The sequence below is a fragment of the Teleopsis dalmanni genome, chromosome 1, assembly GCF_002237135.1.
Source record: "Teleopsis dalmanni isolate 2A chromosome 1, ASM223713v2, whole genome shotgun sequence".
Taxonomy (NCBI): domain Eukaryota; kingdom Metazoa; phylum Arthropoda; class Insecta; order Diptera; family Diopsidae; genus Teleopsis; species Teleopsis dalmanni.
The window spans coordinates 12,123,245-12,195,333 of NC_051846.1; the positions used below are offsets into that span (position 1 = coordinate 12,123,245).

At 28.6% G+C, this 72,089-nt stretch overlaps 4 protein-coding genes across 5 annotated transcripts; 1 reads left to right on the forward strand and 3 right to left on the reverse strand.

The window, feature by feature from the left end:
• Positions 1-6,390: 6,390 nt before the first annotated feature.
• Positions 6,391-32,893, forward strand: LOC119673209 (DNA-binding protein D-ETS-3-like). The gene is made up of 7 exons (XM_038084446.1): positions 6,391-6,594; positions 7,522-7,572; positions 11,324-11,407; positions 14,489-14,536; positions 24,230-24,419; positions 32,412-32,620; positions 32,687-32,893. Exons 1-7 carry the CDS (start codon positions 6,513-6,515, stop codon positions 32,821-32,823), a joined length of 801 nt encoding a protein of 266 aa, XP_037940374.1. The 5' UTR covers positions 6,391-6,512; the 3' UTR covers positions 32,824-32,893.
• Positions 32,894-37,414: 4,521 nt separating this feature from the next.
• Positions 37,415-49,188, reverse strand: LOC119677406 (protein lethal(3)malignant blood neoplasm 1). Its single transcript, XM_038088744.1, has 8 exons — positions 48,925-49,188; positions 48,760-48,865; positions 41,180-41,317; positions 40,024-41,121; positions 39,508-39,942; positions 38,066-38,143; positions 37,917-38,012; positions 37,415-37,864 (listed from the first exon to the last, which is right to left on the reverse strand). The coding sequence occupies exons 1-8, from the start codon at positions 48,955-48,957 to the stop codon at positions 37,473-37,475; spliced, it is 2,376 nt and encodes a 791-aa protein (XP_037944672.1). The 5' UTR covers positions 48,958-49,188; the 3' UTR covers positions 37,415-37,472.
• An 11,862-nt stretch (positions 49,189-61,050) lies between these two features.
• LOC119671718 (larval cuticle protein 65Ag1-like) lies at positions 61,051-61,703 on the reverse strand. The gene is made up of 2 exons (XM_038082475.1): positions 61,504-61,703; positions 61,051-61,434 (listed from the first exon to the last, which is right to left on the reverse strand). Exons 1-2 carry the CDS (start codon positions 61,620-61,622, stop codon positions 61,236-61,238), a joined length of 318 nt encoding a protein of 105 aa, XP_037938403.1. The 5' UTR covers positions 61,623-61,703; the 3' UTR covers positions 61,051-61,235.
• Positions 61,704-69,307: 7,604 nt separating this feature from the next.
• LOC119668879 (endocuticle structural glycoprotein SgAbd-5) lies at positions 69,308-71,826 on the reverse strand. 2 transcript variants are annotated; one of them, XM_038078552.1, is made up of 3 exons: positions 71,760-71,826; positions 69,783-70,141; positions 69,308-69,564 (listed from the first exon to the last, which is right to left on the reverse strand). In XM_038078552.1, exons 2-3 carry the CDS (start codon positions 69,914-69,916, stop codon positions 69,384-69,386), a joined length of 315 nt encoding a protein of 104 aa, XP_037934480.1. In that variant the 5' UTR covers positions 69,917-70,141; positions 71,760-71,826; the 3' UTR covers positions 69,308-69,383. The 2 variants fall into 2 exon arrangements, with proteins under 2 accessions (XP_037934480.1, XP_037934481.1); XM_038078553.1 differs by lacking the exon at positions 71,760-71,826 and adding an exon at positions 71,676-71,693.
• Positions 71,827-72,089: the final 263 nt, after the last annotated feature.

The following is a 72,089-nucleotide window of genomic DNA, read 5'->3' on the forward strand; positions in this document are numbered from 1 at the left end:
ATTGGCATATATCTGCACTGTATGTGACTTTGAAAAATCCACATACAAACCTATAAGTCACAGTTCAGATAAACAAAATATACACAGCAAATGTTTTCACAGCTATACCGCTGTGTAGTCGGTCGCCAGAGCCTCTTCTGTTAAAACGGGTGACGCCACCAGAAGGCAGAGGATGATAATTGATTTAGAGAGGCTATTTGAGATGCAGTCATAGACCCTTACCACCGTAAAGTATCATAGACATCTAGTAATTATTATACGTAGAAAATTTCGCATATAGATAAGAAAATTTAAAACAAAAAATTAAAGGTATTGGGAGGAATAAATTTAAGCAGTGCAAATCTCTTCCAAAATGTATTGTTTCTAGTTATGTTCTGCTATGATTGTTAAGAACGCACCTTTATCCTACATAAGCGTGTGTTTCTAGTAAAAAAATAGAAATAAAACTAAAAAAATAAGTAATGTGGGCAGCAGCGCTAAAATAACTTAGTGGTCAAAGAAGTTAAATGGCAATGGTGCGTCATATCGTGCCGTGTCCTTGCGTTCATTGTCATTTTCCACATGCAACAACAACAAGGATCCCTGTGCATTTATGTGTGCAGTGAAAGGTCAACCAAGCGACAAGGCAAACATAACAACAGCATATTGTCCAATGACAACAACTTGCCGACTTACTCCGCATGGCTCTGGGTTCCATTCCTTTTTTAATATAGTCCGATATATACTTTTTGGTTGTTAATAAGAAATGCAATCAAAACGCGATTTGTTTTCTTAAGAAACGACAATAATTCGACGTTATGAATTCGTGGTTTGTATGGCATTTATTCTGCTGTGCTTTTTAACTTTGAATAAAAGTTGCTGTAATATTTGCTTGTGTTTAGCTTGTCTGAATCAACAACACGTGCCCATTAATGACGTATGAATGATGTAACACGCGAACGGCACGTGTCGTTCCAGCACGTTACTTTTTTTATAATTTTTTATATTAGCACAGCAGCTATGTGTCTTTAGCTGGATTGCTCCTTTTGCCATTGGTGTCATAAAGTCGTTAAATGCTGGTGGACTTGTCTAATACTGAATATGTAGTCGTACTTGTGGGTTGGCAAATGTTGTTAACTTTGGTAGTGATACAAATACATTATAATAATATAATAATGTTGAAATGTTAAGTAACTACGGGGCTTATTTGCCTACTCCAGAAGCGTGCTAAATTACCCAAGGATATTTCTATAAAAACTGCCTACAAAGATAAATGTTTTTGGATAGCATAACTGATTGCAATTTTTTGATTTTGATAAAATTATCGAATATAAATCTCCAAAAATTGAAAAATTTAAGTTTTTTAAAAGATACACCAAGCATTTTTATATGACGGATACTCGTACTTTGAAATAAAGTTGATCGGATTTTTTTTATCATAAATTAGAATAATCTATTCTATAGCCTTGAAAGAAGACAATCTATATATATCTAAGTCTATATATTTTTTGATAATCTTTAAAACTATAGTTCCATTTCCAATAAATTTTCGTTTATTCATGCCTTCATTTTAGGGAAAATTTTTGTGAACGAAATTTGTATCTAATAATCAGCATTTTTCTATAATTGAGCTTTTATAATAAGGATTCGCACCTTGTTTTTTCAAGTTAAATTCACAACATACTGAAATAGTTTATTATGGTATTCGATTTAACGATTTGCAGAACATATTCAGACATCGAAGTGAACGTTTTCGATTATCGTTTCTCCTATTATGGTTATTTAACTTTGTTCATGTTAAAGAAGTCTGCAAACAAAAAAATTTTACAAATTTTAGTTTTAGTTAAGATTTAGTTATCCAAATTATATGCATTATGGCTTAATTTTCAGTCTGTGACATAAAGAGAAAACCCAAATTCGCTTGACATCGTCTTGATGTGGATTCAGATATTCCAGACTGGAGGATTTTCTTTGGAGGATAAATTTCGTGAAGGTCGCCCAATAACTTCGACAGTTGATAAAAACCTCGCTTTAGCGAAGTTCGAAATCGGATCCAAGACTGACTCAAGAAATGATTGCTTGTGAACTATAATTGAAAGGTTGTATGGCAAATATTAAGCAATCATCTTGGAAACACGAAGAAATCCGCACTGTGAGTTCAACCGAACACAAATAAAGATAAAGCGGATCGCTTTGCTCAATATTTTCTTTAACAATATAATAAAATTGTTGTAGTTAATAAATCTTCCTTCTAAAAGTATGATTTTGAATTAAAACAACACTGAATAGAATGAATGGAGCACCGAAAAGACTAACCTATCCCTTAAAGCTAGGCAACAGAGGTCAACAACAGTAGTAATGATGTAAATCTATACCAAAAAGTTGTAGAAATTGAATCTGAAGTTTTGATTGACGATAGACTGCTAAATGGTATGCTGAAATATGTTTACTATACAGTGCGACAGGTCGCACTGCTAAAAAGACCTACAACTTAATTAAACTTAATTACACTCTTATGGCTTGCATCATATTCCTCGGATCTAGGACCATTAGATTTGGGATTGTTTCCAAAAATAGACAAAAATTTGAGAGTCAGTATATTTGGCAATATGAGAAAACGTTTAGTAAAAAAATTCGATTTCCAGAACTGTGGATCTAAAGGTTTATGTTTAAAATTCATTCAATTTATTCAGTATATTTCTTTTTTAAAATAATGTATATTATTAGGATACCTATGTCCTATTAATTAACGGCATAGTAAGCATCTATTCAATCATTGTAGATATCTATCGAATCAGACAAATATGTAATCGTGGTTTGATATTTCTCCTCGCAAATCTGACATTTAATTAACGCCACTTTTTGCTTTATATTCATTTTATCTCTACTAGACCTCGGATGATTGCAAAATGGACATATGAAGAACTTTTGCAATGGTTAAGTTAACTTGCGCTTTAGCGGTGGTTTCTTTTTTAATTTTCGTCGAACCATTTTCAATTGAACGATTGTGTCCCTTCTCCTTCTCCTCAGCAAATCGCAAAGATTCTTTTATTTAAAATCAAATTATTATTATGTTGAGGCTAGTTTAGTCAGTGCACTTGAGCACTTTTACTCTCTATTAACTGCGAGGTTTCTTCATAACCCCTCTCTACGCTTTGACTGGATTATTGTTTATCACTTCATCAGACTAAGCAATAATTGACCTCAGATTTGCGTACCTCCCCGAGAAGCCTGTAACCATTCCGAGATTTGATAACGTGGTGTTGGTAAGCCTATCAGTTTTCGTAAATAATTTCGAGGCTCTATCCTTTATGAATTTTTTGATAGGATCAATATTGAGGTCCCTGAGGATGTCATTCGTTCTAATTTACCATGGTACCTTGAAAAGCCTTTTCAGAGCTTGGCTTTGTATTCTAATTAAATACTGAAAAATTTAAATATATTTATTAGAAAATAATAAGTATGAGAATAACATTATGTGTAATTTGAGTAAATAGTAATTAATACGCCCGCCCTTCAACTATTGAAAATCAAGAAAATGAACATCAAAAATATATCGTTACGCTTGTTGTGTTCTGCAAAGTACAATGAGAAACGTCTTTTACGACATAAAATTGCTTTTTGATGCCATTAGCACAAAGCTAAGCAAAGAAAAACTTTTCTGCTTTTTATTGAATAACTGCGTGTCAAAATTTAACCTCCTACTACTCACCGCCCCACCGAGCTCAGAGTGTAAATGGCTGCTGATGAATGAATGCCTTGCGCTCGAACCAGATGGACGAACTATAAAAGGAGTCGAACTATGAAAGGTGTAGAAAAATGTGTGCTAAGAAAAATAAACAGAAAGCAATGTATAAAATAACAACAACAAAACTGAAAACACAAACACAATCACAAATAACAGAAATGTCAGGAACAACAAAGTAAGTAAAAATTAAAACTGGAAAAACAGAACGTCTTTTCATGCAAAAATCATTCAAAACCAAATTTAAATAAAAAGGAAAAAAGTTCAAACAAGAAACAAGCAAAAGTATTGAAAGGAACATAACTGCAATTTGCTTTTCTACGCCTGCGGGCGGTGGGATAGCACAATAAACAAAGCTTATATATGCTTAACAAAATGAAAGGCACTGTTTAAAAAGCAAGCAGCAAAAAAAAAACAAAAAACAACAACAAAAACAAAATATTTTTCAATGATCTCAAAAATTAATTAAGCGCTCACACTTTATAGCTCCAACAAGCGACACACCCGTTCTATAACAGTGCTCCTACAAATGTATGTGTATGTACCGACTCATACACATACCGACTTGTATGTTTAGTTACACACAATCATACGAACGCTTGAACTAATACTGTGTTATATATTTATATACACATACAAGCACACCCATATTTAGTGACTTGAGCAAATGAGTATAAAGTGTAATTTGCAGGCGTTGCTGGCATGTTGAGGAACAATCGGCAGGAATTGGCGGCATGAGTGTGCACCACTTAACTGTTCCTTCCTCTCTATCATATACCATCAGCGGCATTAATACCCGTCCCTCTTGCAGCGCCTATATTTGACTGCTTCACTTACTTCGCAGTCAAATTGTAGGTGAATGGTGAATGAATAACATAGGAGTTGATTTACTCGTATCAGATGCATCAAACACGTTCCATAGTGCGGTTCCCCACTCTTGTATTCACATCGTCCTACAATGAAATCTATATGCAAAGTGTGTGTAGTTACTGGTAGTGTATTCATTTTAGCCACTGCTGAAAATTCAAAGCAAAACTTTTTTAACTATAGTTAGTATGCTTCTCACCCCAACTGGCGTCTAGATAACGTGGAAAACGACGAAACGGTAATATCCTTGTGTTTGGTGGAAGGAAAAAGGAAGTGGATAATACATCCGTCCTTGTTGCTTCGTGTCACCCACTAAAAACCACGCGCGCCAACTTGTATTCTCTTACCATTAAAGTTACTCGACCAAAAACAGTATCGTCCTCCATATTTGTTTACAAACGGAGCTTTCGTAAGACAAAAAAAGCTTTTCATATAGTTCAGTAGTAGATAAGGAAAACTTACTGGGAAACTTCGAATTCGAATATGAAACATAGCTATATGTAAATATGTACAAATGTATTCAGTTTGAATATAAGTATCTTCAGGACTTTATTCTTCAAAAATTTCTTTGAGCTTTCAATTTCAATCAATTAGAAAATGTTTATTTTACGTCAAAGCTTTTAACCAAATTTGCTTTCCTCTCGAAATAGTAATTTGGCAAGTATTTCCGATATTTTTACCAGCCCTTTTCCTTTTTCATAACTTATTGAATTTGATTTTTGCCATAAAGAGTAAAAAAGCTTTTGGTTACTTGCTGCACATTGTGCGGCATATGAGAAAGCCACACCTTGTCTTTGTGCTGATTGGTGTTTCAACGGAAAATGGTGCTGGTATGGATTAAAGCTTAAGTATACACGTTCCAAAACAAAAAAAAAAACAACAAATATTTTTGTTGATTAAAAAGCTACCCCTAAACTGAAGCACCGCAGAGTATCAGTTAAATCAACCACCCACTCACCCACATGCTACAATACTGACATCCGCCAACTCACCCTTGCGGGCGTAACACAAAGTTTAAACGGGGTTGTAATGCGCACCAACAAACTATATCATCGCGCCGGTAACTGTGCAGGATATGTGCGATTTGACAACGGAATGAAATCAATTGTTACGTTGCCGTGCCACAGATCAGTCGCAATCCGGTATCATTTCAGTAAATTCAATAAAATGTACTTTACGTAAACTTCAGTGCAAGTAGAAAGTCATATAGAAGTATAAGGCGATTTTGAACATATTCCGACGCTACTATTTAGAATTAAAATTTACATTTAAAACTTGTCGTGTCTTAGGTTTTCATATCAAACTGAGTCCATATATCTCAATTGACATTTGCACAAACACATAAAGGTGCGCGCTTACTTATAATTTATAACCCGAAAATATACTGTGTGATTTGGACGTAATATTCGGAGCACTTACGTTAAAAGTTGTACGGAAGTTGAGGTGTCCGGTAACGGTAACCGGTTCCGATCGTCATTTTTCCCGTTCCTTTTCCTGTTCCGTTAGCGACGCGTACGCCGACGATTACTGAACATCACAATCAATGAATTTTTGTACAAACATTTTAAATAAATTTATTTAAGTATTCGTGTACATTTTTTTTCATCAATACTATTTTGCGGTCTCGACAATTGTGGGCTTCTGGTGTTATTATTTTCCGGTTTGCAAAATAAAATAATAATTCGGAGTAGTTCTATTAAATGCTAAATGTGAATATTACAATTATATTTGTTGTTATTTTATTGTGAATATTTTTGAAAAGTCGTTAAACAATTTTTTATTGAAAGAAAATGACCGATTGTGGGGAGTATATTTTAATACATAAGATAAGATACTTAAACGATTTTTAAGAAACTCTAAATTATATACCGTCGGCGGCGTATAATTAACGTAAATATACCGCCGCTTTGCTTTTTGTGCCATGATGCTTGATATTAAAACTTCAGCTGATTATTTGTCACGATCGACGGGAAGTTTTAGCAACTTTTCAATGTTGTTTGCAGGTAAGCCTATATATCGCTTAATTTGGTTTATAACCCTGAAAGCTGAAGAAATACATAAGAAAGATTCTAGTCTTCCATAAAAAAAATAATTTATTCATATGAGGACTGTTATAACTTATAATACCAGAAGTTGAAAGCATGAAAAGAAGCTTCGAGTCGTTATTCAAAAAAAAAAAACGGTATAAGAGGACTTTGAGCTTTACGAAGTTAATAGAAATATTTCGAATAAAAAATAATAATAAAAGTATTTGTACATATTAATTTTATATACAATTAAATTTTAAAAACTAGTGCTTAGTGAAAAATAAGAAAAATTCAAAATTCAAGACAGTAAATGTCAACAGTTTTTAGGGAATACTTTTCAAGAACTCGAAAAGTTGATTATAATTTTAAGAGGTCTTAGGGAATAATTGTCAAAAATTGTAAAATTTTATTATAAGTTCTCGGAACTTGAGATAGGAAAGCAATTAGATCTGTTTAAAATTGATATTTTTATGTGTAATAAGTGTTTATTGTAGTATACATTGATTGGAGTAATTAGTTATGGGTAACTTGTCCTTGAAGTGTTTAATAATGTTAACCTGGTAAGGAATTCTCCCTCTAGTTTTTCTTATAAAAATATATAGAAATCAAAATTAAAATATTCTGTAGTAAATAGTAATTTTTCCACTATTTACAAGAAAGTTTACGACGCCAAACAATAGCAAAGAACAATTATATTATGTACTATAATATATGTACTATAAATTATGTAGTACAAGTTCTAATACAGTATAGGAAAATAGAAAACAATATCTGAAATATAGAATAGACTTAAGTTTGTTTTATTAAAATATTTATAACATATTTTCTTCTATTAATCTTACAAAAAATAAAAGTATTTTTTATTTGATATATTTTTAAAAGTATGCATTTGCTTCATTACAGATTCTTCATACAAATCCTCGTGGGGATCCCACAGTTCAGCACAATCGCAAGGTAAGAAAAAAAATACTTTCGGAAGTTTCTGAGAATCCGCTATACAAATTATATTAATCAATAGTTTAGAACGGTATAGTTACCTGTTGTTACATTTAATCTCATAGAGCTTAGGGTAATACATATATACATTATTAGTTTAAATCAGTTACATTTATTAAGTATTTTTTATTGAATACTAAGTTGATACAGAACATAATATGTAAATAATAATAAACGGTATATTCCATGATTATAGTTGTTAGAAGTAATTAAGAACTAACCTTATCTCGATATGTTACATTTATTGAAGTAGTTTATCACGGAATTTTTAACGTTCACGCTGTATTTACTAGCGTCTTACTAGCTATAACCTATTTCCGTTTAACAGATTCGTAGAGTGTGCCAAGTACGCTTATATTTTCTGCTTAAAAGTTTGTGTTTGATAGGAATTATAATAAGTAAATACTAGGTGTAAGGTTTAATGATTCTACTGTATGTTTCATCATAAATGTATTTATTTGAAAATTTATTTGAAAATTATAGTAATATAAGATTATAAAATAAATTGTTAAAAGAGGGTACATTAAAACTGAGTTTACTAAGACAAAACAAATTTCATTTTAGTGATATATTTCACTATACGTGTTCTAATCCAGTAAAAAAATAGTTACTTCAGAAATGAGTACATTATTGAGATGTACTATACATCAATCTCTTCAACATCACATATACATTATCTAACTATTTCTTTATGTGATGTGGTAATTATTTCAATCCGCATAGATTTAGTTTTGATCCTTCGAATAGTTAAAATTTGTTTCTGACAAATCTCTCTGTGATTCGAATAGTAAATATTTGTTTGTAACAAATTTTTCTTGGATCGTGATATATACATTACTAAATAAAATAATGCCATCAGTATTATAATTGCCGACTTTTTATGATTATTTTCCAATTCAGGCAATATAAATTGGTTGAGTCGAATATCATATTAATTACATTGATAAATATCAGATGGGATAGTAGTGATTGAACCCATATGAATAACACCATGATTTTTTATAAAATTTTTTTTTTATTTTTTATAAAAAAAAATGTTTACAGAAAGTGCAAAAGGGATATCAGATTTGAATACAATCAATAATACGTGAAAGGAAAAACTTTAAAAAATTATAAATTATAAAGGAATGTGAGAATTGTGATTAAAACTTCTTTATATGAATGGTCACCAATTTTAACTTATAAGTTTTCTCAATAATATTGTTGAACCAACTGTATTTATGACATTGACTACAAGAGAGTTTAGTCCATTTGTAATTTTACTGAAATAGGTTATTATAGGTAGGTTTATTAATGTTAAAAACAGTTTTCTCTCATCTTTAAAATAATTTAATAAAAACTAAAATTTAGTCTCAAATCGCTCACAGCCTGAATAATTCATTGCCTAGCAACGTTGGATTCGATCAAAGAAATAATATATTATCTTTAAAATTGTTATTTATGATATTGTTTACTATTTAATATTTGTTATAATTAGTTCATTAGTGCAGATTGCTTTTTTAATGTTCAATAATTAATATCTTACTTAATATGTGATTAAAAATCTTAATAATTATTTTAAATTCTGCTGTATACTAATTGAGTAATATTAATAATAATATCAATAGTATAATCAGTAATATTACCCATTCGTACTTGTAAGATTTTTATTTATACTATTTTAAAAGTTTGAAGTGCCATTTAAAAATTATTTATATAAATTTGATACTATTATAAAAAATGTATCTGTAGCTTCAATTATGAAACTTTTTCAAATACTTCTATATTATTATTACTTATGCACAAAAATATAACATTTCATAGCAAATATTAACCATATAAATGGAAATAAAAATTTATGCTAATTTTGATAAAAAAAAATGTTTGAAGGAGTAAAACATATACTGCCTTTTAAAAACCAATGAAGCATACAATTTTCAGAATTCAACAATCAATAACCGAAAAATATCTATAATCAAATATCACACAAATATGACAGATAAAAGGTGCGCATTACACGTGTTAAACTTTTCAATTTTCCTCACCATTTTTCCTTAACATTTCCATATTTGAATGAACACGTTAATATAATTGATAATGTGTGGGAAAAAGGGTGCTGAAATGTTTGACTAAGAAAAATAATCTTATTTGTGATTCAATGAACCGGGACATGTTATTGGGTTGGCATTCGGAACCAATGATTAACAACATATATGGCAACAACCAAATAATATTGACGTTAATTGGCTTTAAGTGTGGGGAGGTAGTTTTGAATTTTATTAATTATTATAATATCTAATTAGTTTTATTTTTCATTTATCTATATTTCAGAATATATATATTTATAAGAATATTTATAGAATATTTATAATTATTATAAGTTTATTTGTTATAAATAAAATGAATGTAATAATAAAATTTGAATATTCATATATATTAATATTTCTTTTACACGATACTTTAAATATATTCACAATATTAGTGTGTTTGACTTACTTTATGCCAATTTTACAGTGCAGCCACTTTCACTGTAAGGCGTTCCTTTTGTCACTTAGAACCAACACCTTCCATACTTCTGTCGCTTGACATTATAGCCTCAAAAAAATAAAATTTCAGCTTCGTTGCGTACATCGCAGCTTCATGTCTTTTCCCAAGCATCACGCAACAATGTGTCCTTTGTTCTTTTCTCAGTTGAATAACGCCACAAAGGACTTTGCATCAGCTCAAACGTCATCACCACCATAACTTCCATCATCAACAACAACTGCCTCAAGTTTGCTCTGTGCTTACGGTGTTCATCCAGAAGTGACATCACAAGCAAAACTGATTTCATCGCCGTAGGGTGTAATTTGTATAGCGCCAACTTTTTGCCACGTTTCTGATTTAATTTTGTCTTGCTCTTTTTTTGGTTCAAATTTAAAATTGTATAGCTCCAGGCATTGTTTTGGTTCTTTATAATCACAAACCATTAAAAGGAATTGTTTACACTTTACGTCTTTCACTGGTTAGATATTTTGAGATTTTAATTCACAATTATCGGAGAATTGATTCTCGTTGAGGAATAGATCCAGTTTTTATATAGACCTATCTAAAAACATATGACATGTATACAAATATTTTGATTTTAAATTAATTTTATTAACATTATAAAAAAGAATAGTGATGTGCATTATACATATAGCTATGGTCGTATATGATGAAGGGCATCATCTTCATACGATCATTGAGTTTAACATTATAGAATTCTAAAATGTTAATTTTAGTTAATATTAAAATGAATTGAACGTTTTTTAAGTAATATATTGAAAACTTTTTTAATAGACAGCTCTGTCAAGCGGATATCCTCCTCAACTAAACAATTTTACTAGAATTTTGAAATTAATTCATTTTTTTATTATTTAGAATAACTTAACTTCTTTCAGATGGATACACTCCTTGAAAAAACAACATTTATTCGACAATATATATCTGATTAATAATGTTTAGTTTAGGGAACAAAGTTTACCCTATTAATCGTACTAATATAATCTAGTCAGTCAGCTATAAAGTTTGTTATAAACGTTACTATTTTATATATTGAATATTGAATCAATATAAGGATTGAAAAAGGACTATATAATAACAAACTGAAATTCATTACGTCTTTTGTGTAATATAATTTGTAATACATACAACACTATAATAATAATATTAAGACAACTATATTAATAAGATGTAACATATTTTCCAGGCTATAGTTCGAACGCACTGAGCAGTGTAGGGGTCAGCGTTGGAAAGTCATCGCTGGATCCACATACACATCTGAGGCAACCTGGTAAGTATTAAAAACTCTTTTAATACTTAAAATGAAATTTATTTTACTATGTTTTAATCATTTCCAATATCACTCACCAATGCTTCTTAACTTTTCTTAAATAAATTTTTGTCATAAATCAATAGCTTTGTAAGAAGTAGATTAGTTCAGTATAGTAGACATATAATGCAATTCTTTCATATTGAGTTCTTTATTTTACGATCTGGAATAATTTGAAAAAACAGAATTATATTTATTTCAAGTGATCTGATCTCTTGATACTAATAATAAATTATGGGGATTATTTGAGAAGGACATTGTACACCAAAAAAACTATATATGTACTAATAACGTATGTAAAATACGTAATATATAACTTCAAATATATAATTAATAAAATTTTAATACATAATATATAACATATAACTCGTATTACAGAACACATATGACAGGTATGTCTGTTGGATTTATTGTCCGTCCTTCAGTATAACTTTCTGCTTTTCTATTGGTAGTATGTCATTTCATATATTTCTGTTTGGCCTCTTGTCTGTCTTGAAAAGATCCGATAAAATCTGGTGTAACTGTGGATGTTTTATGTTTTTTAAAAACATAGTGTTAAGATTCAGCAATGAAAAAATTTTCTACCCATTGGGTTCAGTATTTTAAAATCATGAATTAAAAACGCATCCAACGCATAATTTAGAGGAGTTTAAGAAGTTAGAAAAATGTTAAGATAAATATATGGAATCCTCGAACCCATTCCTTTCTATATTAATCCCAATTTTCTACGTACACTCTCATTAAATCCTTAAATATTTCTCAATATTTTTATTTGGTTTTAAAGTTGTTAAGCGATTTCAAGATTGAGTTAGAATGAATATGTAATTAGCATTAAACAAATATATATTATTTAATAAAAACATTTAATAAAAAAATAATAATATTTAAATAATAGTAAAATCAATATTTGTTCTCTATATACGGGTACTTATTACAGTTAACAAAAATTTCTTCAGCATTTATCCCTAGTAATGCTCTGAAGTCCAGTTCAATCCTTCCAATCATCATTTATCTCTCATTCAATGTTGTATAGCCGTGTTCAGTACCCGTAATGATCATGTTTTTACTGCGTTAACAACTTAATTCAACACTAAAGATCATAAAAAGCTGAAAGCTATACAAGCGTTTCATTTAAAGACCTTTTAAAAGCGAGTCACTCAAAGGCACTTAAAGTGAAACAAATACTTTAAAGACCCTTAAAAAGTTTGTGTATTTCACAAAAGGGTCTTTAAAAGAAAACCGCACGGCATTGACATATAAAAACAAACTTATGTATATTTTAAAACAAAATACAATAAAGTACAATATAAAAAAATTGAATAGTAGAATGAAAACTTTATATATTGTATGGTATATGGATTGCATCAACTGACTGCCGCGTACGGTAACAGTCGCAAATCAAACCTAAATTTGCTACTTGAAAAGTACTCGAGTACGGAAAAAAACATCCATACATAAATTGAATTGAAATGAAATGAAAACTCATTTCAAATGAAATGGAAACAAAAAAATTTATATATAAAAAATCCAAAATGAAACAATTGGGTTGCCATTAAGCGTCTCAATTATAGCAGAGCTTAGTCGTTTTAAGAACTGTTGATGTGATGTGTCTGTCAAAATTTGACGGCCACGAGACCAAGCATTAAAAATATTATAATAATAAAAAGAGCGTAAATGCTGCATTGGGAATGCTGTAAATATGATGAATGTGTGACAAAGTCGCGTGGCAATAATGCACACAGATACGAATGCACAAATACATTTGTATATATATATGTATAAATTAATACTTTTTAACAATATGCCAGTAATTTTCATATAATTCATATATATAAGGTAGGCAATGCGTCGAAGACTCAAGATTTATACAGTCAAAAAAAAAAAAACAATAATTCTCAGCTACAATGAGAAAGTTTGTCAACTTCATAATAATGAATAATACAATGCGAAACAAAATCTAGACGTCTGCGTTTATGCATACATGAAATTAAGTCACATTGTTTTATTTATATATAGATATATGTATAGGCAGAACTATTTTTAAATGAAAATGCTTTCATTAAGTCTAAAAGGAAATTATTTGCCATATATATGTATGTAGTAGAGCTTGCTTGAGAATAGACTGTATTTACAATAACTCAAGAGTATGTAATTATTATCATAATAGCAACAATATCAGTGTGAATCGGGGAAATGTAACCTTCCTGAAGAATATGAACTTCAAGCCGTTTAGTTATATGTTGATTCCACATGCAACATTTTTTGTTGTTTAAGTACTCTGTTCCTAGCTATAGCAATGTCTGAAGTTGTTAAAATCAGTTAAGTCATAAGCAGGATATAGCTGATATAATAATCTTGCTACTGTGTTAATTGCTTTATATTGTGGCTTTTTTAAGCAGTAACTGCTTCTACATCTGTACAAATATATAATTTCTACAGATGTATAAACAAGCAAACGAACAAACAACAACAACAGCATTAAGATTTTCAAGTGCCACGCCCAAGTGCACTCCATAAATATATACAATACACAATATACACAAAACAAGAAAATATAAAATAAAATGTAATAAAAAAGCGGATAAGTATCTTAAAATGCACTTTAGCTGCATTTGTCCTTCGGAAACCAACATTCAACGTAGACACTTAAAATGTTTGTGGACATATTTGTGGTTCCATAGTGTGCAAGTATAAGGATTTTAATATTTTTGTCGCTATTTTGCATATGTATTTTTTTCCATGTTTTTTTTTTTTTTTGGCACATTTGCCTACTCCTACGCAGCAATTAAGTTTTGCAATTGTTCCTTAACTACTTGAAATGGGCCTCCGTAGTATTACTCCTTCCTGTTAGCGAAGTTAGAGTACATTTAAGCATTTCCATAATATTATGCACACCTTTTCAAAATAAATTAAAATCAGCCAGGAAATACATTTATGTCAAATATTAAAATGGTTTGCAAATATCAAACTAACGTGAAATATATTTCTTATTTTTATATGATAATTTTATTTAAATTGAATTTTTTATATATTTTATTACAGATCCATATCAAATGTTTGGACCAACAAGCAGTCGACTAGCAAGTTCTGGTGAGTGCGATTATACACATATACTCATTTATATGCATTTCATAGTCTATAAAAAATCAGTAGCAGAAAGATGCAGGTGTTAAGATATTAGCCCGCGTCAAATGCAGGAGCTCTCAAGTGGACACGTGTATTATCGTTTATAAAGTCAAAATGTAACTAATTTACATCTATTGTGAGTTAGCCCCATGTTAAGCATGACACACGTCCGTTGTCTTTTAAAAAATCACTAGAATTTCATTATCATAGCATTAAAAGCGATTTTTTATATTCAGTTTTCAAGCAGGGTATTTTTATTGTACCATTAAGGACCTCCACTAAAGACTTGCGTGCCTACGTTTCACACAGCGTTTTATCGTGAAAACCAATGTCTACTGTATGTCTATTGCAAATTCAGTTTACCTCAACGTTGTCTGCGAACGCCTATGAGTCGATTTATTTTTAATTTCTTTAACAATTATATATTAAACTGCATATATTACACTCAAAAACACCTTTAAATTAGTTAAAACTGGTGTTTGGGTAAATATGCATTGCTCTGAGTTACCCTTTCCTCACAGGCAATGTTATCGGCTTTGTATTTCGAAAGGTGTTGCGCAGTTACCATGAGCTTGGTTAATATATATTAGGGGTGTGGCTGATATATTCTTTCTTTTCAATTCAGTTTTATTCATTTTTATTTTTATTTTACATTCAAACGCCAAAACATATCCTTACGGAATATTTTTTACACTTTTACACTTTCTGGTTAATATTCTGCACGTGATCATAAATTTGATATAACAATAAAACTATTAGTTTACGAAAGGGTTTAAAAATCTTAATGTTTCTTTCAAAACAATCTGCTTTCATATAAATCCTATTCGCTATGTATGGTTGTAAGCACTGCTCACTTTTGTTCCTGTCATCCATTAAATGTTATGACTTTGTTACTTGTCCTTCTTGTTAGATTATAGATTTCATTATAAATTCATAACGTGTGTACTACATGTGAGGTTAATCCTTATAGGCGTGGTTCTAATATGATAAATTACTGGAGCTTAACCCTTTGGGAAAGTTATCAATGTAACAGATTTTAAACAAAAAATGTGTATATATTTAGAATAACATTAAAATTATGAACAGAGCTTATAAACTTTATAAAATATTTAAAATATACAATTTTTTAATCATTAAAATAATAAAATGAAATGCATAATTTTTAAGTTATTACAAAAGTGTCCAGTATTAGCATCAGAGTGCAGTTGAACGATCGCCTAGGCAACAAAAATTAATGAGTACCAGACCTAAGTTGAAGAAATATTAAGTTTTCTAACATTCATTCATACCAAAATTTAGAAGACTTTATAACACTTCCTGTACACTGTATCTACACAGTGTTAGGTGTTGCTTAAATTTTGAAAATTGTCCATCTTGATATTAAATTATACTTAAGTCAAAAATTCATCAATAATGTCTAAAATAATTTGACCGAAATTGCTATAATGGTGCAGATAATTTCAGCGCAATATTGTTCTTAGAGTCAGTATAATTTAGTTGATTTTGAAAATATATCGCTTTTAGTAGTACATATATGGAAAGTATTGTAGCACGCGCCCAAAGCAGTTGTAGTGCTGAAACCGATCGTCATTCTTGATTGGTGTCCTATGCTTTCTTACAAAGAAAACATATTCATTTGACGTTGAGTTATGATGCGATACTTCTGATTAAATAAGAACATTTGATTTTACATCACTATATATTTTTTTTGTCTATGTAACAATTCGTTTGTAGTTTTTTGATTATAAACTCCAATACGATGAGATAACTGTGGAATGATGAATAGAAAAGAAGTTTTATGAAGGAAACATGACTTATTAAAGAAAGGAATTATGGTGAGATCATCTATTGTTAATCATGTGTATCGAAAATGCAAGCATTCCACATATTACACCGGTTTGGAGCTATTCGCTTTCTATTTTCTCAAAAATGCAATTGCTGATAACAAGAAAGCATTTTATGGACGTAGATGTTTTCTAACGGCTTCTAATAAGGCTTGTAACGGCATATTTGTTATTTAGCGTAAATTACTTATTTTACAAAAGTATTTATAGAATATTTTATGTAACATTATGTTTAAAGGTTTATATTTGATAATGCAAGGTTTATTCCATTCTTAATGCTAAAATTTCTGCTGACAATCTGAATCACTTAATTGATACACAAATCATTGCACTTTGCACTTAATTTGTTATGATTTCGAAAAGAATGAATCCCTTTTGAAATTGTCTATATAATTGTCTATATAAAACAAATTTAAATAGCAATAATAGCAATAATAAAGCAATAATAGTGCAAATATATAGCTACAAATCACACTTTTTAAATGAATGTATTTTTAAGCTAACCACGCACCTACGTCGGGTATTGCCATCATTAGTGATCTTTGGAAATATTTATTGGTTTTAATTATTTTGATTATTTCACATTTCGGACTTGATTCCTGTTGACTGAACTTATGGTTTAGTTGTTTTCTAAACACAACTATGAACTTGGTGTTCATAGTTGTGTGTATAAAATGCATAAACCACAGCTGTACAAATTTAATGAACACTTATTACTGTTTTTTTTTCTTGTTAAGAAAACTGTTTTTGTTTTGAAAGAATTCTTTGTATAACATTAGATTTAAAAGGTAATTTATATTGAATGTTTTTAAAATATTTCACCAAAAGCAATTATATTATTACAGGACTTTTGGCATTTATGCGCGTTATTTCTTTCATATGAGTATATATTGAAACTAATATTCATGCATTACATAGTATTATATTTAACGGCCTGCAATAGTTTGATAAACGAACGATTATTCCATTTTTAAAGGTGCAATCCGATTTTAATAAAATAATGGACTTTAACAATATATGATAATCTTTTCATACGACCCAAGGACGGGTTATGTTCTTGCTGTTTGCAACAGATCATAAATAGATAAACTATATTTTTGTGATTATTGATAGAAAATTGAGGAATTTAATTAAGTTTTATATCCTTGATAAGAATCTTCAATTTTTATCATTATATACATTTGTACTAGTAAATGTATGAATCGAAAGAAAAAATTTTCTGTTAATTTTCATATTCAATTTACACAAAATACCGTAAAATAACTGTATTAATATGAAATATAAAATCAGTGTTAGCTGTTTGATATAATTTTTTTTTGAAATTTCCTTAAAATATTCAAAATGCAGGAATATTTATGAAAGTTAAGCACGAAGCCTTCAGTCAAATGTTCTGTAGATTTATGTGAGTTGTCGAAAGGGAATACACAATATAACAACTTCACTAGGACATAAATGTGCAGACAAAAGCGTTGTACTTGCCAGGCTAAAGTAAAAAATATGGCTTTCAATAAAAGTCCTTTTTGCAACATTTAATGTTAAAATTTAGTTTACATTTTCATAAGGTGGTCAAGAGTGAAATGCTTGTGAATAACATTAAAAAATCAAAATAAAAATACATTAACAGTAGCCCTCGTATTTGATTTCTGATATAAATATATTTACATTTTTTATTATTTTTCATTTGATAAACATTTTCATATATTGACCTCATTTCATACAAATGTAACCTTTAAAAGCCGTGAAATATAAAAACGATTTTCCTAATACAAATGTTACATTCTAAAAGCCTACATAAATATATATGTATATATATATATATATATTTCCATATAACTGTGTACATAAGCACAAGTGGCTTACTCCAAGCGGAATTAGCATAAAAACCCAATCGCCTACCATTTTCCGGCGCGACATTTAAATTGTATTTTTAACCCGCCATCGTTGCCACACTCACTTAAACCTTTAGCTATTGTTGGACTATTTGGGACTAACTGCTTAGCGAGTGGGCGTGAGTATGTCTACTTTATTGCCAGCATATATATTTATTCAAAACTTTTTTTAGTTTTGTACAGTTTTAGCAGTTTTCATCAATTTTACAATGTTGTGCCATTGATTCGTGCCACCTTTGCCAGGTTAAACATGCGCCTGTGCCAATTTATTGCAATACTTCTCCTCATCGTGATTTTTTTTCTTTAATTATTATTTTTTCTTTTTATGATTTTTTATAATATATAGTATATGTAAGGTCCTTTACTAAAGCTGCTTACATTTATATCGTGTGCTTTCTATTTCATAGTGGCAAAAATGCTGTTTTTGATTAATTATAGTTTCCTTTCTACACGGAACCGCTTTGTTACCAGAGGTCCGGTGCAACAGCACCATCCATAAATTGTACTTGTACTAAATTTAAATGTTCTAAACATGCAACCAAAAATTTAAATTAAAATTTCCTTTTAAATTGAATGAATTTAAAATAAAAAATATTTATATTTAGTTGAAAACATAATGTAATTTTAAAGTAATTAATATTGAAAAAATCACACTATCAAAATGTTTAAATTGCATTTTAATTTATATTTTAATTTTCTTGTTAAAGTTTAATTATTTAAGAACATTGGAGAACAAATAGTGTATAATTATATTGCGTATTATGTTGTTAGCCCACATTATTACAAGATGTAAACGCCCATTGAAGCTCAAGTTTGTGAAATACAATTCTATCTGAAGAACCCCGCTCATATATTACAAGATGTAAACGCAAGATTTTGTAAGATTTCATCTTGTAATTTTTTTATTGATATTAGTACTTTATAATATTCAAAACACTCTAAAGAAGTCTTATTATAATTTTACCTTATTACAAATTTATTATACCAGAAGTAGTATAACAATAAAGATTATTATTACATCGTTGGTTAGTAAATAATATATATAATTATAAAGATAATATTATTATTTATAAAAGATAATAAAGAAGATAACCCTAGATTTTTTATGACTCTATTGTAATTTTCATATTGTTTCGCCTTTAAAGAAAGCTCTTTATTTATTTCTTTCCATAAAGTTTCTTATAAACTAATCATCTTGATTGAATGGACACTCAAAACACTCAAAAGAGTGTCTAAAAAAGCTAAATATCTAAAGTAATAAAATATGAATTCCATCGATTCATTTAACGAAAGGGATAGATAAACTTGCCAGAAAAGTAGAAAAATAGGTAAAAATTCTTCTATACCTTGGGTAAGGTTAGAACTTTTTCCACTATGTTAAAAGGAAAAAGCGAAAATATAGTACATAATTTTGGTTCAATTTAATGGATTTATTACATTGCAAGTCGTTTATATGGATCTGTAACCCAAGTCGATGTTAGGGTTGTTTGAACATAACGAAGAGGTGATAAAATATTATATTAGGCATTCTGATACGAATTATGACATATCTTATTGAACTACTATCTTATTAAGTTAGGATGCATCTCTAGTGTCATGTAGAGATTTTACATATAAGAACTAATGAATTGTAGAAGAAATTCTGTCAGGACATAGCAGATTGAACTATTTAGATAATAGTCAAAATTCAACATAGCAGCATTTCTTATCAGATTTGCAGATTTTTTAAAAGGGAAGAGAAAAATTATAACAGAAATTCAAAAGAAAGGTAGAAGGTAGGTAGAAAGAACTATTACCTTAATAGTTAAACCAAAATAAAATTAAAGGAATCCCTGATAGAGACTGAATGTTAATAGGACATTACACATTGTATTGTTAACTAAATAGTTTAACATAAATATGTGAACATAATAGGAATGTAAACTGAAAACCGTTAATGGTGAAAAATGCAGATTTTGGAAGGAGAGAGATGAAATTGAAGGCATGTACTAAGAAGGTGCTATGTACTGTAGTGAAAGTGAAAAAAAGAGCATTTCGGTAGACATATAACACCTGATAATGCTTTCAGGCTTGATACAAGAAATATACAATAAATACTATTATTTATAGCATGTATTGAATAATAGGACTAAGAGAATTACTCGAAAGGGTGCAAAATAGGTCGAGATGCCATAATCTTCTCATAAGGGTAATACTTAACTGAAGAAAACTTCATGTTATAAGTGGTGTATTAAATAGTTCCTAAAATTATGTTCTTTAAAACAATTTAAGTTAATTTCAAAGGAAAATTTCCTTGCTGATGAAAAATCTTAATCATAATTTCCAACAAAAATTTATGCAAAAATAAAACATAATTCCTGTCAAAAGGATAAAATCTTTTTAAAAGTTAATAAAGTTCGCTGTACATGTCAAGAGAGCGGCCACTAAAGCATTTTTGTTCTTATGAGGGATTTCGCTGAAACAACTACAAGAAAAACAAAACTATAAAAAAATTATTAAAACTACATCAAAGCAAAATTAAAGAAACTAATTATTTCCGTTTTTTTTCATTAAATTAACATTTTTCCTTTACCAAAGATGCCGTTGGTGTTTTTGCCGTGATTATTTAGTAGTTCAGTCAAGTGTTCATGTGTATTACGTGTGTATATGTGTGCGTTTTATGTGTGTATATATTGGACAGTACCTCTAGAAAACACTTTCGACAAAGCGCAAAGAAAAATTACCACAAAAAAAAAACTAAAGGCGAAATGAAAACTAATGTAAATTACGACAAACTCTTTGTGTCGAACTAACAAAGTAAAATGGCGCTTGAGTTTGTAGTGGCAACAACTTTAATATTAGGAAAATGGCGGCTTTACTCATTCATAATGTGGTTACAAAGCTTTTATGCTTTGAAGTAAGCCGCGAAAATTTGAACTTTCTTAAAAGTGGCACAATTCACAGCCCGTCCGCAAGTTTAGTGACTCACTTGATGATGTAGGAATTGCATGCGGGGGTAATTAAAATATAAAAACATGCCTTTTTGCTTGTTTATTGCAAAATTACAATTTTCCGTTGTAAAAGTGCTCTACATGTAATATTCGTATACAAAATAAAATAATAAAAAAAAAAATATGTAAGAATCAAGTATGGAAAATGGGATATGGTGTGCGCGCTAACGGAAATGAAAAATTAGCTTAAGTCATGAGAGAGCATTTACTTATATTCCAAAACAAGTACGAATATATTAATTTAATATTAATAACTGAGAATAATTAAAAAATATTTAGTATTTTGTTGCAATTAAATAAAATTAGAAAAATTCTTTTTGAATTTATTAAAATTATTATAACAAATTTTGTTAAACAATTTCATATTACCGACGTTTACCAACATATCTTATGAATGCCCCAATTATAATCTATAAAAATATACAATCTTCTAGGCTCTGAAATATTTGACCCAGATATTTTTGGAATATCTATACCGATTTATAGATATTCTGTATTCCGATTTATAGATATCTGTAGCAGTACAGATAGTACTGCTCAAAATCTAAAAATGTTGCTAAAAACGCAAAATATATGGGTTTTCATTGTGACCGCTTTAAGGAGAAGCGAGAAGTGTTTGTAGAAGTTCTAGTACATGAAATAAGCAGCATATCTCCTATCTCCTATTACAAATTATATTTCTTAAAAACTATGAAAGTATTTTATCAGACAATTTAAAATTAAATGCAAGTTGCTTTATACTAAACATTTTTTTTATTAATTTAATTCAATAATGTTGCACTGTATTGCCCAACCCGAGTTTTATAAAAATATTTTTGTTTCGAAATCGCTCAATTTAACATTATGTTGTATTCTTTATATATTTATTTATTGCACTGAAATTTTTTCTACTTAAATGATGATTTGCAATTAACGAAATATTCATAACGATCTCACACATGAATGGTATTATAAACCGATAAAAAGGCTTTCTCTCCGAAACAACGTGCTTGAATTGTGCATTCACATGCAAACATGCAGCACTCATTGAACCAACAACCCTCGTTTCTTGTTTCACATAAAAGTACTAGTAGTACTACATAATACAATACTTATGGACCTCCACTCTATTATTTCACTGCCTTCGTTTGTTCCCACATTCAGGCAATTCACCCTCAGTGACAGCGAACAGAACCTAATTGTCGAATGATTAAGCGATTTATGATGTTCTTCTTTGAAATCCGTAGCGAAAATAATAATAATTCACCAAGTTATCCTTTTTGTTTGTGGGTGACTTCATTGCCTGTAAAAGACTTTTTGATGTTCTTTTCATAACTTTATGGCACTTTACTTGTAAATTTAAGCTTTGTACACGCCTGTCATGTTAAGATGAGTTTTTGATTGCTTCTTTTGTCTTGGGGGCTTTGGTGCTTTAAATAGGCGTGATGAAGAAGTGATGATAGTTTTAGTATGTGTAGTATGTGAGAATTTTTATTCAAAATTTGAGTATATATCCAGGCGAACTTAAAAGAGACAATAGTTTGATACATTCTATTCAGTAAGTCCAATTAATTCATTAACGATTATTGGGAAATAAAGCATAATTTTTAAAATATGTAAAGAATTTAAATGATATGTAGAATTAAAAATTGTTAACAATATCTGTGAAAAATTTTCCTATATGCCTGTATTGAATATTATTCAAATAAAACTCCAAAAAACTTGTACGACAAATCTATTTTCATTATCTCTGCGAAGTCAATAAAGAAATGGTTCTCGAGACAATAAAGTCGCTTACTCTATAGTCCTGAACGAAGAAATAGAGAGTGATTGATAGATTCTATCTCTCTTGCAAATCCTGCACAGTCCACCAGCCGGAATATACTACCTTTAAAGCATAGTGGTTTGTTACTCTTTCAGTAAGTATCGAATAGCTTTGTAATAAAATTTAAAAAAAGAATTGTGTGATAAATCCGCTTTCAGTATCTCTGCATTGTCAGTAAAGAAACGATTTTCAAGGCATTAACGTAGCTTTGTCTGTAGTCATGAACAAAGAAATTAAAATTTATTGACGGATTCTATATCTTCTTCTTTGTGATTATCTCTATACAATCCACTAGTCGGATTACATTATCTTTGAAGTATCGATGTTGGGCACCATGCTCCGTTACTACTTCAGTAAGCGTAGCAACTGTAGGTTTGTTGAAGTTGTAAAGGGTTCTTGTTTTCTTCCCTGTGGTTACTTCTATACTACCCACTAGTCGGAATACACCGTCTTTGACGCATCGATGCTGAGCACAATGCTCCGTTACTACTCCAGTGAGCATAGTAACTCTATGTTTGCTGAAATTGTAAAGGGTTTTTGTTTTATTACTAACTAATCGAAGGCATATTTACTTAAAAGCTCCTAGGTAATTAAATGTATCCATGATTAGTCCATATAGTTTTTACTACCAAAAAAAGTTTCTTTAAAACAATCTATTTCATTTAGTATAGTATGATAGAAATTAATATCTAAATATAAAGAATAAATAAATGAATAACCAATATGTAATATAAAAAAAATTACTTATTAATTCAAATAAAGCAAATATTATAAATCTGTTCAATATTTAAATATTTTTCGATGTGTTTGTATTTAATCTGGAGAAATACTTAAAGATACTTTGTGTTTACTTAGTAAAACTACTAAGAAACTTAAGCTCATCTACCTTCGACAGAAATACCTTAATCTTATGGTTTCCTTGCATGCTAAGCAATTGTTTGAATTGAAGCAAGTATAATTATAGTTTATGCTAACTCATATAAATCGTAAAGGATACGCTACTTAACTATATAATTTTCTCCAAAACGTACTATAAACATGTACAAAAAATTATTTTCCGTAGTTAACAACTCTATAAGTATCTGTTACCAAAATTTAAATACTATTTTCTTGTATTTCTTTGCCAACAGGTTCTGGTCAAATACAATTGTGGCAATTTCTACTGGAATTATTGTCGGATTCAAGTAATGCTGGCTGTATAACATGGGAGGGCACAAATGGCGAATTTAAGTTAACGGACCCCGATGAAGTGGCTAGACGTTGGGGTGAACGTAAATCCAAACCGAATATGAATTATGATAAGCTGAGTCGTGCGTTAAGGTAAGTTCAGTGAATCACAAATCCCATGCATAAAAACCACCAAACTGAGTAGACAATAGACACAAGATTTTTTTATATTTATTGCTGTGGAAGGGTATTAAGTGTTCTTAAAAAAATAGATAACAATTACTTCATTTCACAAAAGCTAGCGAAGATAATGACAATGATGTGTGACAAATCCAATTTGTGACAAAAGAATCACACTTATAGAACAATTGTGGTTTAAGGATTTCCAAAAGTGTTGAAAATGTATATGTTTTTTATTTTAATTTTTATTTTGATTTAATGAAGCATTTGGCAGGGTTGTTGTGCACATAAAGTATTTAAGTTTTACAAATAACTGCGATGTTGAGTCCTTAAAAGGTTGCATGCTGCGAGTGTATCTAAGTTCAACCCCTGCAGAAATTAACGCTTAATTAGCAATCAAAGTTCAAATCTCGAACGTAGTCTATAAAGATTTTGTGTTACTTAAACCGACTTGTTGTGCTCGGAATATTTAAATAGATTAGGAATAGAAAATAGAAGAGATTTAATATTGCTCAAGGCTTTCATGTTCTAATGATTTTGTTATCTTTTAACTGCTGAAACTAATGAAATGCGAACATGTGCTCAATTTGCAGCATTTATTCGGGTAATTGTCGATTGATTAGTTTGATTGATTTTCCTCTTCTTTGGTACTGTGAAAAAAATAGGTAATATGAAAATTTACTTCAATTTTTGGGTGAAAATACGTTGTTTTTTAACAAAATATTTTATCTTTGGTAATCTTACGTAGAATAATTTTCAAATTGGTGGTTTATTTACATTTGATTTATATTTTTCCCTTTGGGTTTCTCATATCATCCACTTAGTTACAGCAAAAATCATTTACCAGTAGGCGTTGGCATATGTCATATGTCGTAGTTTTCCACTCTTCGTGGACTTATATTTATAATTCTGTCTACAAAATACACAAATGCAATATAATTTTTGTTAAATTGTATATTTATAAATTAAATAAGATTTTCACTGATGTCGTTATGTATGTAATGAAATCGAAAACTAAATAACACGTCAGTATACGTACTTGCTTTACTGACATATTGCAATATAAAAAGATGTGTGGGATTTGTGCAACGATATTTCGATTTGGAAATTTAATTGCAATTTCAAAGCAATTTATTTACACAGAATAAAAAAAAAGGTCACTGCAAAATTCAAAAGTCTACCACCCGCCAGCGAAAAATACATTTAGTCAAATTGTTCGGAATATAGAGTTTTCATTGCAAACTTTGTATCTCAATTTTACTACATGGGATATATGGGTGAATAAAAATAATTATCATTCATACAAAAATGCATTGAAGGCATTATATATATAAAATACTACTTTAATACCTTAATATTACTTAATTAAAATATTATAAAAAGAATTTTTGTTGTCAAAAAAAATAGAGAGTTTCGAAACCTCTCTATAAAATACTACCTTAATTCTCTAAAGAGTATAAAAAAAATAAAATAAAAATAATTTTTAAATAATAAATATTAATATTATCATAACCAAATCCAAACTGGTTTTCCTAAATTCCCAATTAAACTCTTCCAATCTTTTGTCAAATCTCTTTTGTTTTCAAACTACCATACAGCTACATCGACGGTCAAAGTTATATAAACCATTATCAGAAGATAAAAATAGATATTATTAATATCATCAACGTTATATAGCAATTACTGATACATCCATACAACGAAAATATTCAATAACAGGTATGAAATTCAAACCATTCAACACAATGAAAGACCATATAGCAGAGTAGTGGAAAACCTGAAAAGAAATTTTCCTGAACATATTTAACTAGCTACATAGGTTGGGTTCACCAGATTATTTAAAAATTTTCTAAAATAATGTGCCAAAGTAATAGCTAGTAATAAGGCCTCTGAGATAGTAATGTACAACAATGATAGCTTACTTCTACGGACAGGTCTATCATATCTATCACACTATTCTCAACTACAGATATAATGTGAACAAAATTGAATTCCTAATGAATTCCCTAAAAAATAAGTGAAGGATGACATCATTCATCATTTGCATCACATCATTCTTAATTATTGAGATAACAGTAAGAAAATTAAGTTGTCAATTATCTCCTCATAGGATTAGTAAGATGCCCAATGGGTATTGTCATATGAGTAACAATGACATTCCATTAAAATCACAAATTTGCAAACAAGGGTATACATTTTCCTGATAATAGAATAGGGTTTATTGATATTTTTGTCTCCGAAAAAACAAAATTTTTTTACATAATAAAATTTTGAATTTTACTTATCCAATCAAAGTTTTAAAGTGGACTTTATATATGTCGACATTTTCAAATCTTCTCTTCAATTATTTTTGATTAAATTCATAGTGTTCATTATGTTACCGTATAAAGGCTTTAATGCTTAAAATGCACTTCAGATGCGGGTTCTGAAGTTGGTCAAGATCCTCAAAAAGGAAACCCCTAGCAAAGAAGATGTGAGGCATTTTCATCTTCCTCTCCACAACTGCAACAGGAATGTTTAAACGGGAAATTCTGTTCCTATATATGGTGGGACGTTGGGACAGCGCACTGTCCAACAAGTGGCCCCACTGAAGTGAAGGATTAGTCGAAGTAGACCACGAAACGACTTGGGTCCTTTTTCGTCCTTCGATTCTCGGATGTTGTTATTGAGTTAAAGCTGGAGTGGCTTCCGTTCGCATAACTACATCTTTTGTTAATGCAAGCAGTTCATTTAGCTTGAGGTTTCCTGCCAAGTCGTCACCAACCCAATGGTGTCCCAAGACAGTTTTCCTCCTACTTGCCAGTGCTGGACATTGGCACAATATATGCACCGCTGTCTCCTAGCATAGTTCCATAATCAACTATGACCAATCAATAGACCTACTACAAGACTGATATCTTACGGGGTTCTCCAATTAAAGTATTGGATTTTTTCTTGAAAGAACGCGGCAACTTGAGTACAGATACATGGATACTGTTAAGTCTTTTACTAAATAAGCGTAGAGTACTGAAAGTCTTTAACAAAAATAAAGATAATATCATTCCTATGTGTTCATATTACATAACAGATAAATATATTTCTTAATTTTAACTATTAGATCAATATTGGAATTGATGAAAAAAATGAACCAGAACGTATTTGCACACATATGCTTTATGTCTTCAGTGCGTTTATTTGCTAATATGACAGCATCCAGAGTGAAGATATATCTAAATAAGCTTAAAACACGGCCAATTTGCTGTGTACATAAAATTTGCTTGGAAAAAAGGACAATTTCTTTAAAAAAGATGATATAAAAATACTACAAATAAAACGTTGAGAATTACCCCTTTAACTGAAAGTGTTAAGTCCTTTCAATTCATCTGCCATTTGCAATCAGTAGCTCCGACATAAGCACACTTGTACACTTTGGTATGCGTGATGTGTTCATGTGCAGATACGTAAAGGACTTTTTCAACACTTAGAAATTTGTATCTCTGCTGCCAATTCAAGTAGAAAAAGTCCTGAAAAAAGGATTTTAAGCCAATTTCGATGCTTTGATTTCATTTTGTACTTATTTGTGTTGCTTTATTGTACCAAAAAAAAAGTGTTAACAAGCAACAGTAATTGTTATTGTTGTTGCTGTTGATTGTCAACACTTTACTTTGATGTACAATGACACGAAAGAAGCGCACTAATGTGTCTTTAGCATACTCCTAATGATGCTACAACTGCTCTGCTACTGGCACTTTGGCTGCGGTTGACGCCTTTGTTGTTGATTTAGCAATCTTCATTTTTGTCGTCGTTAGTCAATTTGACTTGTGTCTGCATGTGTATGTGTTTTCATATGATAGACGCTTTTACTTTACTCTGATTGCTCTTATATTTAAAAAGAAATCTGAGCTTTAGAGTGTATTAATAAGAGACATGCTCATGCATACGTGTCTGTCTTTAGTCGAATATTTGGGTTTGCATATGTGAAATTAACACTTTCAACAGGGCAACCCTGTTAGGGATGTAAAACGCTTTGGAATTGGGTTGTTTGTGTTGTTTTTCTTAATGCTTCATTTGAATTGCTTATTCATGTGTGTATTTTGCTTGTAAGTAGCAAAAATATTTGCCAGCTTGTTAACAATGGACATTTGCTGGAGCCACTAAACGTCTCACTCTAATCCTTTTATTTACTTCTATCGCATTGTTGAGGTTATGTTTGATTTGGTCATTTGTTTTTATTTTCTTTACATATTCCGGGAAAAATATTTATTGACATGATAAGCTTAAATATTTGATGTAATTCTTTCAACAGTTAAAATGGGTCAATATTGATTGATTTCTAGAAGGGACTTATAGCAATAATTGAAGGAAAGGGTGTGCTGTAAGTTTATTTTATAATTTTTCCTTTTCTTTGAACGATTTAGTTAAGTTTTTAATGTCAGTTATGACGACAGAAATTATTTTCTTAACTAAACTATTGCTCTCAATAGAAAGATTTTAGAAAATTTTATTTTTAATAGAGTTTTTGGTTGATCATATAGCAGTTTCGAGTATTGTGAAGGTTTTAGAAAATTTTATTTGTAATAGAGTTTTTGGTTGACCATATAGCAGTTTCGAGTATTGTGAAAAACTCATTATCTGTGGTCTTTTTGGAATTAGTTTTTACATGTAATTATTCGTAAATGTTTTATAAATAAATAGCTTAAACTTGTAGTGATCATGATAGTTAGTTAGATTTCTTTGTTAACATTTAGGAAAACGCTATTAGCAAGTTCGTCCATTTATGAATATATATGTATTTCTTAGTTCGTTTTGTATTAATAGATGGTATTGCAATGGTATCTGTGTAGATTTATAGAAGAGTTAATTTATTTATTAACTCATTTAATTCAAAAAATATGCTTAAAGTTGATAAAAAATTTGAAAGAGCCTTATCTTTCTTAGCGAAGTATCGTTATCATATGAAATATTCTTACTGGAAATTATTACGATTATTACGAATTTAGTTTATCTTTACTTGATGTCATAGTTACATCCATACCCATTTTATGCTGTCTTATAAAGTAACTTTTATCCTATTATAAAATTTTAAATAATAAATTCGAGTTTAAAGTACAAATATTACAATAATCATTTGATTTTAAAACGTATAAACATCGATAACAGAATTCACAATAAGTCCCTAATTACAGACATTTTTAAACAGTTTTAATAAAATGTTTTCTATAGATGGAAACCACATTTGAAAAGCGGAGCAATACGGCAACGACATTAATTGTTGTAGCTTTTGTATTATTAAAACAAAAAACAAAATGGCCGTATAAAAGTTTTAAATTAAAATGGACGCTTATCAACTTTTGCGACGTATAAAAAACGCAAATAAAGCAAAACTGAGCATAAAAATAAAAGAGAAATAAATTGCAAACAAAATTATTGTTGCTGTCAAATTAAATTCGTGCCAATTGCATTGGACGAATGGAAATAAAAAAATAAAATGAAAACAATTTAAAAAATAAAATAAATAAATATTGAACACTGTTGAAAAATGGAAAATTTCTCTTGGATGATTTTTCATGATTTTTGTTCCTATTGACTTCGTTCATTCCATTTGTTTTTTGTGCTTTCATGCCACATTTTTCATTCAGTTCAACCGGAAGTAGTTCTCCTTCCACTTGAAGTTCCACACAAAAAATTTATCAATCGTTCGTTTCATTTTCGTTCATTTGTTCAGCTCCGCCAGTTTGTCAGTCTTTTGAATCCATTCTGTGTATTGCATAGAATCGAAAAGTTGAAATACTTTCATTTGCTATACTTTATACTTCACTTCATTCGTTTATTTTGTATTGGTTTTTTTGTTTTGTTGAACAATTAAATGATTTTTGTACTGTACTTGATGTGTCAAAAGATTTACATTTAATGATTAAGTCTTTAAAATCAGTCGCAATCGATAGCACCAAGTAAGAAACGTTGCTGGGGAACGCAGGGTTGTTATTTACATAAAATATTCGTCTTGATATATGTATAAATTTTTCCTAATTAACCAACCTCTACGTAAAGCGGCTAATAACTAAATAATTAATTGAAGATATTTGGGCTATGATAAATAAAGACAGAAGCGCTGAAATCAAATTTTCGGCACATATCAAAAAGCTCAAAGTGCTTTTCATAGTTTATAGAAGAAGCAGGAAGCCAGTAAAAAAGATAATTACATAGCCAAAATGCTACGGCGGTGGATTTCACAAAGTAGCACTCATCTGGATCGATCGAGTTAAATTTAGGTGCGATTAATCATCGTAAAACTCTACATTAAAGCAATATGGAATAATGTACAGAACGGGGGTCGTTACAAGGATCTTGTTTGGTTTGTATACTAGGAACGTCAATGCAATATTATTATTGTTAATATTAATTGTATTCTTTCTATTTTTATGTTCTTTGAAAGGAACTATATATAAAATATAATAATAACAAAATTTTTTATATTCAATTAGTACACTAAAATTTTTCACTATACATCAGTGCTTTTAGTTATGTAGCAAATTATTTTCTAAACAATTAAAATATAAAACACTTGCAAGTTAAGATTATAAGACAATTCTAACTAAGAAAAAAAATTAAAAATGTAATATCATAATATTAACATATGAAGTATAAGCATCTTTTGAATCTTTTAGATATGTTAATATTTTTGTTTCCATTATTTAAAAATAGAAACATTCGATTCCGATAGCACCATTAATAAAAAGGATCAGCCTTCTTTGAATTATGACATCAATATTTCAAATTGTAATAAACTTGTTAGAGTAAAGTTAGCAATAAATAAAAATATAGATTTGTTTTTTTATATGCAGACCATGAAAAGCTAAGGTGTTTGTCCCGGTTGACACAAGTTTGAAGTAGTGATAGGATATAAAACCCAGCATAGGACACATCACAAAGACAACAGATTGGTTTGAAATTGCATGTCTTTACATAAAAAGAAACTTTCTAACTTTTTTAGATACTCATTGACATCTTGTGTAAATATGTAGCATTTCAATATCTTTCTATGTGATTCGTGTGACAGTAATTCTTTACTATTTCTTCATTTCAAAAAATATGTGATATATATTAAAAAAATATCACTTAAGCTTGCTGTAGTTTAAATTGTATCTGAATATAATATACATATATCATATAACTAATATATACTTAGTTTCTTTTGAAACCCAATTAATTAATTTCTAAAAGACATTGGTAATATATTTACATCAAAACAAAAGACATTTGTAGCAGTGGCCATAAAATTGCTAATAAAATAATAACGTTCAAGTCATTTGTATGAAAATTGGCTTAATATGGTTTATGCGTTCATTATTTTGTAATTATTTATTTGTTAGTTTTATGTGTTTACAATTCTCACTGGGTTCACCCATTTACATTAAAATACAAATAACATTAAATATAACACCAAATCAACGTTACTTCCATCCTCTGTAAATATTTGCTCATTTCATTAATGAACGAAGGGATAGAAGGGATGAAGTCAGTTCGTTAAATAATTAAGTCTATGGAACTTAATTGCTTTCCATACATCACTTTTTGATTCATTATATTTGCTACAAAATTTATGATTGCTCAAAAAATTTATATATAATACATTCATATATATATATACCGTACATATACATATATTTTGTATTCATATGTTTTTAACAATTAAGATTCCAGAAAAATAAAGTTTATGGAAGACACTTAGTTATTGGATATACATTAAGACATCACAGAATATTAATACTTTCATTAGACATCTTTAGTTTTGTTTTATTTGTGATTAAAAATAGTGGTTTTAAAAATATATATTTAATACAAAATTCAATATTAATGGTTCTTGACAAATATTCCACTGTGGTGGTTTCAGAAAAACTAGTTATATTATCAGATTGCATAATGCACTTTTTAATAAAATTTTGTAGGTCTGTAAATATTTATAAAAATAATTTTTTTTTTCAGATATTATTACGACAAAAATATTATGACAAAAGTGCATGGCAAACGTTATGCTTACAAATTTGATTTTCAAGGTTTAGCTGCAGCTACGCAGCCAGCCGCCAGTGATCCCACCTACAAATACCAAAGTGATTTATTTATGACACCATATCATCATAGCGCAAAACTGAGCTCATTCATGAGTCCACATCACGGTATGACATCGTCATCAGGTATTTTTTTTTTTTGGTAACTTTTTAATGCCTTCTTACTAATTTAATTTTTATTTCTTTCAACAGCGTCAATATTTCCTTCAGCTGCTTCATGGGGCAATTGGGGCAATCCGGCTACAAACCTCTATCAACCACACTCGATGGGTCATGTAACACCATCACATGTTGCACCACATTTGAGCTCATACCCACACTATGCATGACCATCATCGTCCGGCGGTGGCTTCTAATATGAAAGCAACGCCATTGTCGGTGGCAGTACTGGTGTTCATGCTCACACACACAGCAATGTCAATAACAACCTAAGCAGCAGCAGCAGTAGTGTTGCAGCGGCAGCCGCCATAAACGCTGTTACTTTGCATAATTTAACCACATCGCCAAGCGTAAATGGCGTTAGCAACCACAATGGCGGTATTGGCAGCGGTGGCGGGAGCAGTAACTCCAATGGCGGCAGTGGCGCAGCAGTTAGTAATCATCATCATTTGAACATAGCCACGGCGACATTAACAGCAACCCCAACGCATAGCGTTGGCGCTAGCAGTGGTTTTGGTGGCATAAGTGGGTTAAGTGTGGGAGTCGGTGGTGGCAATATTAATTCACTTGTTGTTGGTAATCGTCTAATGAATACAGCAGGATTACCGACAATATTGAAATGATGCCATTTTGACAAGTTCGGCATATCGGCAATGAATACATCGATTTCGCCCACTGTACACACAACAACACCTGCAATTACTCCACCGCCTGTTATAACTACAATACCACCTTCGACATTATTACAACAACAATTAGAACTACAACAGCAACAATTAATGCAGCAGCAACAACAATATTATTTCAACGAAACCACCAACAATAATCAAAGCCAGAACGGCAACAATAACAGCCACAACATTAGAGCCACCCCATTTTATTGAAGCCGAAAAGATAACTAAGCCATTACCAAGCAGTTTACTTCGAAATTATGGAGTATTTACAGAAGTTGTGGATACACAAAATACAGACATCTAAATCCTTTTATGTATCTAAACTTATGTACTCTTGTTTTAAATTGCTGTAAAAAGTTCTAATGCAATGCTAGGTATAGCATAAGATACATTCTGTGTGAAATAAATAAGCGAAGGAAACCAAAGTTATATCAGAACAATAGTAAATCGATTGAATAATGTGTATATCACAGACTTACCCTGAATTTTAATATTGCATACAAGCAAATCTTTTTATAACATTTAAAACGATACTAACGAATTTTCAATGTTGTTATTAAAATTAAAATAAGTAACAAATTTTAAATAATAAATTTTAAAATTTCTAGTCGTAGATAAAATAAGTAAAGCCCCACACCCTTGTACACCGTTTGTAAATGAGCTAGACTCTCAGTTAAAATAAATTAATATATATATAAATATAAATATTTTGTAAATATTCGTTAATCGAATAGATGTGAGTGTTTATGTACATTAAAAAAAATATTAAGAAATCTAAAATTATTGTAAAAATAGTATTTAATAGATAAAAATTATGACGATATATTTGGAACGCAAATGAAGTTCAAAACAGGTATAAACCCGTTATATACATATATGTAAATCAAAGTAAGGCATATGAGTACATTATAATGACAGTTCAGTTCAAAAACTGTCATCGAAATTTTATGTACGTATGCTTCTCTGGTATAGGACCTAAGACATTCCTAAAGATAATATCGTTTATAGATTAGCAGCAAAAAATATTGATGTAAATTTGAAAGCTGCATAAGTCAATGTGTATTTTTAGCAATAACTCCTTTAGAAATCCTTCACGGGGATTTTAGTAAGATATAACAACAAAATTATATCAACTTAAACCAAAGTGTTTATGCTATTGTATGTGTCTGTGTTTAATTATATACAAATTTTAAAATTAGAAAATAGCTGTAAATAGTTATTTGTATATTATTGAATATATAGATTTAATATTTTTTGTGATTTCATTGTATTACTATTTTATTGGTATAAAATAATTTATTCTAAATTTAATTTATAAGTTTAATTTATTTAAAGAAGTGATAACAGAAACTCACTAAAATTAATATTCAAATTTTAAATTATTATTTTAAATAAATTCAATATGTAATCAATACAATTAATACGGAAATCTTTCAACAATTCAAGATTAGTTAAAAAAATAGATTCTAATATATCGAATATGTGTATGAAATTAATACAAGAGGTTTAATTATAAACTTTATAAAAATGATTAGTTTACCATTTTTATTATTTTATCATTATTATTAGATATCAATATGCACAGTTTGGGGTTTGTTGTTCTTGAGTTTATATGGTGACATAATAATATCATTTAATGTATACGTACAATTTAGTCCGAGCTTTTGATGTTAATTACAAAAAATCAATAGATCTCAGCAGAACCCAACTTATTTAAGTAATAATTTAAATTTGTAAAATAATCAGATGAAATCGCCAAAGCTCACTGTACTTTATATTATATATACAGCTGATATGATTTTTCCTTTGCCTGGATGAGAAATGGTTTTGTTTGGAGGACTTTAAATTGCTGTTACAGAGAATTGCCTAGCTTCAATAAATGTCAAGTTTTTTCTAATTTGTTCGACAATCATATATGGTGATCGCATTGTTCAATAAACAATCATATAAACTGACATGTCTTATTATGGTTTAAGGTCTTTAGTAGACCCCAGTTTTCTTTCTTCATATAAAGTAAGTTCTTTTAAACTGTATAAAATACATATATATAATTATATATATGTTATTATTATGTATATGTAGGTACATGTATGTATTTAAATTTTTAACTAAATCATAACATAAATCATCAATAAAAAATTACTGTAATTTCAATTGCAAAGGAGTTGGTATTAAGGACATTCACTTAAAGAGATATTAATAACTTTATCACTAAAGATAGGAAGAACGCTATGTTGATAAAAATTATTGTATTGTTGAGAGTCCTTACGAAGAAGATAACTATTGGAAGGGATAAATAAACATGAATATAGATTAAAATATAAAAATTTTATCAGCTAATTTTTATAATTAATCGTTTAAGAGAGCAACAAATAGACAATTCAAGGAAGCTGGCTTTTTATGTAAACAGTTTTTGTTAGATTATAATATATAATGAATTTTACATAATTCTGACATTCATTAAAAACGAATTTATTTTTTATTTCACTATAACAACACATATATATTGATATTCAGATGTCTGAGTTGGTGAAACAGCACCTTTACTCTATTTTATCTGTGGACAGTTTTAAGTCACACTAAATACAACACATCTTACTATAAACTTTACTTATTTCCATACCAATTTATTTAATAGGTTTAAGTTAATTTAACAATAGTCATATTTTTTTAAGTAATATTTAACTGCTTTAACTGCATTCTTTTGAATAAAGTTCACTTCCTTTCTATATATAGGTACGTACATATCTATTTTCCAAAACTCTATTCATTTACTCATATCGTCTCCTACATAACTACTGATGCACTTTGCTTCTTGTCTGAATTTGTAGTTCAGTTTACCATGCGTTTACATTGTCTAGACTTTAACAAAATTTTTATGTTCGAACTACAAATTATTTTCGAATTTTGCTTGCAAACAAAAATTTGCATCTGTTAGTGAAAAAATGGGAATCTTACCAAAGTCCAGCAAGTATAAACGCTGGCTTTTAGTAAGATAACTACTTTTTTAAAGCAGTTAAAATCTTGTAAAAGTTAAAATTAATGGTATAGAAATACCTATAAGATACAATTTTTAAGAGCATCGATGTAATTACTTTCTTACTCATTTTTAAGAAAACCGGAACCAGTTGATAATAACATTCACCGATGTTATAAAATACGTTTAAAAGAAATTAACTTTTAAGACAATGTTCGAACTCAGGTAGGCTTTGTGCACCTGAAGTAAGTTGTCGTTCCAGCATAACCTAACTAAACTCGGTACCCCTATTCTAAATTCTAATACATTATCTTGTAAAAAGCAGACCCATCTTGTGTTATAGTATCATATATGTTTAATAATTTTAATGTTAATGGAAACTATTTTATTACTTTGTCTGAGTTTTTAGTATTAATCTTAAACGTTTTCTTAAACCGGAGGACTGTGATAGATGAATGTACAGTTAAAAATATTTTAAATTTGTTTTATTTACATAATAAAAAAGAAAAGAAAATTTAGTATATTTAAGTATATAAATTGTTAAGTATTTAATTTAAATATATTTAAATAGGATACTCTGTAAAAATAATAATATTAATTTATAAAAAATTCAAAGTTATAAAGGAATTATAATTGTTTATAATATAAACAAAATAATTTAAGATAAAAATTCCCTAACAGAATTTAAGTATTAATTGCATATAAGAAAAGGCAAAAATTAAATTATAAATAAATAAATAAATTAATATCAAATACTCAATATAAAAAGACGGCAAGTGTAAAATATTGAAGTTTCTGAATGTAAAAGTTTCTTAACATTGACATTAATTTCGATTTAATAATCTCTTACTGTTTCACAACTACAATATTAAAGTTTTTAAGTGTATTTATAAATTTTTAACAAATCTTGATGTGTAAAAAATTTAATATAATAATAACTAAGATTATATATACAAATAATTAAATATTTTAAAACACAAACTCCGTAAGAAAATTAGCATGAACAACAAAATAAAAATGATGAAAATAATTAAATAAAAAAAATTCCAAATTGAAATAAAAAATTGGTTTTATTTAAAAGTAAAACAAGAATATTACAGAATATGAAAAACAAAAAAAAATAATAAATTATTATATTAACAGCTTAACTACTAACTGTTCGCAATTTTTAGTTATTTTTAAACCACACAAATTCATAATCCTTTAATGTATTTTCTTTCGATTGGACTTTCGTGTCTAATTTTCGCCAGCGGATACGTGGTTGGTAACCATTTTCGTTGGCCACATATTCGATGGTACGCAAAATATCATCATCACCAATAGAAAAATAGTTGCCTTCCTTATTGCCGTTTCGTGAACCGGTTTCCGTGTGCCCATTGTAGTCGAGTATGTATTTGAAACGGTACAAGTCACCAACTTCACCAGCACTACCACCAGCAATCCCACCACCAATAGCACTATTACCTACCCTTAGATCGAATTTAGGATTCACCCCACTCTGTGATTGACTACCTGTTGATCCGATTGAGTTTTGTGGGAAAGTTATGGCATTGCTTGGTGCTGAAATAAATGTGTTACGTAAATAATTTTGCTATAATTTTGACTTATTTACCGTTTGGTTGCTTAGCTGCAGTCTTTAACGGTGGGATATTTGCGCCAGGTGGCGCACTGCCAGTTGGTGTCCTTGCTGCGTTTAATGTAGAAGGTCCTGTGCAAAAGACAGCTTTTAGTAAATATAGATTCTTATTTTGCTATAATTACCATTTAATGGTGTGAATGTTTTTGTACCCACTTGGCTACCGGTTTGTGTCTTAGTTATAGCAGAATTTAACAAATCACCTATAATTTTTATATTATAAGCACATTTTTGGGAATAGAAAGAAATGATAAAATTAAATGTTATTGAATAGTTTAAGTCAGAATAATGAAATGTACAGATGCTTTTTAAATGGGGTTAAGATTATTTTAAGTGTGAATATGTTTATTAAAGACATTAAATGTTGTTTAACCTTATCGCCTACTTATCACATATTCCCAGTTGGCCATATTCTCATTGACGACATCGTTATCAAGACTATTTGTTCATTAAGTGACTGTTTGCATCACTAGACTCTTACACAAGCAATAAACTAAACCAAATATACATCGGAAAATATAATAAAAACGAAATATAGCTTTATATATAATATATAATATAGCTTTGTTCTAACCACGTAACAAGATAATGCGTTGATAAACGCTTCATTGGGAAAAATTCCTCAGTCAGCAAAAGAAGTTACATTTGTGTACGAGATTTTATTCCCGTTTTACGATAGGCATGTTTTTTATAGTGTAGATAATATTCTAGCCTCTATCTCAAAGAGTAAACAGTATAATACAGACTCAACAGTTTTTAAACAGGATTAGCTGCCGCTGAAGCTTTACATCCTTGTGCTTTTAACACACTTATCAGTATAATAAACCGCTAAACGCTCTTTTTGAAATTTCAAAAAATTCTATCGAAATTAATTGAAACCACATTTTTGTATATAGTTTCTTACTTGTGAGGAAATAAGGGGATTGAAGACAATTTTCTCATTTATTCGATCATAGTAACAAAGATGGAGTCAGGTTAGTTTTCATTTCGTGAAGAGATCTTCGATATTTTTTGATTCCTATTAAGAAAAGGAAAGATATATATTACAAAATGCGGTTATTTTTGTTTTTTAAAATATACTAACTTTTATTTCGAAAGTTTTTTTTTTTTTGTGTCTCTCTACACGTGTTTCGGCAAATTCGCTTTTGCCTTCTTCAGGAGAATTCCTAATATTCCTAATAAAAAAAACTTTCGAAATAAAAGTTAGTATATTTTAAAAAACAAAAATAACCGCATTTAAACATTTTCGAAGTAACGACTCAAAAATTAAAACAAAAATAAATATATATTACAGTTTAGTTTCCCTCATATGAACCACGTAGTTTACACACAGAAGTTATATATAAAAATCAGAAGGTTTTCGAACCAACCAGGTTTTCGAACCAGGTTTTCGACAGAATAAAAAGAATGTCTATAAGGAGATTAAACGACGTAGATGAGAAATTTTTCCTATACCTTGCGTTTGATTACTTTTGGTGTTTATGAGACTGTTCGAAAACAACGGTGGTAACGAAAATGGTGGTGACACACAAAATGGTTATCAACAATGTTTTCGGTATAATCTTACTTGTCTTGCTTGACTTTCCTGTACTATGTGCTACAGTGTTCTCTTGTGTTGCTTGTGTTGTGTAAGTGGGTGTGACACTTTTTGGTTTAGTATTAACAGTTTTTTTAGTGACTTCATACTTAATTGGTGTTGCAATGGTTGTTACTGTATCGACAACTGTTGCAGCGATGTTTTTCATATGACTAGGATTTCTATTATTTTTATTGCTAATTGTTTTTGTTGTTGTAGTTAATAAAGGTGTACCTTGTTTAAATTCTTGTGTTGTTGGAGTAATTGGTAGTGTTTGTGTTTTGAGATTTGGGAGATTTAATTGTGTTTCACATTTTGTAGTAGCAACATTATGTTGTGTTAAGTGTGATTGAGGTAAAATTTCAATTTTAGATTTCTTATCTGCACCAATTGGTGTACTACTGTCTACACCATATGAAGTATCAGCTTTGTTTTGTGTGTTTTTATTGGTTGAATGAATATTTTGTGTATTTTTTGTGTACTTTGTAACATCATTTCGAATATTGCTTATGTCTTTTCCAAGCTGTGATGAAATTTGAATTTGATAGTTTTTATCTTCGTTCGAAGTTGATTTCTTTATAGCTGACTCAATACTCTCGGGATGAACCAATAAATTTTCTGCACTACTTTTATTAATTGAGTCTTTTGGAACTTTTTTATTTAGTCGTTCGATAGATTGTGTAGGTGTAATTGTTTTCGATGATGTTTGATCCTTTAAACTCGTTGGTTTACTTGACCTTGACTTTGCTGCCGTATTAGTAGTTTGTGATATAGCACTTGGTTTATTGGTTCTCGATGTAAATGGCTTTATACTGGCAATATCTTTATTAAGCTCCGTGCTTTGAGGAGCGTGTATTGTGTGAATAGTTGTTGTTAAATCTGCGGGGCCTATTTGTTCTGAGGCAGAATTGGTTTGTTGTGGAGTTTTAATGCCAGTAAGTGTTGGTGTATAATCGACTTGATTTGTAATAATTTGTTTCGGTGTGATGTGTAAATTAGGTTTTATGTTGCTGTTGGGTTTATATACTACATATGTGTTAGGACTATGTTCTGTTGCTGTACTAAGTTTTGGAGTTTGTTGTGTTGTTGGTGTCTTGACTTCACCAGATGTTTTGTACTGTATATTGTTTATGGTTTGTGCTATATTTTGTTGTGTCTTAATTCTATTGGGCAGTATTGTGTTGGGTATATCCTTATGTGTTTTAAATGTTTCAACTATATTAAGATTGTTTGTTATAGTTTCCTTAATTGGTACTTTGTTTGCTGTTTGTGTTGCTACACTCTCGATGATATCTTTTTCTTTAAAGTCTTTCTCATTGCTATCTGTTTTAATTGTATAAATTTTACCTAAATTTGTATTCATAATCATATTCGTGACAAGTTTCGTTAGTGGTTTGTTTGGCGGTGTGAGTGTTGAAATCGGTTTTGATAATGGACGTATTTCAGTCTTTTTATTTGCATCCTGGGTTGCTGGTTGTTTGCCATTGCCATTTTTCAAGAAACAGCCTGAACAAGCTTCTTGATAGAAGTTATGTTTCGGTAATGGCTTTGGTGTGGTTGTTGTTATTGGAGATTGCTTGGGTACTACAACCATATCAACAGTTTCTGCAAAATATAAAATGTATTATAAATATTTGAAATATAATTTTCATTGTGTACTTACTAGGTGGCGATTCATATGGATAGTTTCTCATAGCTAATATACGAAACTTTCCCTCCTCATCAGTTGCATACACCGTCACATGGTAAATGCCATCGGCCGTTATGAAGCCAAATTCGCCCATCACAATGCCACGCTCGTCTTTTCAAAGAAACCAGAAATTTTATATTTAATTTTTAATACACTTTTGCATATTAACAATTTAATGATTTTTTTATTATTATAATTTATACTTAGTATTTTTTTATTTAAATTTTCATTTGTTTGGTATGTTCTAAATTTGCGTATTAAACTGGATTAACAGGAGTAAATCGTCTGTTTTTTTGTTGGCGTCGGAAAGCTACTTGGTACTATGGAAGCCAAACAAACAATTCTATAACCATTCACAGTCCATTGTTTTATTGACTTGTAGCCATAATGTAGCCATAACATTTCCAAAATTCATTAATATTAAATTTGATGATGTTTATTATCATTTAAAATCAGTAAGAACGATTTCGTATAAATAATTCATTTATTCGAACATTGTTTGGCAAGTATATGAAATGTATATGATTTATTTATGTAAATAAATTTTATTTATGGTCAAGATCTATTTCGATTATGATAGCCCACGTTTAAATTCTGATAAGAATTGATTTGCCAGTATCTAGTTTTGATCTATATTAAAATTCGTTTACACATTAGAGGCAGTTTAGTGTTTTTTTATAAGCAATAGTTTTATTTTAATACAACATCAAATCTCTGTTTTATAGAACCTGTTAAACTGTTTGCAAATAACACGGGTAATAAAATTAGATGTTATCTTACAAACTAGTATTTAAACGTAATAAGATACCTCAATCAATGGAACTGTTATCGTTTAAGTAACATGATATGTAAAATCGATTAATGATTGTACAAAACATGTGTAGGAAGATCCATAAAAAATAATATTAGAAAATATTTTAATGACGAAAAAAATAAAAATTTTATTTATGTATATTAATTACCATATTTACTTACTTAGTTTTAATAACAAATATATTAATATTTTGAACATCAGTATAAATTCATAGAATTTATATTTTAGCATATTTTGGCAATATAACCATTAGTACTATCACGTCATTGAAATTAAAGTTTGCTTTTAAGTTATGGCTAGCCAGTCAGGTGTAATGACCTTATTTGGTTTCTATATAAATAATAATTTAAAAACATAAAATTATTATCAATTGTTATCATCTCTCGAAGACTAGATGCTACACAGAAGTGTTTGTGTAAGAACTTTGGACTAGATTGGAAGGTTATTTATAACCATAAAGCTTAGACCATCCATATGTAAGTATCTTCCAATAGTTTTCTGATTTTCTAACAATATTTCCAACTGGTATTGCAGAGAATCTAAGCGGTTTTTAATGGACTTCAACATCAATTAGTCCAACTTTACTAACTTCATAGAATCTTAAAGCTATCTTGATATCTATGTGTGAATACGTTTATATATGAACCATAATTAACAACTTAAGTACAAAATCGATTAACCTTCTCAGAGAAGTAGAAATATCTTTAAAGTTTCAAAGAAATCTCTGTTAAGGTTGCTCAAAAAAACCTTATAAGTCATAAGTCTTCATAAGAATACATCATTCTTTTAATTCTTTAAATCATAAATCCCAAATGGCCATTTATTATACCACATAAATCTGTTACTGGTTCGTAGCGTTAGTAACAAAAAAATTTAAATTATTTTGTTGCATTTTTATAATACTAGTAATAAGTTTAATAATAATTTCTTAGTAATTTTTTTAAGTTTTATAATCAATCACTATACAACCTCTTTTATTTGACTCAGTGATCCACAGGATGTTCGAGAAATGTTTTTGAGCTAATGTAGTTGTAGTTATCAGCTCAAACTCTTAAACCATTTAAAATTCGTTGCCATAGAATTGTAAATGCCAGAACAAAAGATCTTCCATTTATGAAATCGTTATTATAAGAACATAGATTGTATAGTATAGCAAGAAATATCAGAAAATCTCTATAGAACTATTATAATGTAAACTAGAACCAGCGCAATTTATAATAGTTTTACTTTTAACACCATGGTCTAAGCATAAATTAGACTTACGTCATCTTTCGGTTCTTCTTCAGTGCTTCAAAAATATGCTTGGGTTTAAGAAAGTGTATTATTATGGATTATCAAAAATAATATTTAGGTTTTCCTTTTTTTTATTAATTAGTTAGTATTTAGTTAACACAACGGGTATATAGGCCTAAAAAAATCCTTTTGAAATGCCGGTACGACGTAACCTAACCTAATATCTAGTTAAGAAAGAGACATTGTCTGTTTGTAAACTGATAAGATGCTATCCCTACTATTTCTTAGATTATGTGTGTAATTAGAGGAATTCTTCAGATAATCAAAAATAATATTTAGGTTTTCTTTTTTTTATTAATTAGTTAGTATTTAGTTAACACAACGTTGCTTGACATCTGAATCTGTCTATATACTTTAATTAATTATTTTAATTTAAATTTTTTAGATGATAGTTATACGGTCATGCAATTCAGAGATATATTAACACATATGACGTTAAAAATATTTTCTTTATATTTAAAATTTTGAACTATCAATAAACAATAAGCTTTTTAAATTTATGAAAACTATAGTATATATTGAAAAATAATTAATTTAACTACTTTAAATTATAATTTTCAATTAACTTTATCACTTCATTACTAACATTTTTAGTTCAATATATGGTAAGTTATGACAATCCAAGGTATTAATATCATTTATATAAATTATATGCATAATACAAGTGATAAAATAATGAAAGAGAAATTTATTAATTATTTTTATTTTTATTTTTTTTGTAATTAATTTTTACAGAAAACGGAAATATTTCACATCAAATCAATCAATTTTAAAACAGGAAAAAGCAACTTTTCAAATTACAAATTAGTTATTTGAAGTCATCATATATGACACCCTTGCAATAATAATCAAATGATTTATGGATAGAATAATTGGTGGATTGCTTTCCTCAATATAAATTATTAAATATGTTGTTTTAATATTTGTCTCTTTCATAACATGTGTTTATTGTCATAAATTCCAATTAAAGACTATAAGAATGAGCTAAGCATTTTCAAGGTCTAAATGACCATAACCTTTTCAATAACTAAAGTGATGGACGTAATGATGCGAAATGATCTCATTATATGCAAATAGATGCACTATAAGCAACCTGTCATTCATCCTACTCATATAATCATTTGCAGGTCTGCATTTGATATTTCTGAAAGGTTTTGTGTATATGTAAATTTTTAAAAGTTATCATAACTGCTTATCACGAAGTGTTCTAAACAATACTGTCAACTTGACAATATCTTGATATGCTAATAAGATACTTTTGTACCTCAATATAAACAAACAACTACGATAATCACTTTCACTTTTCAATATCAAAATCCGTATGAATATAAATTTCAGGATAGTTTTGAATTGATGAACATTTGATTAAATTAAAAATAATATAATTAAAATTATTGAATTTATAAACATTAAATAAAATAGTAAAATTTATGAGTTTTAGTTTTTAACAATTATTTGTATTTCGTTCAGTGGTAGTGTTAATTTTGATCTTTTTAAATATGTATATATATATAAATGATAACTTTATGAGTTTATTCTTTATTAATAAATGCTGTGTTTTAATTATAGCTGTATATAGTACATAATGTATATTGCAGTATAAAAACAAAAAATGCTTTCAAAAGTTATGTTTATAAATATAGTGAGAAAAATTTCCTTAGTATCACAACGCAACTCAGGCCTAAGTGGGATCCAAGACTTATTCTGTTAGGGACTCTGTTGTTGTAATTATAACATACATATCAACTATATATATGTCAAAATCAAATATTTAATGAAGTTATATATAAAAAATTTGATCTAAATCTATCAATTTATTTTATTCTTGAGGATTCTTTAATTAATTATGTTCATATGTGTTTAATAGGTTGCACTCCATATAATCCATATATTATTTTAATCAGTATAAGACAAATTGATTTGAGTTAGTTTGTCTATCTAACGATAGATAGACATTTGTCTTCATTTGATGGTAAATGAATCTCACGAATTTTGAAATAATCTGAATGAAAGATTTGACGGAGACTTTTTATGAATTCATGTAGATGAGGTCGACAAGCATTAAAAATGGAATGATTCGATCATGTAGCGATCATAACAAATGATGAAAATAGGTTAATATTTTATGGTTTAAATATATTTATTTATCCATTCGTATATATAATATATATAATGTAATATATGTATTATATTTTATAATAAATTATACTTATATATTGTATATTATTATATAAATATATATTAAATATATATTATATATACAATATGTAACATATATTGTAATGAATGTACTCGTAAACTATCCAACCGATTTTGATTTTTACAAAATATTGTTAGTAGGAGGAGTAAATTGATAAGCTATGTTTAAACTTAACAGTAGGTGCTTGTTAAATATATTCGGCCAGCAATAAAGTCAGTATATAGGCGATCTGCATGATGTCTTTCATTCTCACTTGTACCTGCCATTATGTTTTTTTATATGGATAAATTTTTTGAATCAAAACTAATTTCGAAAAATTATTTGAAAAAACTTGATTTTGGATGGAGAACTCTGTTGAACATTTGTCTATAATGTTGGCTGTTTGGCGAACAAAAGTTGATTAATATTCGCTTATGAAAATTGTCCAAGTAATTAATTATTAATTATCAAGTACTATTTGTATTTATTTGTACTTAAAAATCTTTGTTATCACTTTTCCAAATAATCATAGCTCTTGAATATGCTAGAGGGCATTACTAAAGCTAATTTATTTTAAGGAAATTTTTAAAGTTCATCAAATTCTAAAATAACATGTACAATTCTAAATTAGTAGTATACAAAACTGGGTAGATTTTTTTCATACATTTGAGTTTTTCAATTTTTTCATAAATGGTTTCTATTATAAAAATAACTTTACATTTTGAAACATTTACTTCATTTACGTAACTTGTATCTTTGAGTTGTGCAAGAACTACATCAGAGATATTGGCATGCAAGATAGTCGTAACTCATGCAACAACCGGTCCTTTGCACCCACCGGCTTTACACATTATAGATTATAATAGTTTTTAATGAATATTCTTTTGAAATAACTAAATGCTATGCACTTAATCATTTGAATAATCTTTTTTTCATCATCACCAAATGTTTCAATGAACTCAATGAACCTAGCAATTTTTAAAGCTCGCAAACGCAGCAAATCACTGGACCAAAAGAGTTTTTCATATAAAATTTGTTGATGTCCATTAAATGTTCAGACTGTAAAATTTATGAATCGAGTTTTCAGCAATTATTAGCCTTTTACCGTAGCTATATACTTTTGAATGTTTGTATATGCTTCGAAATTTTATCTTGGTTGGCTAATTTGTTAATAATCAACTAAGTATTTAATATAAACTTTGGAGATTCTTTTGTAATTTAATTTCAATTCATTTTAGCCTTAAGGCAGTAAGTTTTGTTCAAATAAGTAAATAAAATAATAAAATTTTAATTTAAACATTTTTAAGTAACTGATTAAATCAATTCAATGTAAATATAGAAAGAGTGAGCATATGCGATTTCATTGTAATTACAAAAAAATTGACATCAATCAATACTAAAAATAGTAAAATTCAGTTGTCATATGAAAGAACTAGAAATTAGCAAGTATCCGTATCTAAAACAAGAATCTGCAATGCCGTTGAGTGATTTGCAAATAAATAAAGTATCGTCACACACTTTAAAGGTCTTAGAACACTAGCCTGGACCAGTACATTACGAAAATTGTTAATTTGTAATGCAAACTGCTTTAAAATGATTTATAAATTAGTATTAAAACATATATACTTCTGACACCTTTACACATTTTTCAGAATGGTATATCAAGTTTATTATAACGTTTGTAATGAACAATTAAATTACCGAAGAGTTTAGGTGACTTTCATTATTTCAAAATAATTTGTTGTCTTGACTTTTTTTCATATTTCACGAAGTCCCACATATTTAAGAACTACACTGTCTTCTTACGGGGTATGTTACTGCTATTCATCTTGCATTGTAAATGACTTCTTTTGTAAGAATATATTTTAAGTTTACAACATCTATAAGCTTGTCTTAGGATTATTGTACATCCTTAAAAGAGATATCAATGCATTAATGTGTCATTATTTATATTTTCGTGATTAGTTTTACTTCTCTGAATAATACTGAAAGTGTCGACAAGTGACGCATTGACTCTAAATAACGTCTATTACACTTAGTGTAGGGAATACTACGTGGAAATTAGTGAATGATCAGAGAACTTTAAAATGATTAAACAATGTAAATCTGGATCTTAATCGTTTCTTACTGTCTAATACTCCTGCTGTATTAATAAAACATTATCGATTCCTTCGGCATGTATATCCCTCTTAATGAGTATAGTTAAGGTTATGGCTCAGAGAAGGAGAAGAAAAATGTGTGGTTATCACAATTTTTGTTACGATATCTGTTATGTTGCAGATAAGTCAATGGTGATGGCAAACGGGTCAAAGTGTGAGTCTAAAATATCAAACTTAATTCATTGAATTCATTGAGAATAATAGGCGAAATATTGGATATAGATGTGAAACTGGATCTGCCCCATTGCAACTCTTGTAGTTCATGCTTGCTGACGTACGAGGAAGAAACATCTTAATGATTGTAATCCATTCTAATCTAAATCCATAATCAAGCATGGGGGCGTTTAATTCCTTTGCTCACTTCACAGTATGTCTACTTCGGTAGAGAGCAAAATTCGGTTGAAGGTCGTTTAAATAAATATTGTTATTTTTAATTTATATATTTTTGAACTTAATTAACAATAGTAATATTTTGTAAAAGCCAAAATATAGATAGTCAACTTAAAAGTGAAATTTTTAAAAATCATACGTATGACGTGTAATAAAAATGGTTTTAAAACATATCTCTAAACATATAAATTGACAGTCTAATATTGTATTTATTATATGTATGTAATATGCATAATTATTCATAAAATTAAATAATTACGTTTTGAGTGACATTGAAGTTATAAATATTTATAGAGATTTTTTATTGAGTAGTCCTTAGCAGATACATTTAAATATTTATACAGTAGGCTAACCATGAGAGTATATCATTAGAAGTTATAATTTTTAAGCAGTTAACCTCATATGCTTCGATAAGATTTAGATAAGAAAAAATTAATATTATCAAATGATTGTTTTGAATTGATATAAGATACGCAAAATTAGATTAGCTAATAATTATTAGCCGTTCGATAGATTTTTCTATCAGTTTTGAAACTCGGCAAAAGACTTCAGATATGATTTAATTTAGCCTCGTGCAAAAAAGTGTAAAATTAGTCGTTCAATGTAATCAATTCAAAATCATTCTCAAAATCATCATAATTTTGTATTTTCACACAAATATTATTTAAATCAATATTTAATCTATTCGATGAAGGTCAGATGATATGATAAGACTTACCTCGTTTCTCATGTCGATGTTGCTGTTCTTCAATTGTAAATCCGAATTCGTATGGTTTCACAGTTTGTGTTAAGGATCCACTTAGTACTAATAGAAACACTGTAAACTATAGTTTAATAAAAAATTACTAAGAATCACTTTTTTTTTGGAATTGATTTCACTTACAACACTCACAGTCGACACAAGCGTAAAATGCATTTTAAATTTTATTTGTAACGATAATCAAAAATTGGAATTCTTCAATAAATACAAGTACACTTTATGCTATAAAATTAATTTTTTTGTTAAACAATTGCAGTGAAATAATTTGCAATTATTCAAGCAAGAGAAGTTTGCCAATGAAAAAGAAATTCAATATTTGCGAATGGCCACTTGATGCTTTTTCTAATGCGACGGCTACTGCGGTTATAGAAACACACCTAGCGATGTTCTGCGTTGAATTGACAATGTTAATAATATTAAACAAACATTTTAAAAGCGAAGAATTTTCAAAACATCATTAACCATCGAACGAAACAAAACTTATGCCAGTATCAGTGCTGGTCTTGGCGGTGCTTTGTGTGAGTTTGAGATTTCATTTTTGTGCTTTAAGCTGAAGCTTCGTAGTTTGGGACTTAAACAACCTGAAGATGAGTCGGGTTAAAGTGCAGCCGCCCCTATCTGGCGACAGATGTTGACAAGAATTGCAAGAATGTGCCGTTTAATGCGCTTCCCACTACTAATGATCGATAACCTGTTGTTTCGAAAGACTATTGTGAACTGTACTGAAAAAAAAAATTAACAAACAAAGGCTCATATGCGTCTAAGACTGAGTCTGTAGATGTACCTGCATATCAGTTTTTTATTTTAATTAGTGAAAAAATACATTATGTACGACTACACCTAAAACAGTTAGTTCGTGATTGTGTACCCAAAATATTGATTGGGCTGATAAGGTGTAAAGTCTTCCTCATACCTCCATGACAGGCAGAAAATATGTTGTCATTCGGAATTGTAATTGTATTTTTAATAAAATTTTGTTTGAAATTTTAATTAAAATTAACGATAAAAACAAAAATATTTATGAATGACGAAATTAGTATATAATATTTATTGATTTTGTTTATTAAATATATATATTGTTTATTAAATGTGAAGTTCAAAGCGAAGGTTTAGGTTAAATTTATTCGTGACTAACTACAGTATATGGAAGGCTAATACACAATAAATTAAGTTGTAATTAAAAAAGAAATTATATAAATATTTTTGCTATAAATAATTTATTGGAACGGATAGTTAATTACTCTCTGTGATATGAAACGAAGCCAGCGAAATCAGAAGTTTAAATTAAAAAGATTTTATTCTCTTTCATGAATAAGTAAATGATTCTTCAGTTTTTAGAGCTTTTCGCTAGCACTTTTGTGAAATAATGTTTTCATCTTTTTAGATTCATTAACTTTTACTATTTTGATTCTGTTTTATTGTTCTAAGTGGGTAGGTGGTTCCAGGTGGGTAGCCTGCGGGCAGTCATTTATTTTTGGGTTTATTTTGTGACACAAATGTATGGCAAGTTACTATATATTATGTTTGCTTTGATTAGCTTGATTGGGAGATGAAATCCTTCCTCTGTGCAATTAGAGTATAAGTTTCGTTTTATGTACATCCGGATATATTCTAAGTTTTTAAACCATGTAAGATGTTTGGTATTTTTAAAATAAATATACAAATTATAGTTGCCTTTGAAATTATATAGCGTTTTATTAGTTTTGTTATTTTTGAATAACATTTTCTTGAAACAAGTGTATTTCCGAATTAAACAGTTAAGTTTGTAATAAGATTATTAGTTTTATTAGTTTAATTAATATATAAACTTTGTAAAGAATTGTTAACTGATTTCTCAAAACATTATATTACAAAAGCTTTAGTCCCATATGAGAAAATGTCAATAAATTGTCAGAAAATACACTTGAAATCAGTTCCAAGCAAATGATATATTACTCTTTATTAAGTACTATTTCAAATTTAGAATGGAGCTTATTGTACATTTATATTACCTTAAAAAAAAAATATTTTTATAAATTTTTTAGGTTGAAAATTAACTTTGAGTAATAATCAGACATATGCGTATGAAAGATAAAACGAAAAGGGAAATTAAAATCAATTTAGATATCTGATATTATCCACAGCATTTTTTTTAACCTAACTTAGATATAGTTCATTATATTTTCAAACTACAGATTGTGGGTATTAATAATTGGGAGAATACAGTCGTACGTTCAATTGTAATTCACCGCGTTCCTCATTTACACACTTGAGGCTGTTTGGTCAGTAATAATCTAATATATAATAATCTATATAAAAACAATTAGGTAATAAAAAGATATCGATTACTTAGCTTACTAAGAAGGGCTTACTAAGAATTTTACTAAAACTACTGTAATAACTTAACTCGGTCCATAATATATATATTCTTCATATTCTTTGTTTGATGTGATGCAAATTAGTACTTAAAGTAGTTTTAGTCATTTGGGTGATCTATTGTAATAAGTGTTCCATTGAAATGTGGTAATAGCAAGTATCCTGACGGAATATATATTGCATTTATTTTAAGAGAGTGCAATTCCGCATTAGTTTGAGCGTCCACAGAATCAAACAATTTTAGCGTGCTGTCTTTGATGTATTATTACATTCTCTCGTTTCTTAAGTCCTTATGTATATCTTAATTAATGCTTTAAGCATACGTCGCAAAACAATATCCTGTTTAGTTTTAAGTTTTCTGGAGGTATGTTACATGTAACAGGATTGTTATAAGATACACAACCATTAAGTAGTTCGGGTCTATATAGTTGTTTATAAAGACGAATAATATTTGAATCTTTAGTTGATTTATATAATTTGATTTCCAATTGTCATCTCAAACATTTTCATACATCAAATAATAAAGTAGTTCTCAGTTAGTTCTTATGTTAATTAATGGGTGTTTATATTAAAATATAATTAAAATATTACTACATCAATAGTATGATTGGAATAAGAATACTGCTAAAGTTTTTTAATTAAACTGAAAAGATATTCATTCCACTTAAGCTACTTGGCAGTTGTAAAAATTAATTGTACTATTTTTCATTAAATTGAAGTAGATAAAGTTTATTGAAAATCATAGATTCCGGAAATAAAGGTAAAAGAAATAAACGAGGTAATTTTAATTGTTTTTATGCATTTTTTTCTAACCGAAGTTTGAAAGACTATTTTTGTAGTTTCAATGTTAAATTGTTGTATACTAAAAACTTCTATCTATAAAAAGTAATACTTCAATTATTGATAATACCGTATTCGTGACAATTATAACCTTTAAATAAAACATACTGATTAAATACACATGTAAATATTTAAAATTAAAATTCCATTGCATTTTGATCAGTGAGAATTTTTGTCTTATTTTATTACAGTGGGAACAGCATAAATCAAATATATAATCTATATGCGCATCTAAAGCATATAAAGCAAATGCCGTAAAATAATTTAAGTATCTGATCATTAATAAGGTACGGTGCCAAATTAGAAATAAAAGAAGATACTTTATCATTTCTCACTCAATATGAAGTCGAAGCCAAACCGGTAAAACTTCACGAAAACGTTGATCAAAACAAAAATATAAAAACAAATTTCAAGCGAAATAATAAAAAATGTTTTTGTATCTATTATTTCTTAAAATACTTGAAGCCAAATTACAATATTTCACAATGAAGATGCAAATAATTTATCTAAATGAAAAATAAACAAAAAATATTCAATGCGAGTATCTGTAATGCAAATCTTCATTTTCTATGTGCCTAAGCATCTTTGTAAAATCTTAAAGCGTTTGAAAGATAATAAAAATAAAATAAATAGTTAAAAGTATCTTTTTGCTCGTGCCACCTATAGATTTCTTTTTGTTGTAATAATCGTAAAATATCTTTACTGTTTTAAGCGATAACGTTTTGCTACATTAGGAATGACGTTAATATGCCGCAGATTTTATGAATAATAAAATTTGAATAAATTGTAGCCAATGCTATAGGAGAACTTAGTGTCGGATGATATAAATATGACTATCAGTTACTTTAAGTAATGGATTTTTTGAAATAACCATAAAAATAATCAATTTTGTGACAATCTTTAAGTTATTAAATTTCAAATTATATAATTATGTAATAATTACACGTGTAATTCTTGATAAAAACGGTGATTTTAAAAACACAGATTCATATAATGACCCCACTAAACCCCACTAAATCTAATGTATCTGTATATCTAATGTATCAAAAGTATCTTAGAAGAGTTTGAGTGCCAAAAGCATTCCTATTGATTTATTTAATAATATACTTTTTGAGTACTTTCAAGTAGAAAGAAAGAAATAAGACTTTCAGTTTTAATTCCTATCTTAGATATTTAGAACAATAATTTTCAATTAGTTTGGTGTATAATTACAGTGCATAGTAATAAATAATTGTTAAATTTATATAAAAACTAATAAATTAATCTTTAAGTGGAACTTTAATATTAACTACAACGTTTAATGATCCATGTCATATGTTAAAAAACAAAAGTACTGTAGTACCTAAATATAGGTATTATGATTTTTTAACATTTTTCTTTATATTAATTAAAATAAAAAAATGTTGTAATATCTTTTGGATATTATATCCACATTCCTAAAACTATATTTAGGTTCGATTGAACCCTATCAAGAGTAAATAAAAGTATTAACATTTTCACTCGAAGACATTCGTTTCCTAATGTAATATATTGGTAATGCCTGCAATTTCTAGAGGATGAGAGCTTCAGTAGCCCATGTTTCTACTATAACTCTATGTGCTTTCTTTATTACATCACTTCATTTTACAGATGATAGTTACTTTCGTATCCATGTTTCTATTATAACTCTATGTGCTATCTTTATAATACCATTTCATCTTACAGAAGATGTTCACTTTCGTTATCTCTTTATGCCAGTGAGGCCAATAAGTAACATATTTCTTTCTTGTACTATAATTTGTTTTAAAATATTTAATTGAAGTATAAAATAAACATATTTCTATATAATTAAATTCTTAAATTTAATTAATTCTTAAATTATTCAAAATAGTTTTCTAAAATTCATTAAATATCGTTGCATTAAAATTTATTTAGACACAGACATTTTTATTAAATTCATAAATAACATAAATGCTACTACAGAAATTTATTACTATAATGATTTTTATTGGAAACACATTAATATTTTGTAAAGATATAAGTACTAACTAATGGAAGTAAATAATGTAACAAAGTCATTAAATAAATAAATCCGTAATAAGCGCGTCTTTAGCATAAATTAGTTGCTTTGATTAGCATAACAACTTTCATGACGTTTGAAGATACGATACGAAGTGCTAAAATATGCTAATCACAATTGTTACACAATTTAACATATTTGTTGAAAAGAAAATTACTGTGATAAATGCGGGAAAAATGCTAATATTCTCACATATAAATATAGCTTAATACAGTAGTGGAATTAGATTTATAGACACTAATAGGAACTTTAATTAATTCTTACTTAATTATCAGCACATGGTAAACTTCACATATCTGCACAAAGAAACAAGTTTTGAAATTACTGATATGTTATATACTAATATTTAAATATCAAGTCTTACTATGTCAAAAAGTCTTTATCGAGATCGATCTCGGTAAATCGATAGGTCTATTTTTTAAAACAGTCTTTAAAAATGCACTTCTTAAGATGTAGAACTTTGAGATTATTGCCGAAAACTCTTATCAATTTTTTTTGTTTTTTCGATTACTCAGCAGTGTGCGCTGGCGCGTTATCTTGATGTTTAAACCATCGATACAGTTCCATTCCTTTTCAGGTTTCTCAGCAAATTTTTATAAATTTGCTGTCAGCAGGTATTAGAACACCATATAGTTATAAGTTGTATCTTCAGAGAAATTATTATTTATTACTTTTGTTGCTGACTACTCTTGCCTGATTTAAACGGGTGAATTAGCACCTTCTCGGCTCGATACCATCAACTGTTGATTTCTTCGTGGGTCGTAATTTTAGTATCAAGCTTTAGCACCTGTTATATTTTCATGACCTTACCATTTTGAACATGTTAGTTTTTTCACAGAAATGATCGCGTTGATTTATTCTTGAATTTTTTGTATATTTTCAATGGTATTTTCCGATAAACTCATTTATCTGAAAATTTTTAATGAAATTTCTATTTTAATTTTTTAGTTTTTCATTATCTCGTGAACATTTATTAATGTCTTCTTTTTATATATCTGTCTTTTGAAGAAACGCATCTACTGCTTTTTTAATCTTTGTACACTATAAGCAGTATCATAAATATTGGTAATCACCAAATTTAATTAACCTTCTCTTAAATCCCTTTTTTTCCAAAAATGCTTTTATAAAGAGGTTTTCGAACAGAAGTGAAACAACAACAAAAATTTATTTTTTAAATTATTTTAATTAATTGAATTTTTGGCTGACCATACAGCTGTTTCGAGTATTGCAAAATACCCTACCCTCCTGGTCTTGGAAATAATTCTTATATTTAATTATTCGTAAATAATTATTTTTGCGACTGCAAGTACCAGGAATCGAACTCGGGTCCTGCCAAATATGAAGCTCAGAATCATGCTTTTATAAATAACCCATAAACCCATACACTTTTTGTAGACACATTCAATAAATGCTATTTTTAATATATTGCTTCGTGTTAACTTATCATACTATGTCTTGGCATTTAATAAAGCTCAGAGCACTTAAAATATGAACTTTTTACAAAGTTGTTCATTCAGATGAGTTCCTAGAATTTCATCAGATCTTTCAAAAAATAAGTCTCTAATATGTTCCATCTTTCTAAGCAACAATGATTTGTCCTTATTTTCACCATAAGACTATACGAGTCATTTCAACAATCTTATTTAAAGAGTGATACTTTTACGGGATATTTTAATGAGATTGCTTAGTTTTCTCTTATTTATAGCTGGCAACATATATGTTATAAAGATATTTAAATATCGTGAATTCATCCTGACTTCATAGACCTCCAAAGCATTAATAGATAATATCGTTTATACATTATTTTAAGTATAATAGTTTATGTGAACAAGCATAGGTAATCTAATAATAATCCTGATTAAACAGTGATAGTAGTACATAATGGTAACAGTGATGGTCACTGTCTGTCTACCACCAATAGGTAGACCGCTTATATGTGGAGATAAAACACACTTGTTGCTAAAGTGGGTATAAATTATTTGCAATTCGCTACCGACTATTAATGATCGTCCGTTAATGCAAGTCTGCCGATAATTAGAGATTTCATTGCATTGTCTTCGTTGCTTAATACTCGCTAAAAGATGCGTACTTTATGTATAGAATTGTAAGTATGAAATTTATTTTATGAGTGTTTTAACATTTAGCATAAATTTATTTGCATTTGTTTCAGGTTTCAGGTTTCAGTTTTTATGGCAAAACTTGCAATTATTGTACATATGAAGATGCTTTATTATATTAACAAAAATAGCTCACCCGGACTTATCGCTTCGCTTTGTTGCAGTGAATTTATGCAAAGCGGACATGCTAGCAACTTGTATCTTTCATCTGAAACAAATGACAATTTCCTGGTGCATGTGAACGAAATTGTTTACACTCATCACTACAAAAACGTTTTCATAGATAAGCTTGTTGAATATTTACAATTATGCAAAATACTTAAAAAAATAATTTATTTAATTAGTAACCTCAGTCAAGTTCAATTTACACAAATCGCTTTTTAATTCTTTAATGTGCAAAATGTGATTGAGTTCGATTTAATTAATTGGCTTTTAATTAAAACCTACTCATTAGTTAAAAGAAAATAAATTATGGTATATAATTTTTGTCTTTTAAAATAAATTCCAAAATTATGATATAAGTGTTTGGAATTTCAACTTTTATTGCTAATTAATAAATATTGTAGGTTTTAGGAGGAATTTGTGTCTAACAAATGTACATCACTAAAAGTTCTGAGTTTTTGGTTAGACAAGAAAATTTTGAATAAAATATTTAGAGACTACGACCGCTTTGATTTCATTGATTTAATTTATTAATGAACGATTAGTTTTTTAAATTTAATTAATTTAAAAAAAAAATCAGGAGAAAAGAAAAAATATACAAATTTTGATATCGAATTTGTTTAAAAATAGATCAAATGGATTTTCGTATTCATAATATAATAAACCTTTTAATATATATAATAGTTAGATTATTAAAATTAATTTCCCTCTTAATTGCTTTATTATAGAAATAAATTACTTGTTTAATTTTTTTAATTAAATTCAAAATCAATATTATACATTTGCTGGTGCATACGGACTACGAATAAAACTGTTCAAAGCTGTCGATGATAAGCTGCTACAGGGAGCATATATTAGCACATCTTCAAAATATGGCTAGATAAAAGTATACCCAGTTAATTTTATCATGACCCACGCCAGCTTACCAACGCATATGCAAACTCTTCATTTGTCGTTTAAAATCTGTTTGTTCCATTACTCACCAGATGTTCATACTGCACTTGATATTGTAAAAAACAAATGAAAATAGTTTATATCCTGATCATCTTTCTGTTGCTTATAAATCTGCATTCGATATCACCACTAGTGATCGTACCAACTCCGCACTTTTCGAATTCGGAGTCTTTGCAAAGTTCATAACTTTCAGCTGGATGCTATCGAAAAGTACTACGCCAATAGAAAGATTTGTCACTTGGACAATTTTATTAATGACGTTTTTGTTATGAAACTATAAAGAATTTGATCCATATTAGTACTTCATTTACAACAATATATTAACTATCGTAAGGTTTGATAATGAATTGTACAGGTAATTAAGGGCTCAATATGCAGAGATCTCGCTACACCATCAAAATTTTATGCTTCATGTACATTTATACACATAGGTATATACAAATATTCCATATTATAGAATTTTTGTTCTGACTAAAGTTTTTCTAGCATAATGTTTTGGAATATCATAGAGACAAAATCATATACATATAAGTCATCCCCTGCAAAAAGAGAAATTTTACAAGTCTCGGATTAAGATCTGATGCCTTTTAAACCTCTGAGAGAGTTGTATTACATCCATACCGTGAGTACCTTCTTCTGAAAGAGAATATTTCAGGTATGGGCCCATCAACATTGTCTGTTATTTTCTTGTGAAACCTAATGTTGTGGACCAAAATTCTAATGGAATTGACAAGCTTTTAATTTTAATTGAGTAATTAAATATGAAGTTCTATGAATATTTTGAATATTAAATATACATATATAAGATTTACTTTTTGGTTTATGCTTAAAGAATATATAATATAATTCTTATTTAGTTAAAATAATAGTTTCGGTTTATACCTAACATGAAACTAATAATATACAGTCTATCATTTTAATGTATAATATCCTATAAACTCTTTATCTACAATTATCTTATCTGCTCCTTTTAGCTTAAGCATGTTCGAAAATTATTGAATAGCTTATAGGTCGAAAATAATAAACACCAAAATCTTTTAATTTTAATGGTATCAGCTCACTTATGCGATCTTTAAGGAGCGATTTAATTGATTTATGCTTGATTTATTAAGTGCTATCATGTCTATTATGTTATATTATTACATCATATATGCTGAGTTATTTAAAACATAATATTTCTGTTGAAATTCTATTCTCTTTATTTATACCATTCTTGCTATTTTTTTAATGCAGAATCTTCTTTTGTATTCCCGAAAAACTATTCACAGGTTATAGGTCGAACACATAATCGAATTTATTTAATTTTAATAGCAACGGCTTATTTCCCTATAACTTTACTTTAAGGAGTTAAATGCACTTTTTAAAAAAAATATATAGTGCTATATTGTGTAATATCTTGTATATACTGAATTATTACCAATATAATTCTTCTTAAGTTCAAATTATATGCATGATGTATACAACTCCTGCATTCTGTTACATGTTGCTAACTATTTTAATATAAATATCCTATTTAGCTGCATTATCACTCCTAACTTGTTTGCTTTGTTGCCGGACCCATAATTTAAGGGGCCGAATTGATTTATAAGTGCTGTTTTTGTTTATATTTATGGTTAAAAATTTATGCAAGCTGTCATACGTGCTGAGTTGGTTACAATATAATATTTGTCCAGTTAAAATTATGTTTTCGGTGTGTACTCTTCGTGCAGTTCTTAGTAAGCTATGTAAAATATTAAGATAGAGTATCTCATACACTCTTTCACTACATCTACTTTATTTTGTCTATTACGGATGGAGTGCTGTCGTAAAATATTTTATTAATATCATGTCCAATAGAATGCGATCAATATTCTGGTTGATATAAATTTTCAATTTAACTTTTATTTTTGATATTTAAGCTGTTTTGTTATCAATTAAAATTTTCAGTGTATTGAATCGGTTTACAACGAATCCACAAGTAGAACATGATTCTTTCGTTAACCCAATTCTAAGTGAGTTGTTGCTTCAGCGCAGCCCTTATCATCTTCTATGTGAAATTTTCTTTTTTTAGATGAAGAATCTTTCAGTTTATTTATGTATTTTATTTAGAAAATCTGCTGCTTCATTATATATGCCTTTAACGTATATATGTCTTTAATTTTGAAATCTTAGAATTTTTAAAGTTTTTTTTTCAGTGTTTTTTAATTTTCAAATTTCGATTTTCAAAATTATAATATTATTTCCATATGAAAAATAATTATTTTTATTTTTTGTCGAATGCTTCTCGGGAAATTATGCAAAAATGGAAAAATATTAAAACAATGATGGGCATTGTGCATAATAATTATGCAGCCTATATATATACTTTAACCCTATATTGCTAACTGGTTTATTAAGTTATTTCAACCACCCTGTAATACTTTTGTATAAATCATCCTAAAACTATGCACCATTTTTAAAAATATCATTCACTTACCACAAGTTCGTTTCTTAAGTTTTTTGTTAATTTTGGTACATTTCTATGGACAAAAAAGGACCAAAGGCGAACATGACATTATAGTTTGCCACTAACTTACTCTTACATACCTTATCTATATTACTCTTAAATAATTAAGTAAACAGAAAAGATAAATGGGATTAATATCAAACAAATTCAACTTATTTAGCCAGAAAGTATAAAATATATATTTAAAATAGTGAAAAATTGAGTAGTATTTAAAGAGGGTAGTGTTTATGATTAGAATTTATTATATATGCTAGGTTCAGGATCTTAATGACTACGGCTGTGGAGTGAATTTTAAGCAAGCAAAAGCAATGTTAATTTAGAAAAATATATGTGGTTTAAATATGAAAAATAAATACAAGCAAAAGCAATGTTAATTTAGAAAAATATATGTGGTTTAAATATGAAAAATAAATACATTACTTCTGATTATAATGTTTCTATCTAAGAATGCAATATGAATGATATATACTACAGATATTAATAGTAATATTTTTTGGTCTTTTACAATAACCATGTTAAACTATTTTAGGATCTTCCATAATTTTGACTGTCTGTTATTTCGTATTGTTTCCTTCACTCATTTGAGTGGCTAAAATTACGTATCTTTCTATGCTGTTTCCATCAGGTTGGATGCAATAAATCATATTTCTTGGTATTTAATATAAAATTGAGAGATGCTTTAGTTTCACGAAGTGAATTTTGACATTTTTGTGATATGTGAATGTTAGTAAATTTTTCTGGTAGAAAGGTGAAAACTGTATTGACATTAATACTGGAAAACTATTTCATCCTACCGAAAATTTTTATATTTTAGTAGAGAATATTCCTTTAATGCCTTAGAACAATAGAAGACACAATATAACCGTATACTAACTTTAAGATCTTGTCTTTTCATTTATTTCCAATAATCTTTTTGGCTAATTAATGCTAACTACAGCAATCCCTTTGGCTTGCTATTATTGATATCAAGGCAATCTAAATTTGACTTTTTAGGTTTACCAATGATTTGGACACTTTAATATATGAATTTATATTCAAATAAATTTTTTTTAACAATAACACTATCACTTCGAATAATGAATCAAGTGCAGTGGCTCTGAATTATTTGGAGTTCAACATCATATTTTTTTAATTTTTTAATTTAATAGTTTAAATGAATCAACTTTACATTTCTTTCTGTTCTTTAAAATGCCTTAAATTCCAAACCGTAATTCTTGTAATGAAACACCATATATTTTAGTATAAAAATCTTTTTTTATATTTGGATTTGAATTTTTACTTAAACTAAATAACAATTTGTTGACAATTCACAATTAACAACAAACGTCAACTGTGGCCAGTAACAAGTTACAAATAAGCGGGACTAGGATAAGGATGGAAGGGGCAATCACTTGGGGAAATTTGGGATATTGTGAAAGGAGAATTGTACAGGATTTTGCGCACTTAGTAGCTTAAAGAGAATTTAAGCTTCTGGGGCAACTGGCAAATGAGCGCCTTGTGGTTGGAAACCGTTTTCATCAGCAACATAGGTGACGGTGTAGGTTACGCCATCATCACCAACGAAACTGTATTTGCCTTGTACACTGATGGCTTCGTTTTCGCTTCCAATGTTCTTGAGTTGACCTTGTGCATTAGCAGAAACACCATCGCTGGTTTCGTAACTGTAATTAGAGAATAATTATTAGCACTTAAGGTTGATAAATCCATTTCAGCAGAGTTTGTTTACTTACACATAGTTGAAGGATTCGGGTCCAACTTCGGATTCTGAGCGCAAGATTGTGGCTTCCTCTGGACGAGGAGCAGCCAAAGCGACAGCGAAGAGAGCGGCGAAAACAATGACGAATTTCATTTTGTAAGTTTTGATTTGTTGCGTGGCTCACGTTGGGAGTAGCAAATTGTGAATGATACGAACTTTGGGAGTTTGTTACAATTTATAGCTAAAAAAGACAAAAAAAATTTAATCAAAAAACAATACAAAAAATTAACACAATCTTAACCCTACCACTAAAGTTAATAAGAATTTAATGAAATAAGAAAAAAAAGCTACTAAAGGCACTAAAGCCATAAAGTATCAGACGTGTAAACTCGAAAAAAGTCGAAAGATACAAAAACAAAGAAACTATAAAAATGCGTGCGAAAAGTACTAAAATAAAGCAAGAAGCACTACTGGTCTGCTAGCAAAAAGTAAAAAATAAAAAAAAAAATGCTAATAAAAGTTAATAAAATTAAAAAATAAATTTGGCAAAAACTATTTTTTGTTATTTTTTTTTCAATAAAAATGAAATGAAATTACTAACAACAACACATAATGAGTATGTAAATTTCTGTGATAAATTCTGTTGAGACAAACTGACTAATTTACATTGTCGTGGCCGCATAAATTATGCAGGCGACCGAGTATTTTACAGAAATGGACGACATTGGATGTCTTCAATACAATGTTAACCACATTGTGCTCTGCTTCTTAAGCTCAGCTTAGTTCATCTGATCGGCCTAAGCTAACAAACGCAGAATCAAAAATTCAATATCAAAGCAATATTCAATAGTTATGTGCCTTTGACAGACATTGGCCACAGATGGAAACATGAAGATGTCTTAGAATTCATTAATCGAATTAGCATAGAAACTGCCTCGAAAAAATAAATTAAAAACAAATGATAGTAAAACCAATATTGGTTATAATCCAACTGACGTAGATCACCTTAAAGCTAAGCGAAGAGACTCTGCTCAGGTTTCGACGTGTAAAGCTAATAATGATGTTTGTATAGCTCAGATCGCGGCTGTGACTGATAATAATGATAAACATGTCACACTGCCTTAAAACACTAAAATATTGTTAATATTCAATATTATTTGTTTTTGTGTTTATAAAAAACAAGTTTCATTAAAGATTTGTTTGAAAATCTCTTGTGTTTCTTTTAGTTAGTAACTAAGTTTGAAAATAAGCTTAAGCCGCGGATAATACAAATGCGTCTTTGGGTGAATCCGTACTAATTCAATTAAAATACTCTCAATTTTCAAGAAAACCCCCATTAGTCGTAGTTTAGATTAGACTATATTCAATGATGTATCTATAACAGATACTACATAGACCACTTATAGGTCCGTTGCGTTTCTATAGCGCTTTTGATTAGATAAATATTTAGTACTGTTATAATTATAATCTTATTTAAACAGTAGATTCTTAAAAATTAGTGTCAGACTTAATGTTTGGTTGGTACAAACCAGGATTTAGTCTCTGAGTACCGATTTATGTCACTTCGTCGCTACTAACTGCATAATTGATTGGTCGTATAAACAGCTTGATTAAATCCAGAAATTTATTTAGTGCAGTTTAAGAACTGCAGTAAATCATTAATATAAGTTTTTGCCAGCTCTATGACATTATTGAAAAGCGGTTTATGAAAGGTGATTATTTTTTGTTTTCATAGAGATAATAAAAAATACTTATTCCCATTCACTGGTTTGCAACTGTAAAATTTAATATTTAGCCAGTCTCCATTTTAACCGTCTGCTCTCATCAGTGACAATGCCCACTTTGTATTGTATTTAAGTCATAATGCTCTACTCATGCTATAGGTATAACTGTATGTTCCATATACAGTTTGAAGTTTGAAAATATTTGATTTATTAGCTCTTTTAGCTACAGACAGTGGCGCGAAAATTTCTTAACAGATGATATTAGTAAATTCTGATATGCCTAGACTTAGAACAGAGACGCATTAGCCTCTTTGTTTAATGTTGTTAGATTCCTTTTGCAATGCTTCACTATACAGAAAACTGTGATAATTGCGCAATATTACTGTGATATTGTGATAATTGCGTAGAGCAATGTTATATTTGAATGAGTTGCCTGCAATTCTGCGGTACCCAACCGCCTTACAAATTACGAATACTTCCACTTAGAAAACGATGGACAACTACGTGAACATGGAACCTAGAACTGAACTGTTTCAATAAAATCGTGAAATGTAAGATAATATAATAATAAATGGGATGGATGTTTAAATGAGACTATGAAACAATATTAATTACATGGTATTTAAATCCAAAATAATGAAATAAAAAGCTTATTAAATAAATAAATTAATACATTTGGGAACAAATCAATTTTTAAAAATACTTTGGTTAAAAGAATTTGAGGCTGTTAGTAGGTTATTTGTCTGGCCACCATGGACTTCGTTACCACCTTAACAAGATGGGTACGCCTACAGAGACAGAATGTTGACTATATATTAGACGCAGATGAGACCTGACTAAATGTCTCATTGTTTATAACTGCTCGACTTCAATTTTGGTCTGGAGAAGATAGGTATAGATTAGAGTATTTTGTAATCTGAACTATATTTGAAACGCTAAATATTTTCTGTCTAGTCAGATGGCCCCATAAATTATATCGATTTATATTCTTCATTCTACTTTAATATATGAACTGTTCTAAAACTGTACTGTTTATCTAACCGTACTCATACCCTTATAGTTCACATAAAGCAAATATTTTAAATTTTTTACCAACAGACATTGTATTCATTCAACATGTATATGTATATCGGTATATGTTTTAATTTAATTCTCATATAATTTTAAACATATTTGTTTTTTTTTTATTTTAAATTTCTGTTAAAAATTAATTATCGTCCGAGAAAAAATTAAAACAGCGTGTCTGTATGTTAATACTGCTAAGATGACCTTCAAAATACATCTTCGAATAAAATTTTAAACAAATCTTTATATGTTGGTATCGCCGAAGATATTGTTAACTATTGTTGTTTTTGTTTTTGTTGTTATCAGTATAAACAATTTGAGATAGTTGGTTGGCGTGTGTGTTGGTGTGTGTGTTTGTGCAGCATCAATACGAAACATTTGCGCTGAGCACGTTTACATATTCCGCGATCGAGAAGGAGAGTTGCTATAGGAGGCGCAGAGATACATCTTTTGGATATGTACGAAAATGTGTTAAACAAGCCGACTACAAATTGTATCTAAAGTAATTTTAATAAAGAAAATATTAAATTTCAAATTTCAAATATTATTAATTAAAATATATAATACAAGCAGGCAGGCAGGCAGGCAAGTAGACTGGTCCGGAGGTAGAGAGGCAAGTATCTTAAAGGTATGACGTCGTTACATTAACATATTTCTCAGTTCCAAATTTTATATAATAATTTGCAAAAATTTAAATGAAACACAAAATTGATGCGAAGGTTAAAACTTATTTTTGTATTAACAATATTTGGTTGTGCGAAATAAAAATTAAAAATAAATACATTATGAAGATAAAAAAAAAAGAAAATAAATAATTAATTTGCAAATTTTTAATCAGCTGGAATTTTTCATGGTTTATTGGTGCGGCATGCATTCAACGGTGGCACAATTTTTTTAAAATAAATTATTTATTTTTATTATTTATTATTTGTTAATTGCTTATAACGCTTATATTGCTTTTATTAAAGTATTTTGCATGCATATTCAATGATTATTTCCAGCAGCTATAAATTGGGAAATATCTGCAAGCGTTTGCACACCTCAACAGCGATTTCATTGATGTGCTGTGTTTGATTAGTCCGATCCTTTGATTAAAAGTTTGTAAATAACAAACAGTTTCGATTTAAGATACGTGGAATGATAATAACTTTTGTAAGATGTTTTAATTTGCCTTAGATATGTAGATAAATAAAGTATAGTAACATTTTGGTGTATACGTTTTTCCCCGAAGTCAGCAAGTCTAATAAATAGATAAGTAGACTGATAGATATACTGATAGATATACAGATAGATGACCATGGTTTCACTTAGAAGAAAAATGTAGTGATGCAACAGCAAGGATGAAACGAAGGCTTAAGGCTTTAGGACTGGAGCCAGTGGTTGATAAGCACAAAAAAGCAAAAAAAAAGATGCAGCAAAATACCTTAGAGTCATAATCTATATAAGTCTGAGCTTCAAACCTCACAATAATAAGCTGAAGGCGGTAGTGGTGAATAGTGTATTTATGCGAAACCGTTTCAACATAGATAGCACTCTGAGTGAGAAAGGCGTCTTCTGTGGATGGCAGTATCGATAAAGCCCCAGATACGACTAGTGGCTAGATAGATACAGCTGGATTGATAGATAGATATATAAATAGAAAGATAGATATATAGATAGATAATTTTTTCTTTATTTTCTCGGTGTTAATCACGCTTCGAATCACCTTTAATCACCTTTATTTAAAGGGGTCACAATTTGTTGAACATACATTGTATTAATGAGTAGGAATTATAAAAATTAAAAATTTTCGAATTTGTAGCAGTAGAAGTAAATTATAATAGAAAAGTTTAAGAAACTGATATTTGATTTATATAAAAACAGCCACTTAAGGTTTTCATTGCGATTAGAATCCCATTTGGAATAATTTCGTTTAACCGTTTATTACAGGGACGTGTCAAATGCTCATTTCTTGGACTGCATAAATATGTATTGACATATATTAGATTTAAAATGTATGCATGTATGTGAATTTGCTTTAAACATATTTAGAGAGACAATTTAGAGACCCAATTGGTTTGTGATGGATGTTATTAATTTGCATACAAAAACAAAATTACATATTATTTTATATTGAAATAAATTAAAGTTAATGCCGCATTATATACACATTTTCAAAATGAGTGATATTTCGATTTTTTGTAATAATATAGTGCTAGATGGAATGTATTATAAGCTTAAAATAACAACAAGAAAAGTGTAGTGAAATACTGTTTTTACTTCAATTTATACAGTTTCTTATTGTGTTTAAAATATTGTTCACACTTAAGTTATTAACTTCAAAGTTCAAAAAAAAAAGTTCATATTATGTTTTAAAAATTTAAAAAGCATAAAATGTATGCAGTTTAAGGTCTTAGAACCAAAATACATCCAAGACTCAAATATTGTATTAATTTTAAATGTGTAACTTTGAGTTTGTAAGTTTAATTTAAATGTCATATATGTATGTATATATATATATATGTATATTCACTTATCTTCTCTTTTAGTATAAAATAGAGAAATACTCTTCCAGCAATAACTTTCCATTTTATTTCATTCTACCAAAAATTCAAAAAAAAACACAAAATAAAATAAAATAAATAAATTTCAATTTAAAATACAAAATGTTAATTATTTTTTTTATTTAGAATTTGTTTTTTTATCTTTTATTGTCTTTGAAAAATTTATATAACACAGGTACGATAACTTTTGATTTTATTTGGTTCTAAAACTTATATATGTATATCGTACGAGTAGACTAGTCTTCACTGAAACGTGTAAAACAAGTTTAGAATTCCATCTTCTCTATTATATATATTTTATTATCGTGGCTATCATAAAGTATGCAAATTTGAATGGAATCTGACCATAAACTGGTAACTTTGTCTAAAATTATATTAAATCTTTAAAGCAGACACACACTCTCACTTCCACAAATATTTTAGATTATCTGATAAAATTATTTGTATTAAACAATGTTTATGTTAAACTAATATTAGCCTTTGTTAGGTTCGAGAACATACTAAATTCATTTCAAATCTATTTACTAATAATAAAATATTTAAGACCTTTTGTTATTTTTTTAAAATTGTATTTATTTTGGGCACTTAATCTATTGTTTATGCATTAATACGAATTTATACGGAACTCGATTTAAACAGAGTTTATGAGCAAAACCGACGCTCGTAAGCTTTAAATCTACATAAATCCAAATAGTTAAAAAAAATTTAAATAATTTTGTATATAATTTTTTAATATATAAAAATTAAAATAATTTTGTTTTTCTTATTTTTGGGTACTTTTTGCAATTCTTAGTATTTTTAAATTAAATTAATGAATTAATTTCGCAAAAATTATTTTTAACAGTTATGACTTGCAAATTTATAGTTTTATTCTATAATAAATTTAGCATAGAAATTTCTAAGAATTTATTGAAATAGAATTTAATTATTACCTTCATGTTTTAACATATTTAAAATTATTATTTAATTATTTGCAAAAATATGTTTTAATTAAGCCTTTATAAAATAATATTTTATTCATTTTTTAATAATTTTAGTTCTGTTGCATTATTTTAACGTTAGATTAGGTTAGAACGTTAGCCTGATCCTCGAATTCCAAATTTGGCTGCCCAAATGGTGATCCCAATTGAATTCCTACAACATCATTCGTTTTTGAACCACTATGTTGCACGAAAAATTGTACAAACCTTTGTATTGAAATGCTGGCAATATATAAGCTATATTTTCTAACAGATAATAACGCTGACATTGTTTATTTTTGTTTTTTGTTAGTCAGGAACAAAGAAGATATTTGATAGTTCTTCATCCCTTCTTCACACTGCAATTTCAGCAGTACTTATTCGGTGTGATAATATTTATTTTTATTGGATCGTCTTCAATATGATGACATTAATCAAATTGATGTTATTGGACAGTTTGAAAATTTATCTTTCCGCTTTAAGCGAAGGTTCTGTGGTCTGTCTATGTCCCACTTTGGCTAAATGATCGTATTTCTAAACACATTTCTTAATATTTCATAAAATTCTTCACATATTTCTTTACATATTTCTGTAAGTGCACTAATCTATTCCTTTTGCTGGAAGCTGTTATATAGTAGTACCTTTCTTGGAGAGCTCATCGGTTTTCCTCTAAATCGCTGTGTTTAGGCATATAAATAATATATATTGTAAAATATTATTTAATTATTTATTATTATTATTTTATTATTTAAGATAATAATATAAGTGCTCAGATTGCCTAAAAAGTATTGTTCAGCTAAACCTTGAAAAACAAAGCACCAAGAATGCATCATTAACATAGGTGTCTTCACGATTTCGAGCAAGAAGTTCTCTAATTGAGTAATATTTTAAACTGTCAAATATAAATATGCTCGAAATGCCGCTTGCTTACTGAAGATTATATGTATAAAAAATTTAATAATACTGGAAATATTGCATGGATTATTAAACTTAAACTTAAGAACTATTTCTTCCTCTCATTTTAGCTGATTAGTAATTAATTCAGTAATTGTAAAGAGTTCGTGTAAGTGCAGATGATGAAGTCATTAATGGTTTGATCTCAAATCAAGACTTAAATGTGTATTGTATTACAGAGCTGGTGATCTGAGTGTTTTATTCCTACAATGTTGTACAAGGTATAAATATGGATTTAGATATATGATAAAAATTGTTCTATCCATAAAATCCCTTTAATAAATCAACTTAGATATTCTTCAACCAACTAATTTAGTAATATAATTTCATATATTGCTAGATACAATCAATATTGTGTGGCTATAATATTTGTTTCTTTCATCCACTTAAATAAAATTGTTATTATGTGACTTCTAAAGCAAACAAAAAAAACAAAATGTAATTAAAAAAAAACACAAACTAGAATCTGGAAAGATTTAGAAAACATTGATAGGAATGATGTCATTTAAGATAAAATTCAAATAATAATTTATTACCATTAAGTAAGCAAAATTTTTTAGAATGCACATTTAAACTATAAATTTATTAACAAAAGCGTTTCTTTTTGACTTAATATTATTTACAATATTTTCATTTAAATTTCATTAATATAAACATTCTCAATTGCTTTTAAGCGACTAGTTTGAAGGATGGATGGTAGCCAGTTTCATCGGCATTGAATACAATTTCGTATTTCTTGCCATTTGGAGCTGTCCATTGAGTGCTACCTTTTACAACTATGGCGGCACCATCCTCAATGGTTTTCAGTTCACCTTCTTCAGTGCGTGAGATGCCATTACTGGTGTCATAACTGTAAAGGAAAGTCAACATTAAAACAAATCACTTTTATTTCAAAATTCTTAAAAAAGATATATTCCAAGGATTTTCTATTGAAATTCGTAAGCATTTGTATTTCGTATTTTTAGTGCAGTTAGCTGGCACTTTAAATTTTTTTACTCTATTTTTAAAATTCTTTTTATGGAGTCTAAATTTTGTGTTATAGTTTACTAGTGTAATATATATACTTACGAGAATGAGTATTTGTCCACACCATTGTTCTCACTTTCCAAACGTAATGTCTCGGCTTGTGTATCGTCCTCTGGCGCTGGCATGGCTAAGCAGGCTACAGCGAAGAAGGCAATCAAAATAATTTGGTATTTCATTTTTTTCACTTGTTTGGTTTTGAATTTTGCCAGATAAACTGTAATGTAATCCTTTGCGCTTGTTTTCCAAGTCGTTGCACTTGACTGAGTATTGCTTGGAATGTGTTGCTATTTATACCGAAAAATCTCAAAGTATAAATACACAAATATTTACAGCTAGCGTTATATGACCAATTTCAAAAGATGTCCTCATCAACAAAAAATGCAGCGATTCATGCAAAAACTCTTAAATTAAACATTAACACCATTTTTTTTTTTAAATCGTATATATAATTTTTATTTTTTATATTTTTATATTTTTCTCAATGTTTTTTGTTATTATTTTTATATTATTTTTAATTTGTAGTATTCATTACTATAAATTTTAATTGCACGTTTCTGCAACAAAATATTTTATTACGCTACGCCTCTCCTCGAATTCCGCACTGCAGTGTCAAAATTACTAATTATATCTTAATTATTTTCATTAATTTAATATTAATTGTGAGTGAAATATTGAAGTGACAATTTTACAATGAAACAAAATTAAAACGATGCCTGCCAACCACAAAAGAACAGACGTGGCTAAAACAAGTTTACGGCCAATTTAGCATGTGACATAACATTAATAATCACATCTGTGACCGCCTGCCTGCCTACCTGCCGGTACCAATTCGCATTGAACGGCGCCAGGTTAATAATGTATGGAATGTTTGGATTGGAATTCCAAGTCAAAACACAAACGAATTCAACTCTGAGAAGACATTGAAACTTATTCAGAAAACATAATTTTCGTAGAAGGATTTTACCGACTCTGTGTAATCAATACCAAGGATTAACAACACCGGTATCATAAAAATATTTCTGCCTTCTGAGATATATAAATCGTAAAGTAAATATGTGTAAAGTGAACTGTTAAAGTTACATAGTTTTATTAATTTAAAAAAATTGAAGGAACTCCTGTAATCTATTAGGAAATAAATTGGAAAAATAAGAATTGCTACGGTAGTATAAAAAAATTTAGAAAAAAAATATTGCTTCTTTTTTACAGCAATAGAGCTTGAAAATGAGAAGTACTGATTTGTTTATACAGGTAGAGGCATGCTTTTTGTGATAATATCTGGACGATTTCTTAGAACCCGTTTCAATCTGTCTCTTCATCAATAGAAGAATTGAAACACGTTGTGTAAGGAGTTCTTATAGTTCAGCTTATGATTGAATATTACTGATGAAGAATAGTTTCAGTTTGATACTATTATTACCATTATTATTTGGCAAGTAGCAAAGGTTGAACTCGACATCAAGCGCAATTTAGTATTCTTTAAAACGTTTCGATTTAATGCAATAGTTTCTTTTAAGTAAAATAGTCACTATCGTCATAGCCGATATTAAAATTAAACTTAATACAAAATATATTTTAAAATAGTTTTTACCAAAAAAAAAAACGATATCTATTATTAGCACTGCAAATATTTTGATATTAGTCAATAGTTTGCATAGTTTGAACTACTAAGAATCTAAACTCTAAATCACCTTAATGATCAGCTCAAAACTGTATTAATTATTGTTAATTTTTTAGTAAAAAATTCTTTAATTATAATTTATATTAAGAGTTATATTAGATACACAGCACTAAAAACATCAAAAAAATATTTCAATTAACAAATTTAATAAAAATATTAAGATTTGTACATCATCAGATCCATTTAGCTAAATTATAGGTATATAATTCTTTTAAGATTTAAAAAAAAAATTTTTTTGTCTTTATGTATTATTATACCACGACGCCTCTTTTTCTTAGACTGCAGTTCTTCCTTTATTTTCCCAACTAATTTTAACCGATTTTTTCGCCGTTTCTACTTACTGCTTCAGCCAGACTCGATTAATGTAAAAAACAGACATCACAGTACGAATATAACTTTTATAAGTCGTTGCACAATGAATGCAACTGAGCTGTTTATATATTTGTAATTAGCAATAAATAATTTTAATTAATTTAGTAACTCACATACGTAAGGCAAAAATTATTTTCAATGCACATAAACTTTGTAATAAATAACAACGTCAATAAATATTCCTCTATTAACTAAACAAATCATTGGCTATTAACAATATTAACTCAGTTCAAGTCGAAATGCATTTGCCATTCTCAAAGCTAACACATCTTCATAAACAATTAATAGTTTTATTAAAA

What these genes read in the sequence shown, in the direction of transcription:
- LOC119677406 (XM_038088744.1), bottom strand. Translation starts at nt 48,957, where the DNA reads ATGCATTTTACGCTTGTGTCGACTGTGAGTGTT. An exon ending in TTGTGTCGACTGTGAGTGTT is followed by an intron (nt 48,866 to 48,924) that starts GTAAGTGAAATC and finishes ATTAAACTATAG; the next exon opens with TTTACAGTGTTTCTATTAGT. An exon ending in ACATCGACATGAGAAACGAG is followed by an intron (nt 41,318 to 48,759) that starts GTAAGTCTTATC and finishes TTCTTTGAAAAG; the next exon opens with ACGAGCGTGGCATTGTGATG.
- LOC119673209 (XM_038084446.1), top strand. Translation starts at nt 6,513, where the DNA reads ATGATGCTTGATATTAAAACTTCAGCTGATTATTTGTCACGATCGACG. An exon ending in TACACATCTGAGGCAACCTG is followed by an intron (nt 11,408 to 14,488) that starts GTAAGTATTAAA and finishes ATTTTATTACAG; the next exon opens with ATCCATATCAAATGTTTGGA. An exon ending in CGGTATGACATCGTCATCAG is followed by an intron (nt 32,621 to 32,686) that starts GTATTTTTTTTT and finishes TTCTTTCAACAG; the next exon opens with CGTCAATATTTCCTTCAGCT.
- LOC119668879 (XM_038078552.1), bottom strand. Translation starts at nt 69,916, where the DNA reads ATGAAATACCAAATTATTTTGATTGCCTTCTTCGCTGTAGCCTGCTTA. An exon ending in GTGGACAAATACTCATTCTC is followed by an intron (nt 69,565 to 69,782) that starts GTAAGTATATAT and finishes TTTCCTTTACAG; the next exon opens with TTATGACACCAGTAATGGCA.
- LOC119671718 (XM_038082475.1), bottom strand. Translation starts at nt 61,622, where the DNA reads ATGAAATTCGTCATTGTTTTCGCCGCTCTCTTCGCTGTCGCTTTGGCT. An exon ending in CCCGAATCCTTCAACTATGT is followed by an intron (nt 61,435 to 61,503) that starts GTAAGTAAACAA and finishes CTCTAATTACAG; the next exon opens with TTACGAAACCAGCGATGGTG.